This window comes from Paramisgurnus dabryanus, chromosome 10, assembly GCF_030506205.2.
Source record: "Paramisgurnus dabryanus chromosome 10, PD_genome_1.1, whole genome shotgun sequence".
Classification (NCBI taxonomy): domain Eukaryota; kingdom Metazoa; phylum Chordata; class Actinopteri; order Cypriniformes; family Cobitidae; genus Paramisgurnus; species Paramisgurnus dabryanus.
Genome location: NC_133346.1, coordinates 20,392,445 through 20,464,533, shown reverse-complemented (window position 1 = coordinate 20,464,533; position 72,089 = coordinate 20,392,445). Strand labels below are relative to the sequence as shown.

The following is a 72,089-nucleotide window of genomic DNA, read 5'->3' as shown; positions in this document are numbered from 1 at the left end:
GGTAAGGGTGTGGGGGTGATGAATAATCATGCACTCCAAGAGCGAGGATGGCTTCTCATCTTCCTCTGAGGATTCTGAAGTCGACATGGGGGCCTCAGAGATAGATGTAGAGCGGCTGGAGTCTAACTCATTACAGGAATCTTCAGAAGACTTGTCAGAAGGTGAGAGCGGTAAGGAAATGGATGAAGTGGCAGCAGGATGGATGTCAAAAATTGAAAAATATTTCACAACATCAGCCATGTGAAGGTGTCATTTTGGCCTTAGGATCACAAGTGTGAGTTTTGTATAAAATCTGACCCTGTTCAAAAAATAACAATGCATCAAAATCAATGTTGCTACCAATCTTTGACCCATCCTAGGGTCTAATAATAATAATAATCAAATGTTAGTTCAAATATTTAGTTCCCTTTCAGTCGGTCACTACAATGTCACGTTGTGACTGACAAATTGGGAACTCGCTTAGAGAGACCAATCTGCTTCGTATACTACTGAAACGCCAATGGACTTGGCATTGAGATATTTGCATAATGCTGGCGCCGCCCCGCCAGGTGCGTATATAAGCCGCAGGTGCAAATATGGAAATTAGCTTTTTCGCTTCGAAAGCCGATAGCCATTATCTGCTACTGAGAAGCTACTTGCTCTTCTGAGAACAGTTGCTGAAGTTTGTTTGACAAGCAGTACTAACACAGCGGACGCTTGCAGTATTCCACTGCTCTGCATTTTTTTTGTTTTGAGTTTAGTGTGTGCGTTGCCTCTCCCTGTGCGCATCATCAGCTGAGCACCTAAAGAGTGATTTCCCTAAAAGAGTGATACGTGAGAGCTCTGTGTCTTTTTAAAGACAGCCACTCTCTCATATATTCGGAGATCAGCGTCCTTGTCAGGATAGCTTTTTGTCCGTGCGATCTTGGATGCGAGAAGTATAAGGGCTCCAGTGACGGTCATGAGCGCTGTCTTCGTGCTTGGGTATCGAGCACTCAGAGGCTGTGTTCGTGGAGAGTTTTTGTTCTCTCTGTGAGAGCATAACCCACTTGGATTGCGGAGATGACTGTCGTTTCTACGGGAACGATGTCCGCGCCTTTGCAGTGCTGACGCCGCCATGGTGCGGCTGTCAAGCGCTCGCAGGACGCTCTTCGCATCACTACGCTGAGTATCCTAAGCCGGTTGAGGCTCCAGTAGAGACTGCATAGTCGTGTTCTACGATTTCTGCCGAATCCATTGGACTTCCTTCTGGTCCCGTCACTTCTGCAGCATCCGAGGGGTGCCCATTTTTTCCCTCCGAGGCAGAATCGTCCCGGAGATGGCGGCCGTGCCCACTCGAGCGGCGGAAACGGTAGAGTTGGAGGGGTTAACCCCTCTCCGCCCAAACCGTCCCGCCCACATGATTGGTACTTCGGAGCTGCTCGGGCCTCACGGTCCTCACCTCCTGTGCCTTTCTTTCCCGACGGCACGAAGAGCTGACGTGATTTGCGGCCGTCTCGGCCGTTCAGCTTTCACCCCTCACCCCCCTCACCAACTGAGATGCTAAGGGCGGGGACCCTTCAGTGGAGCGGGGGGTTGCGATGCAGCTGCGTTCCTGGAGGGACCACCCAACCCTTCCCTCCCGTGTTTGTAGACAGTCGTCCGGTTACGGGCACTGCCCATCAGGCATGCGGAGAGGCGGCTTCAGCCCTGCGCGCAATAACGTTGCTGCAGGTTTACCAAGCGAAGGCTTCAGAGATTTACAAAGGAAGGCCGCGACCTTCAGTCGTGCGATGTCCACCACAGTGGTTCAAGATCGCCACCTTTGGCTGTGTCCGGCTGACATGACGGACGCAGACGAGAACAACTTCCTGAATGCTCCTGTCTCACAGACCGGCCTCTTCGGCGAGCCCGGGGAGTCGTACAGCTCCGCTGCGCAGACTGAGGCGATCTCCTAGGTCGTGCCCCGGCGGGAGAGAGCTGCCCTTGGTCCACCAACGCCGGCTCCTCAGTCTGCCTCTCGCCATCGGCGTCCTGTGTACCTCTGTTCCCCTCCTCGGACCCCATCTCGGCAGCGCAGGGGAACTGGTCGTCAGCAGCTCACCCCGCCCGCTTAGCCGCTTCCCGTGAAAATCGAGAGTTTAAGTGGCCAGAGACGGGCGACCCGGAGTGGCAGAGGATCACTCTTCAGGAGACGGTGATCCGCTCCTTCCCCCGGTAGAGGGTCGGGTGGAAAATCCTTGGTCTGCATGTGTTCCACCGGCTGTCCAGCCGGTACCCACTTAACCACACATAAGAGTGCATTCCTCTTCCCTCTCCAGGTCTCCGGAGGATGGAGAGAGCCGTGAGCGGGCACACACCAGCTCACCCTACCTCTCCTCTATCGCCATTGGGGGTTTTCCGGAGTCATAAACATCTACAGTGTGTGTGTGACACTGACCTGAGCCCGCTGAGGGTGACGGTCGTCTGGTCTCCTGAGCGGAGAGCGCAGACTCCGGTGAGGATGATGGTCGTCTGGTGCTAGTCACAGCATTAAAACCTCAGAGAGAGAGCATTGTTCGCATTCTGTTTATATTTACGTTGACTTATAATAGCCCGTTCTTGGTAGACGTGCGCGAACACAGAGATTTAATGCTTCGGCATCTCGCTCGTTTAAATCGTCAGGTCAACTGGGAAGGAGTACTTTGTCCCGTGCAGAGGATCCTTTTTCTCAGTATAGAAAAGACTCGATTGATTTATTTCCGTGTTTTACAAGAGCGCGCATCCAGTCATTCTGACTTGCCTCGGTTTAATTTGAGGGAAGGACGCGGTCCCTCTGAAACAATTTCAGAAGCTCCTGGGGCATATGGCAGCAGCTGCAGCTGTAACACCGCTCGGGCTGCTTCATATGAGACCGCTTCAGCTTTGGTTTTACGATCGAGTCTCGAGGAGAGCGTGGCGCACCGGCATACACCGTGTAACCATTACACCTGCGTGTCATTTAAATTTTACCCCGTGGTCAGACCCAGCATTTCTGATAGCAAGATATGCCCCTGAGTCGGGTCTCCTGGCATTCTGTAGCACATACAATGCCCCCAGCACGGAATGAGCAGCCACGTAGGACGGGCTTGCAGTCTCAGGGGGTGCATAGCGAACATTGCGACTGTTGCGTTATCATCCGTTACAGCGGTTTTTGTGCTCTCGTCACCTGTCGCATCTCGCTCGTCATCTCCTCCTTTGGAGTCAGAAGCATCTGAGGTCCCTTCGTGCCATTTACATCCCGGGTTTGCTCAATACAGCGGCAGACGCGCTTTCCCGTGCTGCGCGCCCCCGGCGAATGGCGACTCCACCCCCAGTCGGTTCAGCTAATTTGGAAGAAGTTCGGTCGTGCGCAGATAGATCTGTTTGCCTCGCCGAACGATACCCACTGTCGCCTATTTTATTCACTAACCGAGGGCACCCTCGGCGTGGATGCGTTGGCACACTGCTCCCCTGAGGAAGGACCTTCTTTCTCAAGGAGGGGGCACATTATGGCACCCGCGCCCCGACCTGTGGGATCTCCATGTATGGTCGTTGAGCGCGCGCAAGGTTAAGGTGATTTATCGCAAGCGGTATCTAACACCATCGACGCGGCACGAGCACCGTCCACAAGACGGTAGGGGAAGAGAGTAGGGGATTTACACGCATGGTTACACGCAATGGTTTGAATTGTTCTTCCTCCGCTGCATTGGCAGCCTATGTTGCGGAGCATTGGCTGTCAGCCTTTCACCAGCTGTATCCTCGCGAACCTACGTGTCTGGCTCGGGCTCCACATTGCGTCCCAACGGGTTCCTTTGTGAGTATTTTTCCGTGGGGTTAATCCTACTAGCCCACGTTTCCCTCAGCACGGTTGACTTTCACCCACCAATAGCCCTTAACGGGGCGGTGGCTTCCGCAGCGTACCTATACCGCTCAGATAGGTTGTTCCCAGTCACGGGCACTACTGAGGGGTTAAAGGAACATCTAGTGCCCGGCCTTCTGCCTTAAAACCTAATTCTCCTTCTCCTTAAGTGGAACCAGAGGGCTTTACGCAGACACTGGAAGAGGTCAGCCCTCAGTGGTGTTTTGGTAGGGATTCCCAATTCGTCGGTCACGACGTGACGTCGTAGTGACCGACTGAAAGGGAACGTCTCGGTTACGTATGTAACCTTCGTTCCCTGAAGGAAGGGAACGGAGACGTCACGTCCCGTCGCCACAGGGCTGCTCCCTGTTGTTTATCAGCCGGTCTCACTTTACGGCTTTCTCAGCGAAATGAAGCTAATTTCCATATTGCGGCTTATATACGCACCTGGCGGGCGGCGCCAGCATTATGCAAATATCTCAATGCCAAGTTCATTGGCGTTTTAGTAGTATACAAAGCAGATTGGTCTCTCTAAGCGAGTTCCCAATTCGTCGGTCACGACGTGACGTCTCCGTTCCCTCCTTCAGGGAACGAGGGTTACATACGTAACCGAGACATTTTTTTTCTGTTAAAAACTAATGTAAACAAACTGGCATGTAAAGGGTTAACATTTCCACAAATTTAATTAATATTTGATATGTATGTTTCAGGAAGAAGTACCATAGTTTAAAAAGACTGAATCATTTAAAGTGGAATAAAATATTGACGTAAAATGGTTACTTTTCAGGAAGTGAAAAAAACACTATATTTCAAAGGCAGTTGAATGTAGCGTTGTCATACTTGGTACGGCATCTTAACACAGAATGCAAGTGTAATGATATAATCCACATTTTACCAAAATTGAGTTTTAATGGACATACGTGCATATTTTACAGTAACGGTGGTCCATACGCAATCTTCCGATCATTAATTAGAATGGCCAAGTCGCGTTTCATATTGACAGATGAATACGCTCAGTTTATTAAATTGCCTACGTCTTAGTTTATTAAATACGCTTATTTTATTAAATATTAATTATAAATGTATTAAATGTCTCTTTCAAACTACAAAGGGACAATGAATCAATACACTGACATGATAATGCTAGACAGCAGGGGCGTTAGTTTGTGTTGAAAAGTGGTGGGGACAAAAGATCAGATAAAAAACATTACTGCAGGACGAGAAAAATATTGAATAACAGCGCATCAAAAATGGGCATAGTGTAGGCCAGTCAACAACAAGAAAATACTCAGCATAAAACCCTCAACAATGTCGACTGCACACATGTAACACTGCAACACCAGCTCAACCAAACAGTGCCAAAGCACCATACCGTAGAAAACAGCAGCACGTTTAGTCAATGATTACAATGAATTTCATTACATATGTAAAAGAAAACACATCATAAGCATACAACTCAACATATGTGACCCTGGACCACACAAGTATAGCTTGATTTTTCAGAACATTTTAACCAAATGCTTTCAAAAAGTGGTTGGGACATGTTCCCAGTATAAATAACACATATGCTAGACAGATACTTTGTTTGCACAGTCCTACCATAATTTTGTCACTTCTAGACAGACGTCTGGCGTCAGGGGGAAATGTGGGACAGGGACGTGCCCTATATATATATATATATATATATATATATATATATATATATATATATATATATATATATATATATATATATATATATATAGATAGATAGATATTGATATATTGATATATGCTATTTTTAGAGCAGTTTTTGGGAAGGTGACATTTTTGGCCTTAGGAACACTTACTTAAAGGTATAGCGGAAGATTTTCGTTTTCCGGGTGGATCACCACTGTTATTGGTCATCCTAGATGTCAATCATTCTGATTATATGTTGACGTATAACCGTCGTACGTGCTCGCCTCTACGTTCGCTTTCTGCACATGCACACTTTCACGTGTATGTGTTTTGTGCTACGGTTTCAACCATTCATTGAAGGTCGCGTTCTCACTGTGTTTTTTTTTTTTCAAAATGTTTGAGGGTCGCAAGAGAAAAAGTGTCTACGAATTGTATGACAAGAAGAGAAAGGACTATAAATAAAGAAACAAGACCAGAATGTTTATGGGAGACTATTCCACACGCTGGCGTGAGCTAAAAGGACAGGTTGGGCTTCCCACGCGAAGTTTCTACTGGAAAGGTACATTTTGTCATGCTATTTGGAGAAATCCATTTAAAATCACTGGTAGTAAAAGTTGATGTAAGCTATGATTTGCGATGCTAGCCCTGGCACAAGTCACGAACCGCACAGACACGGTAAACATGCAGACAGAAACTTGTAAACAGAGCGAAGAGAAGAACTGAGCTCCTGCATGCTCTCTCTCTGTCTCGTGCACGCGTTTAACAGGCGTTCCCTCTCGGGAGCATTTTTTTTAAAATATCGAGGGGAGGTTCTTTTAAATAATTCGGGAAAATCTTCCGCTATACCTTTAAGGTTTTTTAAGGATCTTTTGAGGGTTAAATATTTGATTATTAGTTTAATCTATAAAGAACTGGCAGGAAATAACTCCCACCTGGCCACCTCTTACTGTTCTCGGTCACCAGTGGTTGTAATTACATCAGCAGATTCAGCACATTTGCGGTAAAAAAACAACAATTTCCAACAATGTTATTGTATTACAGCTGCCGAATTACATACAAAACATATATTTTGAGACATGAACTGAAATAAACTGCAAATTTTCTTAACATTAAATCGTCCTCCTATTTACACCTCAAATTTTTTGTGCCTCCGTCGACAAGTCGCACTAAGTTACCTTAACTTAACCACCCCCAAAACAAACTTCTTTAGAACAAATAATTAAGATGAAATTTTTTTTATCTATATTTATATCTCATGTTTAACCACATTAGAAGCCAGCAGATTCACAAAGGACTGTCTGTGGTAAAGCTAACGTTAAGCAGGAACAGCCGATGCCTGGAGGAGCAATCTTATAAATGGCATATTTTAAGTTTATAAAATATTCACTGTAATAATAGGTGCTTTATTACATGAAATATTACATACTGTGCAAACAGACTGACTGAGCAAAGCTCTGCGGCTTAAGTAAACTGTCTTCAGGTCCACCTTGAACCTGATTGGAAACTCCTTTCAGCGCCAGGGAAAATATGCATTTGCGCACATGTGCAAAGAACCAACCTATTTTTTTAAAACTGAATTTAATTAATTGACATGACTTGGATTTAAAACACATGTAATTCGCATAAAACCTATTAATGTATATATTAATTGAAATCAAAACTTAAATTAAATAGTTTAAACTAGTTAAATTAAATTATGCTTTATTTAATTGGGGCCATAATAAAAAAAAATTCAGTGTAGTTGTGATCAGCTGTCTGACCTCTACCCTCCTGAGCTGAGGTGTCCCCACAATCATCAATCTGCATATCACGTATCCTTCTCTTTCTTTTGACCACTTGCATTTGCTCTTGCACTTGCAAATAAACTATTTATTTTTCTTTTGTGTGCTCACGTGTGAGATAAGCAAACAAACTTGGCACATAATCAGGGTTTAATGGATTTATGGTTTAAAATTAAACTGTGTTCCCGCCCTAACAGTGAAACAAAATGTGATTGGTTTGAGGGAGATCTTGACACGATTGGTCAGCACAGTGTGCTTGTTGTCTGATTGGCTGGAGTAGACGGTGGGCGGAGTCCACCTTGTAAGGGGGTGAAAATTATATGTCCCCATCCATCCGTTTGGCCCAATGGCGAAGTCCAAACCGCATGGGAAGGATTATAACGCGTTCGGTCTTTTCCGGAGCTTTGCAGATGACGTTTTGACGTTACGTAATTTAGGTATATTTATCTCTAATCTGACTCCAAAGACAAAGATTTAGTTTATATTATATTACAAATTTGATTGATTATTACTTTTAAAGCTTACAGAATTTAGATGGATGTTTGTTTATTTATTCTGATAAAGCTCTGGTATTACACTCGTTCATTCGGTTCTCACAGTCGCACATGATCCTAGTACGGGCCTCATAATTAATATACTGGTCAACGGTCGTAAGCGAATCAGTGTTGGTCGCTGCAAGAGGTTGGACTATACGCTTAAGCGGCCGCTCTCTGCGTGCTCAACTTTAAGCATACTTTATTTAGTCCCCTTAGAGGTGACACTTAATTATTACAATTATTATTTCTAATCAAGATTAATGAATAGAATAACATTGAAATAAACAGAGGTTGAGGCTGACCCTATTACTTTGTAAGGGGGTGAAAATTATATGTCCCCATCCATCCGTTTGGCCCAATGGCGAAGTCCAAACCGCATGGGAAGGATTGATAGCGCGTTCGGTCTTTTCCGGCGCTTTGCAGATGACGTTTTGGCGTTACGTAATTTAGGTATATTTATCTCTAATCTGACTCCAAAGACAAAGATTTAGTTTATATTATATTACAAATTTGATTGATTATTACTTTTAAAGCTTACAGAATTTAGATGGATGTTTGTTTATTTATTCTGATAAAGCTCTGGTATTACACTCGTTCATTCGGTTCTCACAGTCGCACATGATCCTAGTACGGGCCTCATAATTAATATACTGGTCAACGGTCGTAAGCGAATCAGTGTTGGTCGCTGCCAGAGGTTGGACTATACGCTTAAGCGGCCGCTTTCTGCGTGCTCAACTTTAAACATACTTTATTTAGTCCCCTTAGAGGTGACACTTAATTATTACAATTATTATTTCTAATTTCTAAGGTTGAGGCTGACCCTATTTAGAGTAATCAGAAATGTTACTCTAAACGGAAACACAGCCTCCACGCTTCTATGTACACTTAAACTAACGCCAATTGCTAGTCGTATCTCTCAAATCCTCAGCTGATGTATTATTCACTATCTAACTGGGATTGGGCCGATCCTAGCCTGATTTCAGTCCTTACGGTAACTACGGATACAACGATATTACTTGCAGTGTCAACATTTACCGAGCAACACAGAATAAAATCAAATATAACAATTTATTAACCAGGTAGGTAAAACATAATTCAGAAGCCAATTCACATTCCAATTCAAATACGAGAAAACAAATATAATCAAATGAGAATAATGCATACCTGGCAAGTGATGAATATCTGGTTACAGATTTCTCAAAGTAAAATAAAATACATGATGCTGTATCAAAGATACAGCATCATGGGGGTGAACTTCCATGAACAGAAAGACCCCCTGAACCATTTTACATCATTCCCTTAAATATCCAGAGAGACAAAGCATATAGGAGTTTGCTACTGATTGGTTGTTGTAAAATTCAGGGGTGGTGCCTAATATACATTCAGTGGGTGATTGGTCAACATCTCTAAGGTAGGAGTTGTCTCCCAACATTAGGTTAAGTTTACTTATTTATTGTCACAGATTAACATTGAATCCTGTTGTTGTATGGAGATGTGGTGTTTGAAAATCAAGTGTAACTCTCCAGGGAGTCTCCTGTATTCGAGATAAAGTTCTGGTTCCCGAGAGGGGTGTTTTGGGGGTCTTGGTCCCCTGCCGTGAGTCCTGGAGGAAAACTTGTTGTGTTGCAAAAAAGTTCTCTTTGATGTCCTTGCTGCCTCGGGCACCTACAGGGCACACACACTGCACTCTCGGGCATCCATGCTGTGTTCCCAGGAAGGGCTGACCTTTTGGTCAGGATCAATCTAAATTCTTACACTGACCCTATTTAGAGTAATCAGAAATGTTACTCTAAACGGAAACACAGCCTCCACGCTTCTAAGTACACTTAAACTAACGCCAATTACTAGTCGTATCTCTCAAATCCTCAGCTGATGTATTATTCACTATCTAACTGGGATTGGGCCGATCCTAGCCTGATTTCAGTCCTTACGGTAACTACGGATACAACGATATTACTTGCAGTGTCAACATTTACCGAGCAACACAGAATAAAATCAAATATAACAATTTATTAACCAGGTAGGTAAAACATAATTCAGAAGCCAATTCACATTCCAATTCAAATACGAGAAAAAAAATATAATCAAATGAGAATAATGCATACCTGGCAAGTGATGAATATCTGGTTACAGATTTCTCAAAGTAAAATAAAATACATGATGCTGTATCAAAGATACAGCATCATGGGGGTGAATTTCCATGAACAGAAAGACCCACCGAACCATTTTACATCATTCCCTTAAATATCCAGAGAGACAAAGCATATAGGAGTTTGCTACTGATTGGTTGTTGTAAAATTCAGGGGTGTTGCCTAATATACATACAGTGGGTGATTGGTCAACATCTCTAAGGTAGGAGTTGTCTCCCAACATTAGGTTAAGTTTACTTATTTATTGTCACAGATTAACATTGAATCCTGTTGTTGTATGGAGATGTGGTGTTTCAAAATCAAGTGTAACTCTCCAGGGAGTCTCCTGTATTCGAGATAAAGTTCTGGTTCCCGAGAGGGGTGTTTTGGGGGTCTTGGTCCCCTGCCGTGAGTCCTGGAGGAAAACTTGTTGTGTTGCAAAAAAGTTCTCTTTTGATGTCCTTGCTGCCTCGGGCACCTACAGGGCACACACACTGCACTCTCGGGCATCCTGCTGTGTTCCCAGGAAGGGCTGACCTTTTGGTCAGAATCAATCAAAATTCTTACAACCTATTTGTGGATTCTTATCCACGTCTTGATGTTAGAAATGTTTCAAATCCACAAATCCACAGAATGCAATTTACAAATGCGTGCAGCGAGTTACAAATGCACAGAAAGCAGTTCATGGGCCCTATTTTAACGATCTGAAACGCAAGTGCGAAGCGCAACGCGCAAGTGAATTTGTGGGTGGATCTTGGGCGCTGTTGCTATTTTCCCGGCGTGAGAAATAACTCTTGCGCCGGGCGCAAATCAATAAGGGGTTGGTCTGAAGTAGGTTCATTATTCATAGGTGTGGTTTGGGCGTAACGTTAAATAAACCAATCAGAACGCTATCCAACATTCCCTTTAAACGCAAGGGCGCAAGTTCCATGGCCGGTTGCTATTATTATGACGGATTTACCAGGCGCACGCCAGGAGCGGTTCACAGCCGAGGAGACCGACGTTCTTGTAAGAGCAGTCAAAGACAGAGAAGTTGTTTTGTATGGGGATAGGAGAAACCCGCCCAAATCAGCGTAGGTTAAACAGGCGTGAGAGGAAATAGCCACAGTCTCATCAGCTGGCATCCCCATCGTTGCGCCAAGCAATCCCAAGCTTGCCAGCATAAATCGGGCACGCCGTGTAACAGGAGGTGGATCTGCCTCTACACAGACGCCAGCAGAGGACATCGCTGCATCCACCCTCACCGCTGAAAGGGTTTGGGGGCTTTGAAATCGGACCCATGAAACGCAAGCAAGGTCCAACCCCAAAGTACTCTTACAAATCAAGTTCATATACATTAAGGTTTCTTATGAAAACATTTTAATTATTATTTACATAAAATAAGCGTAATACAGCCACACAACAAACTTATGAAAATATTTTAATCGTTATTTGCATGAGAATTTTTTAACGCAGCAACACAATAAATAAAAACTATCACCACAATGCTCACCACCATGATTCCCCTTATCTCTTGTATTAATATTTTTAAGTGTAACAATTTATGATTTGCAAAAATAACTGTTGCATCTGTGTAGATTAGATAAGCAAAGTGTATGCGCGTTGTGCATGATATACATTATGATCAAGCATGCGCCCTTAAAATAGCATAATGAACCACGCGCAACGCGCCACTGACTTTAAGCTTTTTTTTTCTGGTCAGTGGCGCAATTGTTTTTTGAAACTGCAAAATAGCATCAGGGATGGTTTGCGCCGGAACACGCCTCTTTTTTTGCGCTGAACCGCCCAGGGAGCGCAAGTTCATTCCCTAGTTTGTCGACGTGCGTCTGTGGAGGGAAAAAGCCGCTGTGCGCCGGTGCAAAATACGAATGATACATGCGTCACTGACAAAGTCAATTGCGCTGGGTGCAAGATAGGGCCCCATAAATAAATGCCAGGTAGGGTTGTGTTTTTGACATAAAACACATTTGTAAATTGTACATTTTTTATTTGCAAATAGCATTTTATTTATTTGTGAGTTTTATATATTTTTGTGAAACTCTTTACATATTGATATTGATATATTCTTTACATTTATTTGTGAATATTAATCTATTTATTTGTAATTTCGCAACAATAATACCCCCATAATATTGTTCTGTCAGTTTTTAACACACAACTCCTGTAGCAGCTGTGAGTTCAAAGCCAAAACATACAAATAAAAATAATAGATTTTTCTACAAAACACCACAAGAAAATAAAACTCCACAATGGACAAATAATACAATCATGGATGCAGATGAGTTGTTTGGTTCATTATAGCTCAGATAGTTTTAAAGATGTTGTGAACTTTTAAAGTTGAAGATCTTTTTGTGATATTGATTGTAAATTACCTTAATTTCACGAATAAACATTATCATAAATAGGTACAGCTGAGAAAACTACAACTGAGAAAAGTACGACTCCATATACACAAGATAATGACAGCTAAACCCTAGAACAGGGCTATTCAATTGGCGGCCCGCTGGCCAAACCCGCCCCCCAAGGTAATTTGATCCGGCCCTTTATGTAGTCTGTAAAAAGACATCTCTAGAATAAATTTAGTTAGTTAGACAACGGGCCCTACAGTTACGAGTTGATGCGCATGTGTTTCATACAGCATGAGCTGCAGAGCGCGAGTCACGTGACTGGTGCGAATGTTTGCCAGTTATTAAGATGGCTGTTGTAGTTTAAATAGGGCTACTGTAATAATTAGCTTTGACAAAAACAGCATAAAACAATTATGTTCCATATTATAAACTTTTTTGTTATGTGCACTGAAGTGAGTAAATGAGTTAAATTCTCAATAAGTGTGATATGGATCTTATTTACCTATTTAAATGTAGAATAAGGCTGCGTACACATGGTACCATAATACGGTTGTCAAACCCGTATTTGAGTCCTTAAGACGGTTCCGTTTACACGCAGTTCGGTTATTTACGGGTTTGACAACCGCATTCTCTAACCGACCTCACACCCGTAAATTTTTGGGATACATATTACCTTCATAGACGCCACAGAGCATATTACATTAAATCACGTGTATCCCAGTAAGTGAGAGCAAAATAATAAAACCTTAAAAGTGGACGATATAATGTTCAGTGTAAAATAAAAGGGATAGTTCGCCCAAAAAGAATACTTTGCTCTTTATTTACTCACCTTTTTCTTCAGTACAGCAATTAAGAAGATATTTTGCAGAAAACCCATCTGTGATTCATATATGAATGGAAGTCAACCGCCACTTTGAGAGCTCAAAAAGCAGATATATCCAATACAAAAGTAATCCCCATGACTATTGGTGACATGTTGGCTGCTTGTAAACAGATCGGTCGGTTTTGCAGGATATTGAACGTTATTTACATCATTATTAGCATTAATGCACATCCTTGGAAACATATAAAGTGCGCTTAACATTCCCGCTCTAGGTGGCGCTAAGAGGCTGGTTTTGCCTGCGGTTGGTAAACCATACTCTCAGTGCCACCTACAGAGCGGGAGCGTAAGCGCACTTCCTATGTGACTGCGTTAATAATGCTGTAAATAAAGTTCACTTTCTTTCAAAAACGGATCGATTTACTTCAGAAGACGTCAATATATCACCAGTCATTGGGATTACTTTTGTACTGGATATATCTGCTTGGTCAAACGTGCAGTTGCTTCATTCATTTTGCAGATTAAAACTTTAAATATGGAACCACCCTTGTCTATTTTTCTCTGCACAATGGTTAGCGTTACACACACCAGCTGTTTTTGTTCATTACATAATTAAAGTTTTGTCCATTGTATAATACTTTCGTTTTTATATTTACGTCCGTCACTATAGTTACAAGCACCGCGTGCGAATAGCATACTGGTTTGAGGTCGGTTGCTCGTTCGTACAGACAGTGTTCTATTTGTGTCGTAATGTGCTGTCTGAACAGGACACTTCCAGACTCACACCTGTAAGCAAATACGGTTGTCAATGAAATTTGGTCGTGTGAACGCACCCTTACTTGGGTATCTTATAATGCGCTGATGTTGTTATGCAATTTTAAAATACAACATATCAACACGTCTGGATATAGATAAACACTGTGAAAAAAATTCCGTAGAAATTGCAGCTGGGTTGCCTGTAATTTACCGTAGATTTAAATTTATGTTTTTTTTACTGGCAACATTTTGTTCAAAGTTAAATGAACATTAAACATTTACAAGTTTTTGTCTTCACAGAGTAAAACTAAAAAAACAGCATCAAGCAAAACAATCTGGGAAACAAAATCTGAAGCAAAAAACAGAAAAAGGTTGATGATGATTTCTGGTTCCCAGAATGCTTTGCATGAGGCTGTTATTGTATAGTTTTATTCTGTAAAGATAAAGACGTGGTAATATTTAAAATTTATTTAACTTTGAACAAACTCTTGCCAGTACATAAATTTAAATCTACGATAAATTACCGGCAACCCAGCTGCAATAACATTGTAATTTCTATGGATTTTTTTTACAGTGTTAAGCCTACTTTGACATCTAACAATGCATTGTTAAATGCAGTTTTAAAATACATGTTTGTAGAAAAAGCCTGTTGTTATGCAGTTTCAAAATATAACCTTAGTATTTTTAAATGTAGGAAAATTTATTCATCATCACTGATATATCTCCGGCCCCTCATTTGAGATGCTTTTCATGAACTGGCCTCCACGACAAACTAATTGAATAGCCCTGCTCTAGAAAGTGTTGGGAAACTTTAAAAACTAAGTTCAAACAGGAAGTAAGACAGGAAGTAAATACAGAAATAAAGAAACTACAGGAAATGCAAATGCAAAAGAGTCCATTGTGACTAAACTGACATGCACCCTTTACACAAAGTTTGTTGAGACCACTTCAAAGAGACAACTATATCTTGACGTCCAATTTTAGGTTTAGTTTGATTTTCTGCACCTTGGTTTTTTATGCTTAAAACATTTAACAAAATAAACACAAAAAAACAAGCATGCTTAACTTATGAACTGTAAATACAAATGGAATGCCCTAAAATCTTTTTGCATTGTCCTTTTGTATGTCACAGTCACATGAAGGTGAATGTCACACATTTACCACTGAAGTTTCCGGGTTTAAACTTTGGTCCAGATGCTTTACTAAAACAAACCTACAGCACTGACACAGTGTTATAATGTTTGAGAGTAAGAGATCAGAGATGTCTGAGATTATTTATAATGATGTGATCAGAACTGAGACTTTGGAAATGTACAGAGGAGAGAGAGAGGAGATGATGGTGGACATCTATGATAGTTCAGAAGCTGTAAGAAATGATGAAATGATGATAAACACAGAGATGATGAGTAACGAAAGACAGCAAGAGCTTCAACATACAGGTACTCACATTCATTTATCAGTTGATTTATGTAAGTGAGAAAGAAAAGTCAAATGTAATCTGATGTGTGTGATTTTCAGGAAGAGTCTTAGTGAAGAACAGAAGACACAGATCAGTTCAAGTGTGTTTGTGTTTACTGTCTGTTCTTCTGTTCACTGCTGTAATAGTCATCTGTGTCTATTTCAACAATCAGGGAAATTATAACCACTTACAAGGTAATCATGGGCTTCTTTTAAGTTAAAATAGATTGAAAGAAATTGTTACATGTACAGCTTAACAGTATGCTATGCCATGCAGTGAAAAGTGTTTGTCCTCTTATTTCTGTATATTGAATATTTTTACACAGAATATAATTAAATCTTTAACCAAAATCTCTGAATGCATAAGTGAGACCCTTTAAACCAAAAACAATAAGATATTTTGATGAGTACGTTTTTAGGTGTGTCCTTTAAAATGCAAATGAGTTGATGTCAGCACTAAATGGCAGTGTTGTGGTTGTATAGTGCAGATAAATGGGTGGAATTATCAATTTCAATTAACAATATTTTTTCACATGCTAGCAGATAAGGGTTTATCAAAACTACTGGTTTGTTCACATTTTCTAGGTTGATACAAGCACTGGGGACCCAATTATGACACTTAAACATGGAAAATCTGATTTTTATGATATGTCCCCTTTAAAGATTCTTAATGCGGAGGTATTTTTGATTTTGAAGGGTCACGAGTCTTATGTGCAATAGTAGCCTAATAATGATGCTGTCTTAGTAAACATCACTAATGTCCATGTAGTGTAGTTTGATCTTCTGCTGACTGCTGTATTTGTGCTTTCCGTGTATTTGTATACAGAGAAAAAACAGCTAATACTCCAGATCAATAACTTAACCAAGGAAAGAGATGAGTTAATAAATGAAAGAGAAGAACTGAACAGATGGCTTAATGAACAAGGTAATCTCATGTTTACTCTCTAATATTGAAGAATGATTAATATTTAACTTTATTTACTAATAAATAGGTATTACGTTTATTTCCCAGGAAATACTAATAAAAAAGAAATTAATGTACTGTAAGTCACACCACTGCCCTTAACCAAACCTCAAACCCAACATCTCACAAGATTTAGCTGTAGCTCTATAGAGCTTGGGCATCAGACACATGCTTTTTCTGGCAGTGACATCACGGGCAATTAACTCATAATGGCGAGTGTCGTAAAACAACTTTTTAACAGAATGTCGTATACACTTAAATTTTTTATATTTCTTATGTTGATGTCCATGTTTTTGCCTTTAGCATTGACCCCTGTGATGATGGGGTTATGGGTGGGGTTTCAGTATTGTTTTTTATTTTTTTGATAATCGTACATCTTTGGACAATTAACTTTGTATAAATTCATACAAATAAGCCAACTCGTAAAATATGTACAAATTCTTGTGGGATCATGCTGGATGTACTTATGTCACGATATGTGTACGATAGATGAGGAGGACGACAGGTAACAATTAACATAAAATGACAAGCAAATATACACTTAACATTAATGAGATTTGACCAATGAATAAGACAATTATTATATATGGAGTCCAGATAATAGTGAACAGGTGATGACAGTAATCAAAGATGGTGGATGACAGGGTGAAAAGGATCATGGGTTGTATATTCTGGGGAGTGAGGGCAGATGACGGGGGTTTATGTTACAACTTAAAGGAATAGTCTACCCTTTTGCCATATTAAACTATGTTATTACCTCAACCTAAACAAATTAATACATACCAGCTTTTTTCAATGCGTGCACTGTACAGCGTGTTGTGAATGTGTTAGCATTTAGCCTAGCCCCATTCATTCCTATGGTACCAAACAGGGAAGCCACCAAACACTTCTGTGTTTTTCCTATTTAAAGACTGTTACATGAGGAGTTATACCAGTAAGTATGGTGCCACAAAATAAAACTTTTTTTTGGTACCATAGGAATGAGTGGGGCTAGGCTAAATGCTAACACATTCACAACACGCTGTACAGTGCATGCATTGAAAAAAGATAGGTATGTATTAATTCGTCTAGGTTGAGGTAATAACATAGTTTAATATGGCAAAAGGGTAGACTATTCCTTTAATTAAGCAAAATTACAATTAAATTTAAGCAAAATGCATATAATTCTTCTGTCCTGTTTGTATGTACAAATCAATTTCATTATTTTCTGAAACCCCTCTGGTACAACACATTATGTTGCAGTATGTTTTGCTGTCGTTGAAAGCCCTGTCTTAAAAATTTACATTAGGTTAAACTATAATTTTGTATTTCTCTTTTTATTGCTCTTGTATTATCTTTGATAATTATTAGCTTTGCTGTAAATATAAAAACAGTCTTACTTGAAACTAAAATATACAGTTTATTTAATCCTGTGATAAACAAGGAAAAATTATTTTTGTCTAAAATGCATTTCTTTGCTATGGTAAGTAAATGTAATAATTCCAGCTTCCATTGGCCACGTGAACAAACTTCCGGTTCCCTTTCAGTCGGTCACTACAACGTCACGTCGTGACCGACGAATTGGGAACTCGCTTAGAAAGACCAATCTGCTTCGAATACTACTAAAACGCCAATGAACTTGGCATTGAGATATTTGTATAATGCTGGCGCCGCCCCGCCAGGTGCGTATATAAGCAGCAGGTGCAAATATGGAAATTAGCTTTTATCGCTTCGAAAGCCGGCAGTATCTGCTACTGAGAAGCTACTTTCTGCTCTGGTGGGAAACGATTGCTGAAGTTGGTTGGACTAGCAGTACCACAGCGGACGCCGCAGTTTTTCCACTACTCTGCATCTTTTTTGTTTTGAGTTTTAGTGAGTGCGTTGCTGATCCCTGTGCGCATCATCAACTGAGCATCTAGAGTGATTTCCCTTAAAGAGTGATACGAGAGAGCTTTGTGTCTTTTTAAAGACAGCCACTCTCTCGTATATCCGTTGATCAGCGTCCTTTTCAGGATGGCTTTTTGTCCGTGTGTTCTTGGATGCGGCAAGTAAATGGGTCCAAAGGACGGTCACGAGCGCTGTCTGTCATGCTTGGGCATCGAGCATGCGGAGGCTGCGTTCGCTGGGGATGCATGTTCTCACTGCGAGGAGATGTCCCTTCTGGATTTACGCAGGCGGTTGTCGTTTCTACGCAAACGGCGTTCGCGTCGGGTGAGTTCTGACCGCCGCCACGGAGCGGCCGTGAAGCTCTCTAAGGACGATCTGCGTCTAACTGTGCTGAGCCGGTCGGTGGGTTCGTCCTCCGGCTCTCAGCCTTCCTGTCCTCAGCTGGTAGAGATGCCTATGGAGACTGCAGCGTCGTGTTCTACGATGGCTGTAGAATCCATTGTGCCTCCCTCTGGATCCACTTTGACCGCAACACCCGAGGGTCGGGCCCCTCTTTCCAAAGCTGACTCCGACGTTCTTCCTCCCCCTGGTCGGGTCGTGACGCTGGAGTTTGACCCGGAGATGGTGGCCGTGCTCGCTCGAGCGGCGGAGACCGTAGGGTTAGAGTGAGTTAACCCCCCTCAGCCCGAACCGTCCTGCCTGGATGATTGGTTCTTCGGAGTTGCCCGGGCTTCACAGCCCTCTCCACCAGTACCTTTCTTCCCCAAGGTGCACGAGGAGCTGTCACGGACATGGAAGTCTCCGTACTCTACCCGATTACGGGCGATTCAGCCCTTCCCCCCCTTACCAACGGAGCCGCTAAGGGTTACATGGGGATCCCTCCTGTGGAACGGGGGGTCGCGATGCAGCTGTGTCTGGCCACCGCTGCCTCTTGGAAGGACCGCCCAACCCTTCCCTCTCGGGCTTGTAGACAGTCGTCCGGTTTAACGGGCGCTGCCCATCAGGCTTGTGGAGAGACGGCTTCGTCTCTGCATGCAATGGCTTTGCTGCAGGTCCATCAAGCGCAGGCCTTATGGGATCTGCACGAGGGAGGACACTACTCACCCGTCTTCTCGGAGCTCCGGGCTGCCACTGATTTGGCTCTCCGCGCAACGAAGGTGACGGCGCAGGCGATTGGTCGTGTGATGTCTACACTCGTGGTCCAAGAACGCCACCTGTGGTTGTGTCTGGCTGACATGACGGAAGCGGACAAGAACAAGTTCCTGGACGCTCCAGTGTCACAGACTGGCCTATTCTGCGAGTCGGTGGAGTCATTTGCTCAGCAGTTCACCGCCGCTCAGAAGCAGACTGAAGCGATCTCCAAGATCATGCCCCGGTGCAAGAGGCCTGCCTCTCGTCCACCAACACCGGCTGCCCAGTCTGCTCCTCGCCGAGGGTGCCCTGCGGCGGCTCCCCCCAGGACGTCATCCAGGCATCGGAGGGGGAACAGCCGTTGGCAGCCCGCCCCGCCCGCTCGACCCACTTCCCGTGGTAAACGGGGATCTAAGCGGCCCTGAGACGGGCGACCTGGGATCGGATGGGATCACTCTTCGGGAGACGGTGAATGCACGCTCCTTCCCCCGGAGGAGGGCCGGGTGGAAAATCTTTGGTTTCGTTTTATTTCTGTTCCGCCGGCTTCTCAGCCGGCACCCACAAAATCACAAAGAGAGTGCATTCCTATGCCTTCTCCAGGTCTTCAGAGGATCGAGAGAGCCGTGAGCGGGCATTCACTTTCTCATCCTCCCTCTCCCTCATCGCCAGCAGTTGTACTGAGGAGTCTGAGCTCTCCGCTGAGGAGACCGGACCACCAGCACCCTCAGTGGTCTCAGGTCAGTGTCACAACACACACACACTGTAGTTGCGTGCGCTCCTATGGCGCGCGCACCGGCAGTCTCACCTGTTCCGCTCGTCTGCCCCACCGCGAGCTCTCCGGTAGTGCCGTTAATTCCCCTCGCACGGTCTCTGGAAGCTTGGCTTCAGCTTTCCAGTCCCGTTGGTTATTACGCACGATCCGCCTTGGCTGCGAAATTCAATTCAACCGGCACACACCCAAATTCTCGGGCATTCGTTTCACTACAGTGAAAGCGTCCGATGCACATGTACTGCGTGCAGAACTCGATGTCCTCCTGGCGAAGGACGCGATTGAGCCGGTCCCTCCAGCCGAGATGAGCTCAGGCTTTTACAGCCCGTATTTCATAGTTCCAAAGAAGGGCGGTGGGTTACGACCGATCTTGGATTTGCGTGTTCTGAACCGGACTCTCCAAAAACCATCCTTCAGAATGTTGACGCCGAAACTGATATTTCAGTCAATACGCCCCCAAGATTGGTTTGCAGCAATAGATCTGAAAGACGCGTACTTTCATGTGTCCATTCTCCCTCGCCACAGACCGTTTCTCCGCTTTGCGTTCGAGGGGCGGGCATACCAATACAAAGTACTACCATTCAGGCTGTCTCTCTCTCCCCGTGAATTCACAAGAGTAGTGTAGCGGCGTTAAAGCCCCTGAGAGAGAGCGATGTTCGCATATTGGTTTACCTCGATGATTGGCTTATAATAGCGCATTCTCGGCGGACGCTTTGCGAGCACAGAGACTTAACGCTTTAGCATCTCGCCCGTCTGGGTCTTCGGGTCAACTGGGAAAAGAGCAAACTCTGCCCCACACAGAGGATCTCTTTTCTCGGGATGGAACTGGACTCGATCGATTTATCGGCGCGTTTAACAGAAGTGCGCATCCAGTCGATTCTGACTTGCCTCGGTTCATTCCAAGGGAAAAAAAGCAGTCCCTCTGAAGCTCCTGGGACATATGGCAGTAGCCGCGGCTGTGACACCGCTCGGGCTGCTCCATATGAGACCGCTTCAGCGTTGGCTTCACGATTGAGTCCCGAGGAGAGCGTGGCACGCCGGCATTCATCGTGTAACCATTACACCTGCGTGTCGTCTAACATTCACCCCGTGCATTTCTGAGAGCAGGGGTTTCCACGAAACCAATCTCGCGGCATGCTGTTGTACACACAGATGCATCCAACACGGGATGGGGAGCCACGTACGACAGGCTTGCAGCCTCGGGGGTGTGGACAGCACCCCAGCTGCACTGACATATCAATTGACGCGAGTTGTGGGCTGTATATCTGGGACTTGTATGCTGCGCTACGGAGCTGCGAGGGAAGGAGGTACTGGTACGCACCGACAACACTGCGACCGTTGCGTATATCAACCGTCAAGGCGGTTTGCGCTCTCGTCACATGTCGCATCTCGCCCGTCATCTCCTCCTTTGGAGTTAGAAACATCTGAGGTCCCTTCGTGCCATTCACATCCCAGGTTCGCTCAATACAGCGGCAGACGCCCTTTCCCGAGCTGCGCGCCCCGGCGAATGGCGACTCCACCCCCAGAAGGTTCAGCTAATCTGGAAGAAGTTCGGTTGTGCGCAGATAGATCTGTTTGCGTCGCCGGACGATACCCACTGTCGCCTATTTTATTCACTAACCGAGAGCAGCCTCGGCGTGGATGCGTTGGCACACAGCTGACCGCGGGGGATGCGCAAATACGCATTTCCACCAGTGAGCTTAATTGCACAGACACTGTGCAAGGTCAGGCAGGACGAGGAGAGCCTTCTACTGGTCGCGCCTTACTGGACGACCAGGAATTGGTTTCCAGAACTGATGCTCCTCGCGACAGCCCCTCCCTGGCAGATTCCCCTGAGGAAGGACCTTCTTTCTCAAGGAGGGGGCACATTATGGCACCCGCGCCCTGACCTGTGGGATCTCCATGTGTGGTCGTTGAGCGCGCTCAAGGTTTAGGTGATTTATCGCAAGCGGTATCTAACACCATTGCCGTGGCTGGAGCTCCGTCCACAAGACGGGCTTACACGCTTAAATGGAACCTTTTCCTCGATTGGTGCTCTTCGCAATGCGAGGACCCCCGAGAATGCCCCATTAATATCGTGCTTACATACCTTCAACACCGGTTAGATGGTAGGCTGTCACCCTCCACCATTAAAGTTGACGTGGCCTCTATATCTGCACATCACTCTTTAATAAACGACAGATCGGTCGGCCAGCACAATTTAATTATTAGATTTCTAAAAGGCGCACAAAGGCTACATCCTTCGCGCCCTCCCTCTATTCCTCCTTGGGACCTGTCCATGGTGCTGAAAGCCCTGCAGGGACCCCCGTTCGAGCCTTTGCAGTCTGTGAGTCTGAAGTTTTTATCAATGAAAACTCTGACCCTGCTAGCATTGGCCACTGTTAAGAGGGTAGGTGACCTTCATGCATTCTCCATCGACGATTCGTGCCTTCAGTTTGGTCCTGATGTCTCGAGCGTAACACTCAGACCCAGGCCAGGCTACGTGCCCAAAGTTCCCACCACTCCCTTCAGAGATCAGGTGGTGAGCTTGCAAGCGCTGCCCCCGGAGGAGGCAGACCCAACCATGGCTTTATTATGTCCCGTACACGCACTGCGCCTCTATGTGGATCGCACATGAAGCCTCAGGACCTCAGATCAGCTCTTTGTTTGTTACGGTGGTCAGCAGAGTGGGAAAGCTGTCACTAAGCAGAGGATGTCTCATTAGAGAGTTGATACTATCGCCCTTGCTTATAATCTAAAGGGCATTCCTTGTCCATTTAAATTGAAAGCTCACTCTACTAGAAGTGTTGCCTCATCTTGGGCACTCGCTCGTGGTTCCTCGCTAACAGACATCTGCAGAGCTGCTGGTTGGGCGACACCTAATACGTTCATTAGATTTTACAGTGTTCGTGTCGAGCCTGTCTCCTCTCGTGTCCTTTCCTCGCTAGGGAAAGCACAGAAAACAGGCCCGCAGGTCGGCTTGCAGCCTCTGACTGACGCTACACAATAACTGTCAGTATGGAAGGCCATCGAGACAAAAATGCGTAATGGTTTGATTTGTCTTCCTCCGCTGCCTTGGCAGCCTGATGTTGCGGAGCATCCTCTGCCAGCCTCTCACTAGCTGCATCCTCGTGAACCTATGTGTTTGGCTCGGGCATCCACAATGCGTCCCACCGGGTTCCTTTGTGAGTATTTTTCCATGGGGTTTTATCCTACCAGCCCATGTTTCCCTCAGCAGAGCACTGCTTTGCTTACACAGCCACGGCTGTCTTTATCTCTCAACTACAGTTGACTTTCGCCCACCAATAGCCCTTAACGGGGCGGTGGCTTCCGCAGCGTTCCTATCCCGCTCAGATAGGGTGCTTCCCAGTCGCTGGCACTACTGTGGGGTTAAAGGAACATCTAGTGCCCGGCCTTCTGCCTTAAAACCTAATTCTCCTTCACCTTAAGTGGAACCGGAGGGCTTAACGCAGACACTGGAAAAGGTCAGCCCTCAGTGGCGTTTTGGTAGGGATTCCCAATCCGACTGAAAGGGAACGTCTCGGTTACGTATGTTGCCACAGGGCTGCTCCCTGCTGTTTATCGGCCGGTCACACTTTCCGGCTTTCTCAGCGAAAAGAAGCTAATTTCCATATTTGCACCTGCTGCTTATATACGCACCTGGCGGGGCGGCGCCAGCATTATGCAAATATCTCAATGCCAAGTTCATTGGCGTTTAAGTAGTATTCGAAGCAGATTGGTCTCTCTAAGCGAGTTCCCAATTCGTCGGTCATGACGTGACGTCTCCGTTCCCTTCCTTCAGGGAACGAGGGTTACATACGTAACCGAGACGTTCCTGCGAGTGACATCACTGCCAGGAAGTGAATGTGTCTAAGACTGCAAGTATGAGAAAGTACAGTAAGTGCAGCGGCTGAAGCTGGACCCCTCTCAAAACATCTGACGTAGGCCTACACATATTCAACTAACAGCAAAGAGTTTCACCATCAGCTTTATATTTATGCATTCAGCAAACACTTTAATCTAAAGTAATTTATAGTGCATTCAAACTATACATTTATAGGTTACACTTTATTTTGATAGTCCACTTTAGACATTCTACTAACTATAAATAACTTTGCAACTACATGTCAACTAACTTTCAATATTTTGCAACTATACGTCAACTAACTGTCATTAGAGTATTAGTAGATTGTAGGGGTTGGGGTTAGGGAAGAGGTTTGAGTTAGTGGAATAAGTTGACATGCACATGCAAAGATACTTATAGACAGTTGAATGTCTGTTGAGATATCATCACAATAAAGTGTTAGTAGATATTAAGCAGACAGTTTACTAATTCTCTAAAGATTGGTAGTTGATAAGTAGTTGCAAAGTTACTTATAATAAGTAAAATGTCTAAAGTGGACTATCGAAATAAATGTGTTCCCTGAGAATCAAACCCATGATCTTTGTGCTGCAAACACAATGAGCTACCAATTGAACTACAAGAATATAGTAAATGTTGTCTTATCCACAGTCAAAGGTGGATAGTTTCAGCATTGTGTTTATTTCAGCACTGACAAAGTTAATATCTGAGCTGTTGTTTCAACAGATTGGCGCTCTGATAACTTCAAATGGATTTACTACAACTTCAGTTTTTATTACATTTCAACTGAGAGGAGAACCTGGAGTGACAGCAGACGAGACTGTGAACAGAGAGAAGCAAATCTGCTGATTATAAACAACCAAGAGGAACAAGTGAGTGATGACCAATGAGATTTAATCTGTTTGTTTATGTAAACATTCATTTATATGAGTATTTATGTATAATTTATCACTGTTTGATTATGACAGGAATTTGTGCAGAATGCTACATCTGGTCGATTTAATTATTGGATTGGTCTGAGTAAAGAGGGAGGGGAGTGGAAATGGGTTGATGGCACCACATTGAAATTAAGGTGAGAGATCATTACATTTAACTGAAGATCAGAAGGTGTCAGTAAGATTTTTTATCTCGTGTTTCATTGGTGTTTCAGTTTCTGGATTAACAGAGACCCCGGATCTTACAGTCAGAACTTTGCTGTAATATCTTCATCAGGATGGGCTAATCGTTCATGTGATTTTACTACTAGATGGATCTGTGAGAAAATAATCTAACAGTGAAATAAACTCATGAAGTAAAACACCAGAACCAGTTTGTATAGTAATTGTATTTAATAATTTTGTTTGTTGTTATACAAGAAATTATTGTGAGTACTATACTGTAATGTCAAAATTTATATATTAGCCTAAATATTTATATTTCTTTTTTTAATTTTGATCTGTCTGTCTGTCTGGATATGTAAATGATTATATACAGTAGCCTTTTCTGTTTGTTTACGTAGGTTTTCTAAACAGGTACTGATGTGTTTGTGTTGTCAAATATTTTTCTTTATATTTTTCTAAATATTTATATACACCTTTATATAAAAATATAACATTCAGACAGGGAAATAGTTTTTTCAGTTCTTGTAAAGATAATTGAAGCTGACATAAGATTAAACATGAGTAATTCACGAGTTTAATAGGTTAATGAGATAAAGCATACTTGGGGTGGTGTCCAATGGGAGGGCTCCGAGCTCAGAATTTTAGCCCGAACGCAGAGTACTCCCCCCTCTTTAACTGGGATAGATGTACTAGCTGATAGTAAGGTGATGGGGTCTAGGAGGGATGCTGCAAAAACTGTTATGGGACAGAGGTGAGGGACTGATTTTTATAGACACCTTTTCACACTGATTGGTTGGATTGCATGGCCATGCTTCTCCTGAACTTAAACTTAATTTCACGAGTTCGCATTAACATGTAATCAATAGGGAATGAGATGAAGACAAATGTAATCTGATGTGTGTGATTTTCAGGAAGAGTCTCAGTGAAGAACAGAAGACACAGATCAGTTCAAGTGTGTTTGTGTTTATTGTCTGTTCTTCTGTTGACTGCTGTAATAGTCATCTGTGTCTATTTCACAAACCAACTACTAACACACAACTATAACTTGACTAAAGAAAATGAGAGGTTACTTACAAACTATAGCGATTTACTAAACAATAACAGAATCTTGACTGAAGAAAGAGAAAAATTCAGAAAGAAGAGTGATGAACTCCAAGCTGTGGTACAAGGTAATCATGCATTTCATTTAAGTCAAAATAGATTAAAAGAAATAGTTACATGTACAGTACAGCTTTATGCTACAGTATAGTACCATGCCGTGAAAAGTGTTTGTCATCTTATCTTTCTGTATATTGAATATTTTTACACAGAATATAAATACATTTTCAACCAAAATCTCATGCATAAGCAAAACCCTTTAAACCAAAAACAACTATTATAGATATTTTGATGATAAATTCTTTCATCGGTTTATTTTAAAAGTTATGAAACCTATTGCCTCCGTGTTAAAAGGATTACTTTGTTAAAAGCTCAGAAAAATGCTTCCTGTAGTAACTTTATTTACCATTTCAGGTCCTGTCCTTACATAATAAAGGCAGGGTAGCTGATTTTGAAAAATGTTAAAGCCCTTGTTGCAGGTTAACCACCACTGTCTATTAATGGGTCTCTTAAAGACCATTTTTTAAATGTTTTTGGTATTAACTGGGATGAGGAAGAGGTTGCAAGAGCCAACATCTATGATGGCAGGGGCAGAGTGGGACCAAAAATCTACCGGATACCTGTAATTTTGTAGACATTTTTCAACGAATTTGTGCAATTTGCTTGTTGGTAATAAACATTTAAACTGTTATCCATCGTATTTTATGTTGTTGAGTATCACAAAACGGAATATAATACGCAAAAGTAGGTACTATCTTACAGAAGTTTGCAACGATTCTCATTTCCCCCACAATGCATTGCATTATGTCAACTTGTGGAGAGAATTTACCAAAGGACGCCTTGAGAGAATTAAGAGTGAGAGACAAGTAGTAGACTAAAGTTACAATATTCAGGTAGTGCAGATTATAGATAAATAAAAAGATATAGACTAGATATATAGATAGACAGATAGATAGATATCTATGTAGTCTAGTACACCAAGTGAAGGTGCTGAATTATTTGGGATCGATTGCTCAGGGATCGATTTTTCACTTCAGAAAGACTTCCACTTTGCGTTAAGAAAGACAACATGTTCTATGCAAATGCAGCATTCCTCGAATTATTCCAGTAACGTTTATTTTTAAAATAGTTTGAGTTATCCGTAAAATATATAAAATTGATTGGCAAGCAGCTGCAGTTACTTCTGTTTAAAGATAGCCCCAGCTTCGCTACTGATCGGACGCTTTTACTTGCGCTCTGTGCTTTGCGCTTTTGCTTTTTCGCTTTTATCTTTTGATTCAACTACCAGCAGTTCAGCACAGTGCTCAAACTAAACAATTGGGCACTCACACTAAAACTACAAATTCCTGGAACCATATTGATATTTGGAATATTCAACAACTTGGGGATTTTGTCATAGCGGCCTACCAGTCTGCTATTGCCGGCAGCTGACAATCCTAAAACAGGACAACACAGCTGCCCACACTCAATCAGAAGAAAAGAAGATAAAATGCCTTCTTTTGGATCTCAATCCACCTGCTGCTCAAACTGCCACAAACTTTTACAAAAGATTGCAGTTCTCGAAACAAAGTTACTTGTGGCACTGCCAACCCTGCCAGAACATACGGTGGAGCTTCATCGTGGTCCTTCTCAACATAAAGCTGGTGAGTCCTGTGAACCTAATGTTTTTAAACAGGTCATAGTGAGCTCAGAAAAACCTAAAGTAATTGAGGACACAAACCGATGGCATAAACAGGGTGCGAGACCCAAAAGTGCTCAAGACATCAGACTGTCATGAGTGTCACAAATTGCTGCATTAGCATCATCTACCCCAGATATGGGTACAACTCGAGTAGCCAATATTGGTATTCTACCACCCCCTGTACGGCTTGAAAATAGATTTGAAGCGCTAATGAGTTTGGGTGAAGAATCCCCAAATGTTAATGGACACAGATCACATCAGCCAGTAGCTTACAGAGCTAAAAGACACTCAATATCATACAGGCAGCGGCGTTCCGCTCAGACAGCAGCCGAGCCAAGCACGCTGATAGTGGATGACTCTATTATCAGAAACTTTGAAAGCAAGGCTACCCGTACATATTGTTTTCCTCGGGCAATGGTTTCTGATGTTAACAAGGAACTTTGCAACATTCTGATGAACGTCTCGGTTACGGATGTAACCCTCGTTCCCTGAAGGAGGGAACGGAGACGTCACGTCGTGACCGACGAATTGGGAACTCGCTTAGAGAGACCAATCTGCTTCGAATACTACTAAAACGCCAATTAACTTGGCATTGAGATATTTGCATAATGCTGACGCCGCCCCGCCAGGTGCGTATATAAGCAGCAGGTGCAAATAGGGAAATTAGCTTCTTTTTCGCTGAGAAAGCCGGAAAGTGTGACCGGCCGTAACAGCAGGTGGCAGCACCTGTGGCGACGGGACGTGACGTCTCCGTTCCCTCCTTCAGGGAACGAGGGTTACATCCGTAACCGTGACGTTCCCTTTCAGTCGGTCACTACGACGTCACGTCGTGACCGAAGAATTGGGAATCCCTACCAAAACGCCACTAGGGGCTGACCTCTTCCAGTGTCTGCAGAAAATCCTCCAAAATCCCCTCGGGGAAATGGAGAAATAGGATAGGGCAGAAAGGCCGGGCACTAGATGTTCCTTTAACCCACAGAAGTGCCAGCGACTGGGAAGCGCCCTACCTGAGCGGGATAGGAACGCTGCGGAAGCCACCGCCCCTCTTAAGGGCTAATGGTGGACGATAAGAATAAAGACAGCCGTGGCTGTGTAAGCAAAGCAGTGCTCTGCTAAGGGAAACGTGGGCTGGTAGGATTAACCCCACGGAAAAATACTCACAAAGGAACCCGTTGGGACACAATGTGGAGCCCAAGCCAAACACGTAGGTTCGTAAGAATACAGCTAGTGAAAGGCTGACAGCCAATGCTCCGCAACAAAGGCTGCCAAGGCAGCGGAGGAAGAACAATTCAAACCATTACGCATTTTTGTTCTGAAGGCCTTCCATACTGACACAGTTATGAAGCATCAGTTGGAGGCTGCAAGCCGACCTGCGAGTCTGCTCTCCGTGCCCTCCCTGGTGAGGAAAGAACACGAGAGGATACAGGCTCGATACGAACACTGTAAAATCTAATGAACGTATTAGGTGTCGCCCAACCAGCAGCTCTACAGATGTCTGTTAGCGAGGAACCACGAGCTAAAGCCCAAGATGAGGCAACGCTCCGTGTGGAGTGCGCTCTCAAATTAAAGGGGCAAGGAATACCCTGAAGATTATAAGCCAGGGTGATAGTATCAACTATCCAATGAGACATCCTCTGCTTAGTGACAGCTTTCCCTTTCTGCTGGCCACCATAACAAACAAAGAGCTGGTCTGAGGTTCTGAGGCTTTGCGTGCGATCCACGTAGAGTCGCAGTGCGCGTACGGGGCACAACAAAGCCATGGTTGGGTCTGCGTCCTCCGGAGGCAGCGCTTGCAAGCTCACCACTTGATCTCTGAAAGGAGTGGTGGGAACTTTGGGCACGTAGCCTGGTCTGGGCCTCAATGTTACGCTCGAGGCAGCAGGACCAAACTGAAGGCACGAATCGTCAACAGAGAATGCATGTAAATCCCCTACTCTCTTCACTAAAGCCAATGCTAGCAGGGTCAGAGCTTTCATTGTTAAAAGCTTCAGACTTGCAGATTGCAAAGGCTCGAACGGGGGGGCCTGAAGGGCTTTCAGCACCATGGACAGGTCCCAGGGAGGAATAGAAGGAGAGCGCGAGGGGTTTAGCCTACGAGCGCCTCTTAAAAATCTAATAACCAAATCATGCTGGCCAACTGATCTGCCGTTGATAAGTGAGTGATGAGCAGAAATAGCAGCGATATCAACTTTAATGGTGGAGGGTGACAGCCTACCGTCTAACCTATGTTGAAGATATAAAAGCACAATGTTAATAGGGCATTCTCTGGGGTCCTCGCGTTGCGAAGAGCACCAGGTGACGAAAAGGTTCCATTTAAACGCGTAAGCCCGTCTCGTGGACGGAGCTCGAGCCGCGTCGATTGTGTTAGATACCGCTTGTGGTAAATCACCTAAACCTTGCGCGCGCTCAACGACCACACATGGAGATCCCACAGGTCGGGGCGCGGGTGCCATAATGTGCCCCCTCCTTGAGAAAGAAGGTCCTTCCTCAGGGGAATCCGCCAGGGAGGGGCTGTCGCGAGGAGCATTAGCTCTGGAAACCAATTCTTGTTTGTCCAATATGGGGCGATCAGTAAAAGGCTCTCCTCGTCCTGCCTGACTTTGCACAATGTCTGTGCGATTAAGCTCACTGGGGGGAATGCGTATTTGCGCATCCCCCGAGGCCAGCTGTGCGCCAAAGCGTCCACGCCGAGGCTGCCCTCGGTTAGTGAATAAAATAGGCGACAGTGGGTATCGTCCGGCGACGCAAACAGGTCTATCTGCGCACGACAGAACTTCTTCCAAATTAGCTGGACCGTCTGGGGGTGGAGTCGCCATTTGCCGGGGCGCGCAGCTCGAGAAAGCGCGTCCGCCGCTGTATTGAGCGAGCTCGGAATGTGAATGGCACGAAGGGACCTCAGATGCTTCTGACTCCAAAGGAGGAGATGACGAGCGAGATGCGACAGGTGACGGGAGCGCAAACCGCCTTGATGGTTGATATACGCAACGGTCGCAGTGTTGTCGGTGCGTACTAGTACATCCTTCCCTCGCAGCTCCGTAGCGAAGCGTACAAGTCCCAGATATACTGCCCACAACTCTCGGCAATTGATGTGCCAGTGCAACTGGGGTGCTGTCCACACCCCTGAAGCTGTAAGCTCGTCGTACGTGGCACCCCAGCCCGTGTCGGACGCATCTGTGTGTACAACAGCATGCTGAGCGATTTGTCTCATGGACACACCGGACCTGAGAAACGCGGGGTCCGACCACGGGGGGAATGTTAGGCGACACGCAGGTGTAATAGCTACACGATGGATGCCGGCGCGCCACGCTCTCCTCGGGACTCGATCATGAAGCCAACGCTGAAGCGGTCTCATATGGAGCAGTCCGAGCGGTGTCACGGCCGCTGCTGCTGCCATATGCCCCAGGAGCTTCTGAAATTGTTTCAGCGGGACCGCATTCTTCCCTCGAAATGAACCGAAGCAAGTCAGAATTGACTGGACGCGCTCTTCTGTTAAACGCACCGATAAATCGATCGAGTCCAGTTCCATACCGAGAAAAGAGATCCTCTGCGTGGGGCAGAGTTTGCTCTTTTCCCAGTTGACCCGAAGACCCAAACGGGCGAGATGCCGAAGCGTTAAATCTCTGTGCTCGCAAAGCGTCCGTCGAGAATGCGCTATTATAAGCCAATCGTCGAGGTAAGCCAATATGCGAACGCCGCTCTCTCTGAGGGGTTTTAACGCCGCCTCCACTACTTTCGTGAACACACGGGGAAAGAGGGATAGCCCGAACGGTAAAACTTTGTACTGGTATGCCCGTCCCTCGAATGCAAACCGGAGAAACGGTCTGTGACGAGGGAGAATGGACACATGAAAGTACGCGTCTTTCAGGTCTATTGCCGCAAACCAATCTTGGGGGCGAATTGAATTGAATATTTGCTTCGGTGTTATCATCCTGAAAGACCTCCTCTGCAGAGATCTGTTCAGAACGCGCAAATCCAAGATCGGTCGCAACCCACCGCCTTTTTTGGGTACTATAAAATACGGGCTGTAGAAACCCGACCTCATCTCGGTTGGAGGGACCGGCTCGATCGCGTCCTTCGCCAGCAGGACTTCGACCTCTGCACGCAGTACGTGTGCGTCGGACGCTTTCACCGTGGTGAAACGAATGCCCGAGAATTTGGGTGTGTGCCGGATGAATTGAATTTCGTAACCGAGGCGGACAGTGCGTAAAACCCAACGAGACGAGCTGGGAAGCTGAAGCCAAGCCCCCAGGGACCGTACGAGGGGAATTAACGGCACTGCCGGGGTACCCGCGGTGGGGCGGCTGAGCGGGACAGGTGGTACTGCCGGTACGTCTGCTGAGACAGCATAAGTATCTACAGTATGTGTGTGTGTGACACTGACCTAAGCCCGCGGAGGGTGACGGTCGTCTGGTCTCCTCAGCGGAGAGCACAGACTCCGAGGAGGGTGCTGGTGGTCCCGTCTCCTCAGCGGAGAGCTGGAACTCCTCAGGACACCCGCTGGCGATAGAGGAGAGGGAGGAAGAGCATGTGAATGCCCGCTCACATCTCTCTCGATCCTCTGGAGACCTGGAGAAGGAATAGGAATGCACTCTTTTTGTGGTTTTGTGGGTGCCGGCTGAGAAGCCGGCGGAACAGAAACAAAACGAAACCAAAGATTCTCCACCCGGCCCTCTACCGGTGGAGGGAGCGATGCCATCACCGTCTCCCGTAGAGTGATCCCATCCAAATCCAGGTCGCCCGTCTCAGGGCCGCTTCGATTTCCGTTTACCACGGGAAGCGGGTGGGGCGAGCGGGGCGGGCTGTCGACGGCTGTTCCCCCTCCGTGGCCTGGAAGATGTTCTAGTGGGGGGGGTGGAGGCAGCCGCCGCAGGGCGCCCTCGGCGAGGAGCAGACGGGCCCGCCGGCGCTGGAGGGCGAGATGCAGGTCGCTTGCGCCGGGGCATGATCTGAGCGATCGCCTCCGTCTGCTTCTGGGCGGCGGAGAACTGCTGGGCGAAGGACTCCACCGACTCACCGAAAAGACCAGCCTGGGACACGGGAGCGTCTAAGAACTTGTTCTTCTCCGCGTCCGACATGTCCGCCAGACATAGCCATAAGTGGCGTTCCTGGACCACCATCGTGGACATGGCACGACCAATCGCCTGCGCTGTCACCTTCGTCGCGCGAAGAGCCAGATCAGTGGCAGCCCGGAGCTCCGAAAGGACAGGCGAGTCGTGTCCTCCCTCTTGCAGATCCCTCAAGGCCTTCGCTTGGTGAACCTGCAGCAACGCCATAGCGTGCAGGGCTGAAGCCGCCTCTCCACATGCCTGGTGGGCAGCGCCCGTTAAACCGGAGGACTGTCTGCAGGCACGAGAGGGGAGGGTTGGGTGGTCCTTCCAAGAGGGAGCGTTAGCCGGACACAGCTGCATCGCGACCGCACGCTCCACAGGAGGGATCCCCGTATAACCCTTAGCGGCTCCGCTGGTGAGGGAGGTGAGGGGGGAGGGCTGAAACGGCCGTAATCTGGTAGAAAACGGCGACTTCCAGGTTCTAGTCAGCTCCTCGTGCACCTCGGGGAAGAAAGGCACCGGTGGAGAGGGTTGTGAAACCCGGGCAGCTCCAAAGAACCAATCATCCAGGCGGGACAGCTCGGGCTGAGGGGGGGAACCCACTCTAACCCTACGGTCTCCGCCGCTCGAGCGAGCACGGCCACCATCTCTGGATCGAACTCCGGCGTCCCAACCCGACCAGAGGGAGGAAGGGCGTCGGGGTCCACGTCAGGGGGAGGATGCTGCGGCCACCCTCGGATGCTGCGGCGTCGGTGGACCCGGAGGGAGGCACGATGGATTCTAGAGTCATCGTAGAACACGACGCTGAAGTCTCCATCGGCACATCAACCGGCTGTGGATGAGGAGGCTGAGAGCTGGAGGACGAATCCCCCGACCGGCTCAGCACAGTGATGCGGAGGTCGTCCTTAGAGAGCTTCACGGCCGCACCGTGGCGGCGTTCAGCACTCGCAGGACGAGGGTTGCGCTTTTCCCGGAGGAAAGACAACCGTCTCCGCAAATCCACAAGGGACATGTTCTCGCAGTGAGAACACTTACCCCCAGCGAACGCTGCCTTTGCGTGCTCGATGCCCAAACACGAAAGACAACGCTCGTGACCGTCCTTCGGACCCATGTATTTGCCGCACCCAAGATCGCACGGACGAAAAGCCATCCTGAAAAGGACGCTGATGTCCGGATATGCGAGAGAGTGGCTGCCTTTAACAAGGCACAAAGCTCTCTCGTATCACTCTTTTAGGGAAATTCACTCAGATGCTTAGTTGATGAGCGCACAGGAAGGCAACGCACACACTAAACTCAAAACAACAAACAGGTGTAGAGCCGTGGAATTAAGCGAAGCGTCCGCTGTGGTACTGCTAGTTCAACCAACTTCAGCAATCAAATCCCAACAGAGTAAAGTAGCTTCTGAGTAGCAGATACTGCCGGCTTTCGAAGCGATAAAAAGCTAATTTCCATATTTGCACCTGCTGCTTATATACGCACCTGGCGGGGCGGCGCCAGCATTATGCAAATATCTCAATGCCAAGTTCATTGGCGTTTTAGTAGTATTCGAAGCAGATTGGTCGGTCACGACGTGACGTCGTAGTGACCGACTGAAAGGGAAACATAAGTCTGTCAGTCGAATCGTCATACATGTGGGAAAGAGTGATATTCGGAAAGAGCAGTCTGAGCTCCTTAAGGGGGATTTCAATGAACTTTTTGAAACAATTGCAAGACTGAAAGTTCAATCTTTCATCAGTGGACCTCTCCCAGCCCGAGGAACAAATGTGTTTTCTCGGCTACTAAGTTTAAATTCATGGCTGCAAAAAACCTGCACCATGAGAGGACTGAATTACATTGACAATTTCAATATCTTCTGGAGTCAAAGGCAACTTTTTAACACAGATGGTATCCACCCAAACAAACTAGGTGCTAGGTTGCTTAAAGACAATATCTTTTTCTTCATGCATCATCCATCAGCTGAGTGTGTCAGTCCGCTACTGAACAGCGGAAATGACCACAGGATTTTACACCAGCACCTGGATTGACATTCAGATGACAAGTATAACCCCGGATTTCCACCGACTGCGGAGCAGCTGCAGATCAGCTCCGCTGCGTTACGTCTCCGCACTCTGCCGTCCGCCAATACCCACCAGTTCCGTTTTTGTTGCAGAGCGGCTGCGTGCTGAAGTGACGAGGTCTCGCAAATTCACGTGATGATCGCGCGATACCTAGTTCTGTCTCTGCCCATTATGCCGTTGAATTATGACGTTTTTACAAACCAGCCCAGATCACAACACGAGATCTCGCATAGACAGAGCAGTACATCAAATCCATCCAAAATTCAAAAAATAAGAAGGCTGCTAAAACATTTATATATGCTTTATCTTTAATGTATTTATTTGAAACTCCCCTGGCTCTGTTCCTGTCTATTATTTGTTGTTTCTGTATTAATGACTTTATTTGTGTGTGTTTGTAATGTTTGTATTGCAAAGATTTAATAAAAAAACACGAGTTCTCGTGAATTCAGGTATGATCACGCGATAAAGTCATGGCTCCGCCCTGCGGAGCTGTCCGGCATCCGTCAAAAATAGAAGCTCTGCGTATTTGTGCCGGAGGGCTGCGGATGGCCGGAGCTGTGACGGATTCGGAGCGCAGTCAGTGGAAATACACACATTGACTTGAATGGAAACCGATTGACTCCGCCGCAGTTCCCCAACGGATCCGCAGCCGTTCCGCAGTCCGTGGAAATCCGGGGTAAAACTCTGCAGTCACAACAACTACTGTTCACAGACACAGCTCAGGCTGAGCCCTGCCCACAGACCTCGCTACAGCTGGATTGTAAATCAACACCCAAGGACGTTTCTGTCACAGGTCGGGGCGGACCACAGGTTGCAACAAGCCGCGCCCCTTCCTAGTGTCCACCTCGAGGAGGTCCCAAAGCCACCCCAATGACCAGACACACAGAGAATGAATATAATTAAAACGAATCTTTATTAAATTATTTAAAATGATGCGGGGAAGGGAAAGGGGGCAATTAAAACAAAAGCTCCTTCACGCCTCCAGGCAGAGCTTCCACGGGGACAGGCTCCTTTGGGTTGGGTTCCTTGAACCTGTGGCGCGCTCCTCTTCTCCTGGAGGCAAGATCACAAGAGAAAGATAATTAATATGTGGTCGACCAATCTTACTCTGTGCCGGGGGGTACTCCAATGGCTGATGTCAACGTAGTGACTAATCCTCTGCTCTCTCCTTTTCTCACCCTCAGGCTCCAATGGAGGCTTTCCAGCAGGCGGAGGTTGGTATTACCCAGCACTGGGACTTGACTTCCCTCCTCAGGTTCGTGCTGCAAACAGAGGTAGTATTACACAAGACTGGGACTTGACTTCCTTCCTCAGGTTCGTACTGTAAGCAGAGGTAAGTAATACAAGACTGGGACTTTACTTTCTCCCCCAGGTTCGTGCTGTAAGCAGAGGTAAGTATTACACAAGACTGGAACTTTACTTTCTTCCTCAGGGTTCGTGCTATAAGCAGAGGTAAGTATTACACAAGACTGGAACTTTACTTTCTTCTTCAGGTTCGTGCTGTAAGCAGAGGTAAGTATTACACACGTTACTGGGACTTTACTTTCTTTCTTTACTTTAATTCCTCTCAACACAATGGCCTCTCCATACAAACTTTATTCTGGGGCAGTGGACTTAGCAAGGTGAGGTTTTAACACAATGTGCTTTGACTTACAGCCTCCAAGAGGGCTGGAGGGAGACGTCGGATATGGATGTATAGAGCCAGACGCTTCCCTTGTTCTTCCTCTACTCACGGTATCGGAAACACGGAACAGGGGCGAACCTTTGAAGAGGCTCCAGACAAGGACAGTAGGGATGCTCCGATCAATGCCGATCTCCACTAATAATACGTGGCCGATCACTATTCTGAATCGGACAGCCGATCTTATTACAGCTATTATATGTACTACGGCTTTTGATCAGTAAGTCCTTATTGATCTAAAATCACTGTTAGTTTGAGTCGTTTATAACATGCATTTGAAAAAGCAACATTCGTCAAACATAATTATTAAACATATTCTTTATTATCATGAAAATACCTGAAAAGGTTTGAAGAACGGCAATATAAATATTTCCTTCAGCCATTTCATGGAGCTGCGTGTCATCACAGCTGCATGTGTATTGTTCTTCGTCTACAGCGCATTTTGATTTTTTGCAAGAGAGCGCCCCCTGGCTTTTGGATGTAGTGGCATTTCACCGTAATTCATTGAGAAACATAGCAAGCATTATCGGCCGATCGATCGGAGCATCCCTAGAGGACAGTTATTTCGTGCAGACGTCAGCCCAACAACCCTTCGTCCAAAGCACTAATCATGAGGTGGTTTACTCACTTCAATACGCAGATGCTTCACCACTGCCCATTCGTTCGTCAAGAAAAGATCCGTCACTTTACTCTCAAGGAAGTCCTAGTTGCAAATTTCTTCAATCCACACTCCACCACCCTCAACGGCTGTGATCTCCTTACGACTCCTCTGGCCTCGAAGTGGCTTCTGTCAACATAAGCACAGCACGACACTGCAAGCTTTAAGTGTACACACACAATGAAGATACAGACTCACCCACGGCACTACACACACACTTAGTGAACTACGGACTGAGCCAGAACTCGACCCGGCGGTACATCCACATCATAACAGCGACTGTCTTCTACTTACTCAGCCCAGTGACTTGCATTTAGCGATGCTTTCTTCACCCAGTTAGTCCAACCTCCGTTTCCTCTGTTTACAGGTTCCGCCAGGTCTCCGGGGAAACAACAATACAGCACTACTGCAGCACCACAACAACACTCGCTACAGCAACAACAACTCCCCGTTTGCATTCCCAGGGCTCTCTTTATACTCCTTCCTTTCTCCTCTTCAGCCAATCGCCAACCGCTGTGTTAATTTTACGCACCTGTATTCCATCTGGCTTGATTTTCCTTCGGAAAACCTACCAGAAGTTCCGGTGTTTGCTGTAAGTTGTCCGGGCAGAAACTATCTCCTTCTCAAATTTTGGTTCCGCCCACGGAAAAAGGTCAGACTGTGACATTTCTGTTGATAACAACAAAAGAAGGAATGATAACACTCCCTCCCAGCCTTCAGGAACACCAGAACCACAGCTGATGTCGTCACACTCTCTCTCCCTCTCTCCAACATCACCACTTCTCTGCTTTTCAGAAAAAATGGAGAAACTGGTATTTGCTGGAACAAAGCTCTCCCCCTCTATTGCTGCGAGTCCCCAACTATCAACCAAGAAATGGCGGGCTCCTCAACCACCAAAGCCTTCGGGCCCAGCCCGCCCTCCCCCTCCATCTGAGAGAGCACTCCGACCTCTGCCTCAACGTCAGGGATCACACCAGCCTTCATCTGCAAACAGCACTGGTAACTGATATGTGTTGGGTTCCCGCTACGTCAGCAGTAGCAATCATAAATATTTTAAGAACAAGCGGGCGCCCGATGTCCCTTTAGTTTTCCCTATCTCTGTCCTGACATGGGATAGGAAGACGAAAGCCTTCTCCAGCCGCACAGCAATTCTATCTAATCTACTGCCTATTTTACGTCATTCTGAGATTGATACAGTGCCAAAACCAGTTATTGTTAAGTTAGCACTTCTGAACATCAGTTCACTAAAGAACAAATCCTATTTAGTTCATGATCTTATCACCACTAACAACCTGGACTTTATGTTTCTAAATGAAACCTGGTTAGATGACAGCTGCAGTGATACAGTCCTCAATGAATCAGCCCCACCCAATTTTACTTTTATAAGTGTCTGTAGAGCTGTTAGAAGAGCTGGAGGAATAGCTGCTTTATTCAAAGATGCCTTTCAATGCAAGCAAGTGTTACTTGGTGATTACCAGTCTTTTGAATATTTGTGTATTGTTCTAAAAGGTACACCACGCATTCTGTTTACAATTATTTATAGACCTCCCAAATACACCTCAGCATTTGTTGATGAATTCACAGAACTTTAATCAACAATTTCCTCTGAATTTGATTATTTTGTTATTATTTTCCGCCGCACTGCTATAGCATCAGCTATGCTCCTCTGTGCTAATAAGCCCTCGTGAACAGCCAGTTGGAGCGTGTGCGCGACACACGGCAGACTTGGGAGCCCTGCGTCATTCATGGCTTTAATCATGTTTTTGGCGTTGTCACGAAGCACAACATGTACTGATGTTTTAGGTATACCCCATGTCTGGAGCATTTCCTCAAACACATGCGCTATAGCCCCCCTGGTGTGCGAGCTGCGGAATTGTTTCGCATGTAATATGGCTCGTTGCGATGTGAAACTCTCGTCTATCCACTGGGAGGTTAGGCTAATTAGCGCCTCAGGGCTAACACTGCTTGTCCAAATATCCGTGGTGAAACTAAACGCAGACGAAGCTTGCAGTAGGCTGTGGATATGTTTTTTCACGGAGTCGTGTAGTTTAGGCAGCTCCGTGTCAGTCATGTAGCTGCGGCTTGGGACATCATATCTGGGCTCCAGAACATGGAGGAGACGCAGGAATCCCACATTTTCTACCTCCGAGAGTGGCTGGTCACTCAATGCAATGTACTCGATAATTGCCTGTGTTATTTGAACAGCACGTGGATTGTCTCTGGACATTTTCTCACGTCTTGCAAGAGTTTGCTGCAGCGTGGGTTGTGTTGGTTTAGAAGCGTGGGTAAACTCTTTGTACTCGTTGTCGTGTTGGGATTTTAGGTGCTTGATTAAATTACTTGTGTTAAGTGCGCTACCTTTTGAGCCTCCTCTGGACAATTTCGCTGAGCATAATTTGCAGTTCGCCTTTGTTTTGTCGTCTTCATTCACTTTGAAATAGTTCCACACGGCTGACATTGTCTCGTCTCGCCTCACCTTCTCCTCGCTCTGAGCTGCAGGCGGGGCCCGGAGGCGGGCACTCTGCGCCTGTGATTAACCCCTTACACGCCGCACAAACAAAGACATTTCTTGACCGTGGTTTCAGTCCCCGGTATCGGATGACTTTTAACGAGTACGAGTACTTTAAAAATTTTGGTTTCGACGCATCCCTAGAAGCAGTGCAAGAATTGAACCCTGTGGGACTCCACATGTCATGGATGTCCACTCAGATTTATGGTTACCTATGTTCACATAGTAATCTCTCCCTTTTAGGTATGATTTAAACCATTTGAGGACCATCCCAGAGAGCCCTACCCAGTTTTCCAGTCTATGTATGAGTATGGTGTGATCTACTGTGTCAAAGGCAGCACTAAGTTCTAGTAGCACCAGCACTGATATTTTACCTGAATCAGAGTTTAAGCGAATATCATTTATTATCTTTATGAGCACGGTCTCTGTGCTGTGATGCTGACGGAAAACAGATTGAAAATTGTCCAGATAGCCATTTGAGTTTAAGAATTTGTTCAGCTGATTGAAAACAACCTTTTCAATGATCTTGCTTATAAACGGAAGATTTGAGATTGGTCTGTAGTTGCTAAGTATGGTTTTGTCTAGATTACTCTTTAGAGGGTTAACAACTGCTGTTTTAATGACTCTGGAAAAGTGCCTGTGATCAGAGAGGTATTTATTATTTTTAAGAGGTCAGTTTCTAAACAGTTAAGTACCTTTTTGAGAAAAGATGTGGGGAGCGTGTCAAGTCTGCAAGTTGATGCTTTAAGATGTTGTACTGTTTCTTCCAAGGTTTTTATATCAATTATGTCAAATTCTGAGAGAATGACTAATTTCTGAGGTTGTTGGCCATCCTCGCCCCCTTTGAGGAACTAACTAAAAAAGTGAGCAGCTACGACGCACTAGCCTCTGATGTCATTCCAGCTGTTACTGTGCTAGTGAGACTTCTAAACAGAGAAACAGACGAGGACCACGGCGTCAAGACAATAAAAGCAACCTTACTGGCAGCTGTCAAGAAGCGCTTCAGTGACATCGAGACCAACCCACTGTACTTCATCTCCACCATACTTGACCCAAGGTAAAGTCTGTGTGCTATTCAATGATAAACTACAGTACTAAATGTAAGATTAATTTCCATCTGAAATATTATATTATATTTTTGTAACTAAAATACACAAATACAAATATATGCAATATATATAATATGAAATATATTTCCCTTATTACTGCCAGAAAGCCAAATGGCTGGCATTTATGACAGTGGTTTAGGGGAAACTAAAATCTGTCCTATTTTTCCACATATTAATACATTCATGAATTTTGTTCAGGTATAAAGATCGCTTCTTCTCCCACAATGCTCCGGATTGCACTGTCACTGTTTACATTTTTTTTATATAATTATTTATTTTGTAATATGTTGAATACAACATGCTTTTCATTTTAAATAAATGTTCTTAATTCCATCGGCGAGTACTGAAATGCAAGTACTCGTACTCGTACTCGTTTTCCAAAAAAGTGGTATCGGTGCATCCCTAACCGCTTCTGTTTAATTTGTATATGCTCCCACTTGGTCATATAATGAAAAAGAACCAAATTGCTTACCACAGCTATGCAGATGACACCCAGATATACTTAGCCCTGTCACCCAATGACTACAGCCCAATTGACTCTCTATGTAAATGCATTGAGGAAATTAACTGTTGGATGTGTCAAAACTTCCTCCAGTTAAACAAAGACAAAACTGAAGTCATTGTATTTTGAAATAAAGATGAAACTCTCAAGGTTAATACTTACCTTGACTCTAGGAGTCTAAAGACACAAAATAAAGTCAGAAATCTTGGAGTAATTTTAGAGTCTAATCTTAATTTCAGTAGTCACGTGAAAGCGATAAGCAAATCAGCTTACAACCATCTCAGAAATATTGCCAGAATTAGTTGTTTTGTCTCAAGACAGGACTTAGAGAAACTTGTTCATACTTTCATCACAAGCAGGGTGGATTACTGCAATGGACTCCTTACGGGGATCCCCAAAAAGACCATTAGACAGCTGCAGCTCATACAAAACACTGCTGCCAGAATTCTGACCAGAACCAAAAAATCTGAGCACATCACTCCAGTCCTCAGATCCTTGCACTGGCTTCCTGTCACATTTAGAATAGATTTTAAAGTATTGTTACTCGTTTATAAATCACTTCATGGCTTAGGACCCAAATACATGACAGATATGCTAACTGAATAAAAACCTAACAGATTACTTAGATCATTAGGATCCGGTCAGTTAGAAATACCAAGGGTTCACTCAAAACAAGGTGCGTCAGCATTTAGTTATTATGCCACCTCTAGCTGGAATCAGCTGCCAGAAGAGATCAGATGTGCTTCAACAGTAAACACTTTTAAATCTAGATTAAAAACACATCTGTTTTACTCTGCATTTACTGAATAAGCACTGTGCAGCCTCACACTGACTGCACTTTGAAGTAGAGGTCTACACGGAAGACCCGAGACCCGAAGACCCGGGACCCGACCCGGGACCCGTACAGGTTCGGGTCTATATTTTAAATAATCAGCCGGGTCCGGGTCGGGTCTCAATCTATTACTTCGGGTCCCGGGTCTGTTTAACATTGTGGATAATACCCGAGGTCAATCGGACTCGGAGAACACACACTCACATTTAAATAAAATATTTCAAAATCAGCAACAAAAACTTAGATGAACTGTCGCATAGCATAAATTTTTTCTATGACGCTAAAATTGCGTTAAAAAGTTTATATTTGGTTGCTCCAACCAGGCAGCTAACGCGCATGTGCTCTTGTAATGTTTCTCTGGCTACCAGTCAGGAGCTTCTGCAGTGAGACGCAATGACTTTACCTTTGACAATTGGCTCTTTTATTTAGAAGGCGGGACCTATTCCGCCGTACCGCGCATTTTGCACTGACTTCTCTCATTTTTATAATAATATTATAAATTGACCGTCTTGCTGTTATATCTAAAGTTTTCGCGACTCAAAGAGCACAGAGATGATAGCAAAGAAGCAAACGAAAGCAGCCATGGCACTGAACGAGCAATCGTTATTATAATCCAAATGGGCAAACATTATTAAGCAAGTTGACCCGATGTGAAACTGCGTTATTAATCACCATGACTGTAAAGTGGACTTTAAAAGCTGGAATAAGCATTAAACATTTCAATCGTCAAGATAGGAATAACATGGATGGAACTTTCTTGGAAATAAGGATTGTGCATCACACAGACAGGTACAAGGAGGGAGAAGACTAACTTCTATGGGTAAGACAAAAAGTTTAATTTTCGCTACTTGTTTATTGACTTTTTAATAACATTTAGCTAAAGAATATTTGCCGGTCGGGTCTGTGTCTTCCCGGACGGGTTCGGGTCCAGATATTAAATTATAGACGGGTCTTCGTCGGATCCGGGTCCAGCTTTTAAATAATAGATGGGTCCGGGTCGGGTCCGGGTCCAGCTTTCATAACAACAGACGGGTCCGGGTCGGTTCAGTGTAGCACATTTGCGGGTCTGATCGGGTTCGGGTAGGAATTTTTGGACCCGTGTAGACCTCTACTTTGAAGGGATGGTTCACTTTGGAATGGGGGTTCTGTCATCATTTTCTCATCCTCGTGTTGTTCTGGGCCTGTGTGGGTTTCTTTAAAAAAAATTTGTTTTGTTTTTTTTCTGGTGGGCACGGGGGAGGATATTTTGGGAGGTTGTGGTGGGCGCGCGGCGGTGGGTTGCCGTTAGCCTGGCTCCGCCCTCCTACGTGCTTCCGCTTAATTTTCATTTCGCTTCAGCAGTACGTCTGGGATTGCTCTATAGAGTTTCGTTTTCTCCTGCAAAAATCTGCAGGACCAATCAGCGAACAGATGGGGGTGGCTAAGAACGATGACGTTGAGGTCGTGCGTCAGTTTAAGTTGTAGTTCAGTAATGGCAGCGGAGAAAGACGTGAGAAAGGCTATTCGGTCCGTTGTTGCAAAACTGCGAATATACAGAAGTTAAAGCCGGAGCAAGAACCAGGTTTGCTAAGTTTTGTTTGTCTGATTATTCTGACTTGTTGTTTCCGGACGGTTTCGGTGCATGATATACGTCACGACCACACGTTAGCGATTGGCTTTGGCAGATCCTGAGTGACTCTGGGCAGATCCAATAGTTTTAAACTTCAACAATGGACCCTCCTTAACGGAAGTAACACTTTGCAATGGAGCGTGGCCAGACTCTCTGTACAAATGAAATGAATGTACGAGAGTCTGGTTGGACCAGGCTAGGTTGCCGTGGGCTTCCATGGTAGCATTAAAAACCTGCTATGGAGGCCTATGGTCGCTTGCTGCTCTGTGTTTGCCATCATTTCTCGGGGTATCTTCTTTGTGGTCGTCGGAGGAGGGGGATGCGTGCGGGTTTGGAGGGGCGTGGGGATGGGTGGATGGTGGCAGGGTTTTTCATTTTGAAGTGAACTATCTTTAACTCAAGTCACTTTTACTCCTGTTTTATTCTTTTTGACATTTTAAACTGTTTTTATTAAAATCACATTTATTTTCTTTAATTGTTATTTTAAATTCTCATGTATCTTTGTTTTTATTGTGATTTTATCGTGTATCTCTTATTTTTACATTTTCTTTTTTAAATATTGTTTTCTCATTTCTGTGTAAAGCACTTTGAATGACCTCTGTATATGAAATGTGCTATACAAATAAACTTGCCTTGCCTTGCCTTGCCTAATGCCTTATTGATTGCCATTGGTTAATGCTTTCAATAAAAAACAACCTATCTACAATGAACAGAGAGAGAGAGAGTTAGATAGAGAATATGGTCTGAGAAGATCCAGCAGCTCCATAATGAGTTGTCTTGGGAGGCGATTTTTTTCTAATATAGCCACGTCAGGCAAAATGTCAAAAGGGCTTTGCAGAATAAAAGTTTTGCAGAATAAAAAATTGACATGGACTAAACGGCTCCGCGGCCTAATTTCCCTTTAGTGTAGTGTTTTTACAGCTTTTTTTATCATATACGTTTATTCTTTATATACATTGAAAGTTTTAATGGATACCGAGATGTATATGTGTGCATTTATGTAATGTATCTTTATTGTTCTTAATGGTAAGTCAAGTATTTTTACAGTATGAATCATATTATATGTATAATCTACCTAGTCTCCTGAGGATGCGTATAAATAGCACGTGTAAAACTCGTGCAATACATACGCCAAATTCCACTTTGGCGTGCATATGATACGCAAGTCCTTCCCATTCACTTAAACGGTGCATCTTTTTTTGTCGTTTTATTTATTGGTTTCTCAATTTTTTCTGTTTTTTAAACCATTTTCGCTTGGGTTTAGGGTTAGATTTTAGATTTGCTTAATGAGGTTATTTAAAGGACAAGTTCGGTATTTTACACTTAAAGCCCTGTTTTCAGATTGTTTATGGTGAAATAGAACGGTTTTGACTGAATTTTCGACATATGCGGCTGCCCTAAGAATTTTCGCTTGTTTGCATTTCACCTCACAACTCTACAATGTGTTTAATGGTGCACTGGAACAATCCTTTCTAAAATGCATTAAACTTTCGTTTACAAAGACGTGAAACTCACCGAGTGGTCAGGGGTGTTCACTGATATGCTCACACAAAAATCACTGCAAAAGATTCTTTCCAACAGCTGTTTTAGCATTCGTTGTAAACTTGTGGACCTATTTTTCCAAACACCTTACACCCATACATTCTTCCGCTTAGAGCTTGAATAATGGACACTCCAGCCCAGGTGGTTGCGCTAATCCGCCATTGCCAATTGCAAGAATAGAAACAAAGTTCCCGGTGCGAAGTAATACCGTACCTCACAGCACATCTAATACAAGTCAATGGAGTTGGCAAAAACTACGATAAAACCTGTTGGAATGCGTATTTTGCAGCGATTTTTGTGTGAGCATATCAGTGAACACCCCTGACCACTCTGTGAGTTTCACGTCTTTGTAAACAAAAGTTTAATGCATTTTAGGAAGGATTGTTCCAGTGCACCATTAAACCCATTGTAAAGGTGGGAGGTGAAACACAAACACGCGAAAATTCTCGGGGCAGCCGCATATGTCGAAATTTCAGTCAAAACCATTCTATTTCATCATAAACAATCTGAAAACAGTGTAAAATACCGAACTTGTCCTTTAATATACAGGTTTCTCCATGTTTTTGTCCATATTTAAGCCATGGTTGCTTGGAGTTGGGGTTAGAGTTGGGGTTTGGGTTAGGATTAGGGATGCACCGAATATTCGGCCACCGAAAATTTTCTGCCGAAAATAGCCCAAAAGAGCATTTTCGGCTTTCGGCCGAAATACTTTTATCACCGAAACAATACGGCCGAAATGTTGTGATGACGCAAACAGAAACCGCGCCCTGCACGTGCTTGTGTGAAGCAACATGTATGCGGCGTTGATGTATTTAACCGCAAAAAGGCGCTAAAGTACGCACAGAGGCACATGCGGTTGTGTCCGGTCCAGACGTGATCATCACAGTGAGTACACCCTTCAAAGATCAGAAGTCTTGATGTGTAAACTTTAGAGAGAGTCGCGCAAATGTGTCTCATACTGTATAGTCCATTAACATACATGTGCAGAATAAAGCAATGAAAAACAACGTAACGTTTTTATGCTGCGCTGTTTGGGATTCGCCTTCGTTCTCTGTGTGCGCGCGCGCGTTTAACAGTGCCCTCAATAGTGCACACACTAGTGAGACGCAAACAATCGAACGTAAAATCTTTCTGTTATTGACAGGGCACATATAAACAAAATTATCTCCAAAGTATTATTTTTCTAATAAAAACATTTGTTTATGTCTTAAGTGTATGTATAGATTACAGTCATAAACCAGTCTCTGCTTATTTAAAGAGACACCTCAATTACTTAAGTCTAACAAAGAGACAAATAGCTCTAAAAATAATAATATATTTAATTTATACATTAAAGACAGTGTTATGACTCATTTAATTCGATTTCTGTACCTAATGCTAATGTTAGCCCTTAATAATCTGCAGCTTTGTTCTTTTTTAGAAATGTTTGTAATTTCTTTATTTGTTAATAGATTTTCCCCACCCCCTTTTTGCTGATCTGAAAAATAATCCGATCCGTGCCTCAAAAACTGTAATGTGATCTGAACCGTGAGTTCTGTGATCTGTCACACACCCCTAGTAAAGGTAGTACACAGTGATAGCCATAAATGCATTTGTACTAATAATTGGCATAATAATTTATTTCGGTGTTTCGGTTTCGGTTTTTCGGCCTTGGTTTCCTCATTTTCGGTTTCGGCCAAGAATTTTCATTTCGGTGCATCCCTAGTTAGGATGTCATTTTTATATAACAAAAAGTTGTTCTAACCCTAAACCCAAGTGAAAATGGTAAAGAAATAGCAAAAACATTGAGAAACCAATAAATAAAACGACAAAAAAGATGCACCGTTTAAGTGAATGGGAAGGACTTGCGTATCATATGCACGCCAAAGTGAAATTTGGCGTATGTATTGCACGAGTTTTACACTTCGTGCTTTTTATACGCATTTTCAGGAGACTGGGCTGCATTTATTATGTATGCAAACATAACATTTTTAAAACAAACAGTACAGAAAAAAACAGGCTATATGTTAAAAGAAATAACCTAATATAAAACTGTCAAATGTATGAAATATTTAATACATTGTATTATAGAATACATGATATTATTGCTTTTTAGTCCAATTCAAATCTTTAATCTTTCTAAATGAATTATAAACTTAACGTTATCAAAACGCTATAAGAAACATAGAGGGAACAGTCTTCGATGGGGAACAAACTTTGACACTACACAAGCGCAGTCTTTGATTCATTGGTTCTGACACCAAATAATGTAAACTGCATAAATAGTCCTGTATCCATTGCAAACATATTTTATTATAATGTCCATACCATAAAATTATTGTTGAGCCACAACATTGTCAACATACCATAGTTTGACTTGTACTGCGCTGATTTCTAAAGACTGCTGCACAGTGGCGACGATAGCGTCTTGCGCTCAAACAACGCTAAGAGAGAGCTTATGAATGGTCCAGACCAACCTTACGAAAGTGTGACTCACAGAAGATATACTTAGCGTACGAACGTGTTGGGAATCGTGCCATAGAGTTAAGAGAGGGGTTAAGGAATAGGTTAAGAACTACTTAGCGATAATAATGTTTTGGAGAACCAGGCCCTGGTTGTTAATTCAGCAGGAAAGTTTGTTTGATTCTCCCTCTGTTTACGTGAACACGCTGATGACATATGATTTCATTCGGTCCAAGTTCAATGATTTGTTAAACATTTTTTGGTCCTACACCTTTCACAGATGACATATATTTATACAAAAACATTTAAACACTTTAACATATGCTGTTTCTCAATATGCGTTCTTCAGCGATCTTGCGTTCTTGTGTCCTCGCTCTATGTCATCATTAACAGTCGAAGTTCAATTCCAATTCTCAAGAACACAAGTACAGAGGACGCATGAAAATACCCGGATGAGTTCTTGATATCGAGGATGCATCGAGTGCAGACTTGCGCGCTGAAATCTGGGGAGGTCACGTGACCAGCAGGAAGATCGCACACATCTCAATTCTCACAGGTGGGTTCTGTGTTCTCGCGACCTTCTAAGTTCGTTCTTCCGAGGTCGCCTGGCAAGACCAGTCTCCACGAGAACACAAGTCCGTTCTTTGCGTTCTTGGAATTGAGAAACAGCCATAGTGATTGCTATCAGGATGTGAGGAGACTTTCAACCAGCATAACTAAAAATGCTTCTGGATCAAATCAGCTACCCTGCATTTAATGGGTTTTATATCTTATCTTTGACTAGGCCATTTCAAGTACAAGCACATTAAAGAGCCAGTAATATGACAATTTTAAGCATCCTATCACTATTTATAAGTCCCGAACAACAGGTTTAAATGCATGCAAGGTCAAAAAACACTGTAATTTTCTCAAAATATAAATTTAAAATTACCCCATTTCTCAGAGATCCCCAAACGATTCGTGTGAAGCCGTTCAACGACTCAGTCTGCCTAAACCCCACCTTTCAGTAGCCTACTCTGCTCTGATTGGTCAACTGACCAATGAGTGTCTTTGCACAGATCAGTCTCACAGTCAGACCACAGATCAGTCAGTGGCACAGACCAACAACAGTGCAACATGTATTGACCTCGTGCTAACATGATTTACTGAGAAGACATTGTCAACATCAATACACATCATTCATCATTAATCCAAGCAATAAAAACAACGATTAAAACTAACATTTTACACTCATTTAAGCATTTATGTAAAATAACCGGGTCATAGCAAAACCGTAAATGAGCATGCGTTAGCCGTTTGCTAACGTGACTCTCTGACAGTAAATTAACAGTTTAAACACACAACATCATTCATCATTAATCCAAGCAATCAAACGACGATTGAAACTAACAATTTTACACTCATTTAAGCATTTATGTAAGCTAATCGGGTCATAGCAAAACCGCTTGCTATCGTGACTCTGACAGTATATAAGTTAGAGTTTAAACAACGATATCATTCATCATTAATCCAAGCAATAAAAACGACTATAGACATTTTACACTCTTTTAAGCAAGTATGTAGCTATAATCATACTTACAGGTTGTGGTTAGGAGACGCATGTTGTTCCAAATAAAGTGGGTACTGAACCACTTTCATTGCCAAACGTCTAAATCCATCCGTTAAAAATTTATTTTAACCACTGATTCTTCACAGCCAGATGCGTTTAGTATATCCCTCCTTGAAAAAGTCTCCTTTGGTAGTGAAAACAACACAAACTGAAAACAGCGTGAGCTGAAAGCGTGAGCTGAGCGTGAGCTGAAAGCGTGAGCTGAAAGCGTGAGCTGATGTTGTTTACACAGACTAACTAGCTGTGGGCGGGTCATAGTTTTCGTTTGTCCCGGGCAAGGCTGTAGGCGGAGATAGTATCTCATGTGACGTGGATGCGTTCGTGTGACGTGGATAAAGACAGGCAGGAGATTCAATCCATATATAACGCAGTGTTTCCCATACGTTGATTTATTCGTGGCGCACCGCCACAGAATCAGCGCTGGCCGCCACAAATAGATTTTTCATGATCCCCATTTACATTTATATTTTACTGTTTAAAAACGTCTTATTTCATTGTTGCAAGCACCCAGCGCGCCCCCTCCCTTTCTATGTTGCATGCAGCGCGCGCCCCTCTCTCTCTCTCTCTCTCTCTCTCTCTCACACTCTCACATGAGCGTGAAAAGGTGGCGGTGTTTCAATGTCCGTTCCTCCGTATACTTTCTTTTTCGCGTAAACGTCAACAGTCACAGATTTTACTGACAGAGAAGACGGCGATGACTTGACGAAAGGTTAGCATTAGTGTTTCCCACACACACCCGTTCTCTCCCTCTCTATAATGCGATATGCCTGCGCACGTGTTTTGTAGTAACTTTGTGTAACAGTTACTGTGTATTTTCTGATATTTCTAAATTTTCACCCAATTGTCTGCGCTATACGCGACAATAAAACTCGCATTTAAATAAAAAGGGGCTCATAACAAGACATTGATGAGAAGAGCAACAGCAGTAAGACTTCAATGTAAATGTATGGTGATTTATATACCAGCTGTAAACATACACGTACGTTTCGTAATTCCTGTTATTTTGCGGGTTTCTTTCAAATATAAAAGCGCTTAAGCATTTACTTTTAAACAAGTCAGTGGCAAGTCAGTTCCTGAATAACACGACACAAACTTTAAAAAGTCAAATTCACTTCTCAGAGGCACAGAACTGTTCCTGAAACTGACATTCTCCCCAAACTGAAATTAAACACAGTGTTTCGAGTTTTTCTCGTCTGTGTCATGTTGATATCAAGAACCAACGTGCACATGACGACGAGAGAGGTGACCTGCTGCGCAATCGAGTTACCCCTCCCACTTCTGAATGTTTAACTGAGATTTCTAATCCCGTCCGACCATCAATATTACAGACTGCTCATTTTATGTCTGACAACAGAACTGATAATATGTAAATAATAGCAATCAGTTGTTTTAAAATGCAATATAACGTGACAGATCAAAGAGTAGAAGTGAAACATATTTCAGGTGCCAACACTCGATCAAACCGGATCAAACGCAAACACGTGATGACGTCACATATATGCTAATTAGAGTGTGACGTCATCAACGCCACAAGTCTCTCAAAATCCTGTGGGAAACACTGTAACGACTCGAGCGATTCAGAGTCGTTTCCCTGCTTTAGAAGCCAATAACTTTATTAATCGTGCACTTTTTGGTTCAACGACTTTACACGTTGTTTACATTGATGGACAGCTACATGACACACTGCAATAAAGGTTAGTTTCGATTTTGGATCTGTGTGGCTCTTTAAAAAACTAATAAAAGATTCATCATGTGGAGGTATTTTTGGTTTTGAAGGGTCACGAGTCTTATGAGCAAAAGTAGCCTAATAATGATGCTGTCTTAGTAAACATCACTAATGTCCATGTAGTGTAGTTTGATCTTCTGCTGACTGCTGTATTTGTGCTTTGTGTTTATTTGTATACAGAGAAAAAACATCTAATACTCCAGATCAATAAATTAACCAAGGAAAGAGATGAGTTAATGAATGAAAGAGAAGAACTGAACAGATGGCTCACTGAACAAGGTAATCTCATGTTTACTCTCCCTAAAATATTGAAGAATGATTAATATTTAACTTTACTTACTAATAAAAAGGTATTAAGTTTATTTCCCAGGAAATACTAATAAAAAAGAAATTAATATACTGTAAGTCACACCACTGCCCTAAACCTAACATCTCACAAGATTTAGCTGTAGCTCTATAGAGACATAACGTGCAATTGACTCATAATGGCGAGTGTCGGAAAACAACTTTTTAACAGAATGTATACACTTTTTGTTCCCTGAGAATCAAACCCATGATCTTTGTGCTGCAAACACAATGAGCTACCAATCGAACTACAATAATATAGTAAATGTTGTCTTATCCACAGTCAAAGGTGGATAGTTTCAGCATTGTGTTTATTTCAGCACTGACAAAGTTAATATCTGAGCTGTTGTTTCAACAGATTGGCGCTCTGATAACTTTAAATGGATTTACTACAACTTGAGTTTTTATTACATTTCAACTGAGAGGAGAACCTGGAGTGACAGCAGACGAGACTGTGAACAGAGAGAAGCAAATCTGCTGATTATAAACAACAAAGAGGAACAAGTGAGTGATGAAGAATGAGATTTAATCTGTTTGTTTATGTAAACATTCATTTATATGAGTATTTGTGTATAATTTATCACTGTTTGATTATTACAGGAATTTGTGCAGAATGCTACATCTGGTCGATTTAATTATTGGATTGGTCTGAGTAAAGAGGGAGGGGTGTGGAAATGGGTTGATGGCACCACATTGAAATTAAGGTGAGAGATCATTACATTTAACTGAAGATCAGAAGGTGTCAGTAAGGTTTTTTATCTCGTGTTTCATTGGTGTTTCAGTTTCTGGATTAACAGAGACCCCGGATCTTACAGTCAGAACTTTGCTGTAATATCTTCATCAGGATGGGCTAATCGTTCATGTGATTTTACTACTAGATGGATCTGTGAGAAAATAATCTAACAGTGAAATAAACTCATGAAGTAAAACACCAGAACCAGTTTGTATAGTAATTGTATTTAATAATTTTGTTTGTTGTTATACAATAAATTATTGTGAGTACTATACTGTAATGTCAAAATTTATATATTAGCCTAAATATTTATATTTCTTTTTTTTATTTTGATCTGTCTGTCTGTCTGTCTGTCTGTCTGTCTGTCTGGATATGTAAATGATTATATACAGTAGCCTTTTCTGTTTGTTTACGTAGGTTTTCTAAACAGGTACTGATGTGTTTGTGTTGTCAAATATTTTTCTTTATATTTTTCTAAATATTTATATACACCTCTATATAAAAATATAACATTCAGACAGGGAAATAGTTTTTTCAGTTCTTGTAAAGATAATTGAAGCTGACATAAGATTAAACATGAAAGAAGAGTAAGAGAAAGAAGAGTGATGAACTCCAAGCTGTGGTACAAGGTAATCATGCATTTCATTTAAGTCAAAATAGATTAAAAGATATAGTTACATGTACAGTACAGCTTTATGCTACAGTATAGTACCATGCAGTGAAAAGTGTTTGTCATCTTATCTTTCTGTATATTTAATATTTTTACACAGAATATAAATAAATTTTCAACCAAAATCTCATGCATAAGCGAAACCCTTTAAACCAAAAACAACTATTATAGATATTTTTACGATAAATTCTTTCATCGGTTTATTTTAAAAGTTATGAAACCCATTGCCTCTGTGTTAAAAGAATTACTTTGTTAAAAGCTCAGAAAAATGCTTCCTGTAGTAACTTCATTCACCATTTCAGGTCCTGTCCTTACATAATAAAGGCAGGGTAGCTGATTTTGAAAAATGTTAAAGCCCATGTTGCAGGTTAACCACCACCAGGGACGTGCACAGACATTTTGAGGGGCAGGGGCTCAAGTGAAATAAAGGGCACTTCTCGTAATTATGTAAAAAAGTATATATATTAACGCAATTCTGACTTCCTTTTTAAAAAAATATTTAAAAAGTTAATTAATTTTATCTTCCTCAAACTCATGCAATTGTTTAATTTTCAAAAGATGTCTACAAAATAATCAGTTGTTCACACAGACACCATGGTCTCCTTAGTAGTCTAGGTTTATATAGCAGCAAAGGAAGCCATTACACAATGTGCATGTTTTGAAAACATTAAATTACACATTTATTACAAATTTGTTAAAATGCTAAAAACAAAGTTGTGACTGCTGAGTTAGCGCTACATGCCAATAAATGCTATATCATATGCTAGCGTTTAGCTGATTAGTTGTTACTCAAAATGTATTTTTGTCGGATAAGGGCTCAAAATATAAGGTCTGTTTACTAATGTGAGCTTCTGGCATGAGCCTCAGAGTAGAGCAATCAGAGCAGAGCTCAACATTATTATTCATGACCCTTTCAAATAGGGCAAAAATAGACCATTTCATTCAAATGACAAATTCTAGGGTTGTAAATTGACATGTAAAAACGTTTCTGGATAATTTTTGCACTTAATAAGTCTCAAGTCTCAAGTCTTATTTATTTATATAGCCCTTTCCACTACAACGTAGGCCAAAGGACTGTACAATTAAAACCATGAAATAAAGCATACAAAATACAATATACAATAGAGCATCAAGAATTAAAAGATACAGAATACAAATAAGTTTTCACACGAATTTTAAAAATATCAACTGACGGTGCAGATCTAATATCAGGAGGCAAAGCATTCCACAACCTAGGGCCAACGACTGAAAACGCTCGATCCCCTTTCGTCTTAAGACGCGTTCTTGGAACATATAGTAGTAAACAGTTAAAAGACCTTTGGGATCTGCCAGAGTTCTTAACCACCAGATCCTTGATATATTCTGGGGCCAACTCATGAACAGCTTTGTAAACATATAACAAAACCTTATACTGTATCCGATATTTCACAGGGAGCCAATGGAGCCTTTTCAGAACTGGTGTAATATGCTCCCTTTTCTTAGTACCAGTAAGAAGCCTTGCTGCAGCGTTTTGAACCAGCTGCAATTTTGAAATAAGAGATTGACTGGCGCCTGTATATAAAGCATTGCAGTAATCCAAGCGTGAAGAAATGAATGCGTGAATAACTGTTTCCAGATCAGGAACAGACAAAAACGATTTTAATTTCGCAATAGTCCTTAACTGAAAAAAACAATTTTTTACCACGTTTTTAATCTGATGGTCAAACATAAGTGCAGAATCAAAGATTACACCTAAATTTCTTATTTTAGGCTGAACATATGTTTCCCATGTACCTAGGAAGTCCGTTAAACTAATGTCGTCCTTATTCATACCAAACACCATGACCTCAGACTTGCTTGCATTTAACTGCAGGCAATTTTGCTCTAACCAAGTAGTCACCTCCTTTAAACAAGCAACCAGGGATAAAGTAGGGCTTGATCCTCCAGCTCCAATCGGTAAATAAATCTGAATGTCGTCAGCATATAGATGATAAAATATACCATATTTCTTAAAAATTTGGCCTAAAGGCAACAAAAATAAAGAAAAGAGAATAGGACCCAGAACTGAACCCTGAGGTACTCCACAATCAAGAGAAGCTGGCCGGGAGGAAAAATCCCCAACCCTGACACAAATTGAACGACCCCTTAAATATGAGGAGAACCATTTTAAAACCATACCTCTCAGCCCTACAACGTCATGCAAACGATTGATTAAAATATCGTGATCAATTAAATCAAAAGCAGCACTAAGATCCAACATAATTAGAGCCCCAGCATTACCTGAATCTGCAATAAGTAATAAATCATTTGAGACTCGCAGTAAAGCTGATTCAGTACTGTGTCCTGCCCGAAAACCAGACTGAAAGACATCTAACACCTCATTTCTAGCCAAAAAAGTGTTTAACTGAGATAAAACTACCTTTTCCAAAATTTTAGAGATACAAGGCAGCTTTGAAATGGGCCTATAATTTGTAAAATCCAACGGGTCGAGAGAGGGCTTCTTAAGAAGGGGCTGGATAACCGCCTGCTTAAAACTTAAAGGAAAAATGCCTGTATAAAGACTGCAATTAACCATGGCAGTAATACAAGGCCCAATGTAATCAAATGTCGCGGCCAGCAAATCAAAAGGTAAAACGTCCCAACTAGCAGCTGGGCGATTTAATTTACAAATAATAAGACTGATGTCTTTAATTGAAACCAAATCAAACTTATCAAACGTACTAACATTTCTAAAAATACCTCCTGACAATTCATTTCGGTCCTGAAACCCAGATCTAATTGAGTTTACTTTATCTAAAAAGACATTTAAAAACTTCTCACAACACTCAGTGGATGGTGGTATTGAGACAGTGTTTGGGTTTAGAAACCTATTAATCGATTGAAACAAAATTTTTGGTGATTTCGAGTGCTGTGATATAATTTTGGAAAAAAATGCTGATTTAGCATCCTTTACAGCCTTTTGATATCCCACCCGTGAATCACGTAAAAACTGTTGATGGATCACAAGTTTTTCCTTCTTCCAAACCCGTTCTGCTTGCCTACACTGTTGTCTGAGAGTCCGAGTTTGTTCATTTAACCACGGCTGATGATTAACTTTACTATGCTTGATCTTATATGGAGCAACAGTGTCTAAAATTTCAGAACACACAAAATTAAAAACAGTAAGTAACTCATCTGGGTCTGTCGTAGTAACTACAGACTCAGGCCATGAAACATTAGAACAAGTACTAAAAATATCACCAAACGCCTGTGGTGTGGACTGCGTGATTGTACGGGAGTGTCTATAGGAAAACTGTTGCTCCACCTTCTCACTTTGGACCTTTACGTTAAAAGTAACAGGCAGATGATCTGAAATACAGGCATCATTTACAGCAACATCACAGATAGACAAACCTAAAGAAAAAACAAGGTCCAAAGTGTGTCCTTGTTCATGTGTGGGACCAAGTACATGTTGTATAAAGTTAAGTGAGTCCATCAGATTAGAAAACTCCTTCTCCAGGACAACAGATATGAATGTTAAAATCCCCAACAACTAAAATATGATCAGACAGTAATAAAATAGTAGATAAAAACTCAGAAAATTCCTGAATAAAAACTTGGCTATACTTTGGGGGTCGATAAACAACTACTCCCAGGACAGACTTATAAAACTCAAGTCTTAATAACTGAACCTCAAAGCTCGAATAACATGCGGTCGATAAACGGCGGCATTTATACTGCTGCTTGCAAACAGTCGCTAAACCCCCGCCACGACCCATCAGTCTCGGTGTATTTATTAACATATAATCAGATGGACAAATTTCCTCGCAAAGACTACACTCATCCCGATTTATCCATGTCTCTGTAATAAATAGGAAGTCCAAGACATTATGTAATATAAAGTCATTTAAGATAAATGTCTTGTTTGAGATCGAGCGTGCATTTACAAGCGACATCTGTAAAGTCTGTGCAACCGTAGGGGCTGCTGAAATAAGGCTCGACTTTACCATCTTCACACCGATCAAATTGCCCAAGTCTGCTCCTCTGACATGTGGTGAAAACTTTGCATCCTGATAAAACCTCATCGCTGACAAACCTCCGTCCGGATATACTGACAGCAAATGAGAACACCGCCAACCCCGAGGCTCCGCTGCCCGATCCATGATGCCGCCAGCTGTTTCCCACAGCACAACAGCACAAGACCTCCGCAAAAGTCTCTGCTTAACGTGAGCACCTGCACGTCTCCCTCGTCGTCGGCGCCGCTTTAGCCTACAGCACACACATCCCTCCAAAGAGCGCTGAAGATACGATGGCAGCGTGTTGAAGGAAAAGGCACATTTGTTTGCACTGCCTATCGACAAGTCCTCAACATGCGAACGAATCTGAAACAGGGTAGCGTGGTCGTAGACCCACAGTGACTGGCATGGACAAAATAAAACATTTAAAAGGACATATAAAACAAACAAACTAAGAAACATAGAGGAGCGACGGCAAGCCACAACACTGGTCGGCGCCATCTTTTGATAGGATAAATAAAGCAACATACCTTCTATGTAATTGTCAAAGAACAATTTAACATATTATGACAACACATCCTATGGCACCTTTAATCTTAGGTTTCATATTTATTTGGGTTACACATGTCAGAAACAACAAATATAGATTAGGCCTATTTTATTTGTATTTTATATTTAACTTTTTTGTGATGTCAGTGAAAATTCAGACTGGGCAAGTAAAATACTGAACCATCAGATTTCTTCCCAATCTACTCCAGCACTCCAGTATAACACATTATACTTATTTAACATTACAAAAAACGCAAACAAAAAAGCTTACTACTGTAGTTGGCAATTATATTATTGTTTGTGCTTTATTATTTTATGAGCAGTCTATTTAAACTACATACACTACACTGTTACAAGTTTGCAACTCTTCAGGTTAATATGGGATTGCCATGGAAAACAATGTCCCTGAATCGTTATGTGTAACAACGTGTCCAATATTTTGTGCATAAAACTGTTAATATAAGAATGCTTTCATCCTCACACACTTACCGGTAGCTGCCTGCATAATCATGCACATGATCGCGTCTCGTTCAGGGCAGGCTGAGCTTTGGCGCTTGAAGCGCGAATGATGCAGCACGAGTGTAGACAGACCAATCATAAAGCGAAGTAAGTTAGAGAGGCGGGACTAAGGAAAGGTAAAGCCAATCATATTAGCGATTTGAATTTTGGAGGCGGGACTCATCTGTTAACCGTTTGTGTGCTACAAGCGCTATTTTTCTTTATATAAGAGTTTAAATCTCATTTAAATGATTTCTGAATAAATTCATGTTAAATTAAATAAGCAACAAGTAAAAAACACAAGAAACAGACAGACATCAGTTGTTATATGAATAAAGATCATATTATTATTTTTTTTAAAAAGCACCCCAGAAAAAAAGGGCACTTTTTCTCCAGGAATAAAAAGGGCAGGTGCTCAAGCCCCCTTTGATGTCTATGTGTGCACGTGCCTGACCACCACTGTCGATTAATGGGTACATAAATCACTCAAGATATGTATATCATTTTTAAAATGTCTCTTTAAGACCATTTTTTAAATGTTTTTGGTATTAAAGTTTTTTTACGCAATTCGGCAATGACGTCACATTGGGGAGAAGTGGATGAAAGGTAGCCTCAGCATAGTATTAGAACTATGGCAATTGACTGGGATGAGGAAGAGGTTGCAAGAGCCAACATCTATGATGGCAGGGGCAGAGTGGGACCAAAAATCTACCTGGTACCTGTCATTTCGTAGACATTTTTCAACGAATTTGTGCAATTTGCTTGTTGGTAATAAACATTTAAACTGTTATCCACTGTATTTTATGTTGTTGAGTATCACAAAACGGATTATACTGTAATACGCAAAAGTAGGTACTATCTTACAGAAGTTTGCAACGATTCTCTTTTCCCCCACAATGCATTGCATTACGTCACCTTGGGGAGAGAATTTACCAAAGGACGCCTTGAGAGCATTGAGAGTGAGAGACAAGTAGTAGACTAAAGTTACAATATTCAGATTATGTGCAGATTATAGATAAAGAAAAAGATATAGACTAGATATATAGATAGACAGATAGATAGATAGATATCTATATAGTCTAGTACAGTGATTCCCAACCGGGGGTACGCGTACCCCAGGGGGTACGTGAAGAGTTTCCAGGGTGTACGCAAAAAGATTTACATTTTGCTTTGATCTCATTTACTTTTAATAAAAATGTCTTTCGTTTGTCCAGTCATTTACCTAAGATTGATTTTTGTGAGGAAAGCATTGTAAAAAGGAAAACTTTGTAATTTTAATCTCATCATTAATATAATTAGCCGTCAAGAGTAAATGCGCTGCATGATCCAAAACGCAATAGCGATGTCCAACTCAAGAACGATCTGACTATTTTCAATGAACCTGAATAGTTTCTAAAGACACAAAGTTTATAAACTGTAAATAATGTTCAAATAATGTTATAATATTCATTCCCGCTGCCATTACATTTTCAAATTATGCAAAAAAACATTTGCATTGTTTTTGGCTAACATATATTTTCCTGTATGATGTCTTTTGTATTTATAAAGAATGTCTTAACACATTTTGTTTCTCTTTATATTTGAACAGAATAATTTAACTTATTTGCACACTTTAATTATCAGTAACTTAAATTGAGATATTAGTAAATTTAGGGCATTTACTAAAAAGGACGTGAGAGCCCAATTCCAAATAAGCGGATAATTTGCGTGTGATTTACTACAAAGGCGCAAATAAAATACACAGGCACAATAATGACATATGCACATTTCTATAATGACCATTGCAATCTACTAAGAGCAGCGCAAATTAGTACAGGGTCGCAAATAAGAGAACTCGGCAGGACATCGCAATGAAAATGCGGACTGCGGAGTGTGAAATTCCAGCTGAGTGAAAGTAAGACGAAAGATGAACGGTAAAAGAAGTTTTGAAATACCTGATTTGACTTCTCCTCCTATTTTCTCCAGCAAATTAAACATAGCTTGGCATGGCAAACTCTATATATATTTTTTAAGTATGTTCCTGGCAAAATGTAATACTCTCCTCGCATTAATGTTGCTTCAAAAGGAAAACATCCGCAAATGCAATAAGGTCGCAAAAATAACACCTTTTCAGAGCTAAATATCTACTGCATGTCTTTAGTTAGTTCAGTCGTTATTTAACGACAAAATGATGGTTTGCGCAAGCTGTTAGTAAATCTGGCCCTTAAAGGGGACATATGATGAATTTTTTTAATGTGTAAAATAAGTCTTTGGCGTTCCCAGAGTCCATATGTGAAGTTTTATCTCAAAAAACCCTACAGATAATTAATTATAGCATGTCAAAATTGCCATTTTGTAGGGCTGAGTAAAATGTGCCGTTTTTGGGTGTGTCTTTTAAAATGCAAATGAGCTGATAAAATGCAAACACTGATCGCAATGATAGTGGTTTGTTGAAATAAACATGCTTCATCAGTCAGTGCTTTTTGCTTTAATGTTTAAAATTAATAAATATTACTAATTATTTGTCTTTAAAACACAACTTAGGTTTAGTTTCGATGAAGTGGTACTTGAGCCTTACTGATAGGGCTGTGGGGGTACTTAGGGCAAAAAAGGTTGGGAACCACTGGTCTAGTACACCAAGTGAAGGTGCTGAATTATTTTGGATCGATTGCTCAGGGATCGATTTTTCACTTCAGAAAGACTTCCACTCCGCGTTAAGAAAGACAACACGTTCTATGCAAATGCAGCATTCCTCGAATTATTCCAGTAATGTTTATTTTAACATAGTTTAAGTTATCCGTAAAATATAGACTATTAATTAAATTATCAAATTGTCAGTAATACAGGAAGATGAACCGGGTATCCCTCGCTAATCATCCACCCTCCTTATCCCATTGTGACACTTGTGCCGCTTCTTGACATGGATTTAACGACTTTTAAAAATTATTTAATACACTTTTATACTAAGGTACTACAATCAGAATTGATTGGCAAGCAGCTGCAGTTACTTCTGTTTAATGCCTTATTGATTGCCATTGGTTAATGCTTTCAATAAAAGGCAACCTATCTACAATGAACAGAGAGAGAGAGAGAGAGAGTTAGATAGAGAATATGGTCTGAGAAGATCCAGCAGCTCCATAATGAGTTGTCTTGGGACCCATGATCTTTGTGCTGCAAACACAATGAGCTACCAATTGAGCTAAAAGAATATAAATGTTGTCTTATCCACAGTCAAAGGTGGATATAGCATTGTGTATTTTTCAGCACTTGACAAAGTTAATATCTGAGCCGTTGTTTCAACAGATCCGTGGCCTAAAAACTTTAAGGGGATTTACCACAACTTCAGTTTTTATTACATTTCATCTGTGTGGAGAAGCTGGAGTGACAGCAGACGAGACTGTGAACAGAGAGGAGCAAATCTGCTGATTATAAACAACAAAGAATGCGTGATGAAGAATGAGATTTAATCTGTTTGTGTAATGTAAACATTCATTTATATGAGTATTAATGTGTAATTTATCACTGTTTGATTATGACAGGAGTTTGTGCAGAAGGCCATACCTGGTTATTATTGGATTGGTTTGAGTAAAGAGAGAGGGGTGTGGAAATGGGTTGATGGCACCACATTGACATTAAAGTGAGAGATCATTACATTTAACTGAAGATCAGAAGGTTTTAAAGTTTTTTTAAACTCTTGTGCTTCATTGGTGTTTCAGTTTCTGGAGGAATGGATACCCCAGATCTGACAATCAGTACTGTGCTGAAACATCTTCATCAGGGTGGACTGATTATTCATGTGTTCTTACTAATAGATGGATCTGTGAGAAAAGAATCTTACAGTGAAATAAGCTCATGAAGTAATACACCAGCACCAGTTTGTTTAATAATTGTATTTAATTATTGAGTTTTTTGTTATACAATACATTTTTGTGAAATACTAAACTGTAATTTCAAATTTATATGGTAGCATATATTTATATAATATTTATTTTTCAATTTCTATTTATCTTTTTATTATGTCTAACATTGTGGCTTTAACATATAAAATTATAACCTGGACATGTTGTAAGGAACCACACCATCTGATTCCAATTTAAAAAAAATAATAATGCTGCCGATCATAGTTTAACAATATTTAAATATTGAAATGCTAATATATTACTATAAACTTAAACTGAGGCTATCCATTCTAATTTATGTTTATACACCCTCCTAAAAAAATAGACACCATCACAGAAATTCTATTGGTTTTATTGAGAATTTTATTGGTTCTAATGAAATATGGCCCAAAACACACTACAGTTTATTGGTCTTTGTTGGTCTCTAATGGTATGCACTGGTTCTATGTATTGGTTCTAATGGAATATGGCCCAAAACACACTACAGTGTAGTGGTTTTAATGGTAAAAGGTAATGGTTCCTATTGGTATTTTAATGGAAACCATTAGAATTTTCTGTGATGGTTTTATAGATTTTTTCAGCAGGGCAATTCACCCTTAAAGAGCATCTATTATAATATTCACATTTTTAAACATCCTTTTGTGTGTAGGTGTGTATTAGTACATGTTAACATTATTAAAAAAGTACATACCCCAAAGAAAACGATGATGCGAGTTATCGTCTCCAAAATTCTAGAACTACAAAACACTGTTGTAGGCAACAGTTTACTTTCTGGGATTGGTGACATAGACAAGACTGAAGTGCTGAAGGGAACGGAAGTTGCGAAGCTAGGAAGTCCCTGTTTCGAGTGTGTTTGTAAACTCTTGTTTTTTAAGTGATTAAAATATGTCAAGTAGATGCTGTTTCTTTAGATGCGAGGGCAAAATAGCACTTTATGGCCTTCCACAAAGGACATCAGGAAACAGTGGTTAGAATTTATTTATTACGGTTCCGGTACAATCCAGTCAGAAGTTGTTTATATTTTCACGCCATTTTCACAATGACTGCTTCCTGAACCATAACGAATTTGAAGCTGGATTTACGCAACGTCTCCTCCTGGAAGTTGGATTACCGTACACTTCTAGATCACTGGCTGTAAGTATTCATCTTTACTCTTTACCTTTTACGTTACCGGAGCTTAACATTATGTGCGTGTAGAGCGAACTTGCAAGCAATTTTTTGTGTTGTAATACTGTATTTCATAAACCACGTACCATATTTACCCACATGTATGTTGAATTATGCAGACTATCGGTTGTTTTTGTTGTTTTAATTAGTTTTTAGATGTTGATTTAGACGCATTTACAAACTTGCTAGGTTACCAGCTAAACTGTTACCGGTAAAGTTTGTTCTCATGATCAAACTCAAGAAACTCTCAGTACAGATGATTTGTTTATATGTATTTTACAGTTGAATTTACTTTAAGCTTTCTTAGATTTTGAAACAAAGTAAACACGTCATGTGTGTTGCTAATGTTGGGGCATGTAAAATATGAACATTTTAATGAAAAGTCTAACGATTTATAGTCGTTTTACTCTATTGTTACAATGTCTTTTTGCCTAATTTTACATGTTTGTTTTATTTGTCTGTCTCCTAGAATCACAGCCGGACACCCCCTTCTACATTGTAGGCAGCAGTAGACGTGATGTAAAATGCCAAACATGCAACATCAGTGGGCACACAGTACAAGCAGTCAGACTGGCATATGAGGAACAAAGGTATATTTGAGGTATTTGGCTAGTGATACCACTACCAGTATTAAATGTATAACTTATGATGACAAAGTTTTTTTCTCTGCATAATCATAGGAACCCAGGCAGTAGCATCGTTTCAATATTTTTCCATCACCATCATCAGTGGACACCTTTCATAGCCTGATTCTCAGATTTGCAGAAAAAAGTGTGGTTTTCCCATTTATTGGAATGCTGTGCAGGTATTTAAGTAATTGTATTAAATAAAGTAGTGTTTACATTTAAATATATTGCTTGTTTCTCTTTTTACATGTTGTATCTTGCAGCCATCCACTACAATATAAATGCAAACTGTCAGTAAGCAGTAACAAAAGCAGCAGAGGGAAAGTACAAGATTATGTTCCCAAAGTCTAAAAGGGAAAAACATTGCAACAAGGCAAGTAAAAACACAAGCGACATACTGTAAGCAGTAATATTTTTATTTAAAATATATTAAAAAATACTAAAAACTTAATGTATGAATCAGGGAAACAAATGATCAAAGCATAAGATTTATTGACTGCAATATTTAGTTTGATGAGGTATTGGAGGACCCAGTTCCAATGGACCTGGCATCACAGTTTGAGAGACCTTCAAAGGAGGACGTGATTGCATGCCATCTCACAGGCTTCAGTGTAGGGGTCATCGGAAGCCAACATACTGACCTGTCTGATCAGGAAACTCCAAGCGTTTCTGGAGAACAACACACGACAGGATGATAACCCTATAGTTTAGTTTTAGATAGCACCAGCTGACAAAGCTTCGATACGCCATTTATCTGTATAGATAGCTGTAATCTGTAAGAAGTGAATTGAACAATTATTGAGAAAAGAGTACAATATGGTTACTAAAGTATGTTTATTTGTATATTGTTAAACATTTAAATCTATATTTGTAATAAAGAAAATATAGTACTCAGTCAAAAGTTTTTTAAGTTGCATCTTTTGTTCTTTTGGGTACTTTGTTACTATAATGCTACTTTAATGTTATTAGTTTAAAAATGTAATAAAACATATAACAACTTACTCCTCTAGTGTCCTGTGCCGCCTCAAAGGCCCATAGTCTGTACAATTATATATATGTTTTGTGTGTAGGCATTCAGACAATGTGTACAAAACCTGGATGATGAATCACCACGCAGGTAAAAGGCCCTGGAACCTGTTGCATTTTCCTTAAAACCTAATAAGTAATAACATAGCACTTATAAGTAAGCAGTCTTTCATAATAAAGTTTACTATAGTAAAATAATGTAGAACAAATGAAATAGTTTTATCATCATTTCAATGAACATTTTCTATGTGCTACATAGTGTTTCCATATAGTTTGCGCAGTAATGTAGTACATTATTATTACCTTTTGAATGTCTTTGCAACACATTTTCGTCTTCGTTCGAGTTGAAGTTAAAGACACCTAAATGCAATTGCGTTCATTGACGGACATTGTTTATACCGTAACGGCCGTCTGAACTCTCTGAAACGAGCTCAAACTTGTAAGGCAGTACGACACCATCGTTTGTAGAGAAAAAGAACTGTTTCTTTACGTTTATGTCTGTGATTCTCAGGACCGGAAAACCTACGCCTAGTCAGGGGTGTAACCTTTCAAACACACGTGGAACCCAGTTGACCAATAACAGTTGAGTAGGTCATCTGACCAGTCAGAGTACACTAGACATTTTCATGTGTTTTTTTCTTCTGTGGCCTTTGTGTTCTCTTTTACAGTATGTGGCTGTTGATTGAGCCCAAGTGCCTGAAGCTGAAGCTCCCTGTCAGAGGGGAAACTGCACACCTGTGTTAGAGGAGCTATCCTTGGTCCTGAACACCTCTGGGTGGCACTGATGGTACTCTCCGTGGTGCTGAAGGTGACATATTCCTCATGGCCACCACAATGTATGTGTATTGTTTTGTTCCCTGTTGTTTGGGAATTACTTTCCCTTTAATTCTGCCTCTTTAATTTATGCATTACAGTGATGCAATACAAACGTACATTGTTGTTCTGCTACAAGCATTCCAAATACAATCATAGTGATCCAGAATTGTAAAAAAATCAATCTGTGTGTATTCATCTGTCACACATTTATTAATTTTTTTGTGTTATTTAAGGTTTGATGATTCAAATGCCGTTAGGATCTGAAACCTTTGTACAGACACACTGACTGTCACATAATGATGAGCTTCTCACATTGAGATGTGTAGTGTAAGTTCCGGTTTGATGTGCAGTGAATATTTTAAACCAAAAGAGCAAAACAATTAAATAAAGCTAGAATAACATACAGCAGTAATACAGTTATAATGTTTGAATCCAAGAGATAACTGAGGTTATTTACAAATATAATAAGCTTATAGTGTTACAGTATAATGGTGTTGTTGTCAATGCTTCGAATGGGTTCGGGTAAATATAGCTGTTTAAAAAAATGTGTGCAGTCTGTAGTGTGTACAGCATAACTTTCAACTTTCTGCTTATTTTGGCATGTTTTTTTTCACCAATATATATTTTAAGATTGATTTTGACTATATTAAGTGTTATTGTTTTTTGCTTGTGAGTTGGTTCAGTTCACTGCCAAAGCAATCGGTTCAATGTGTTTTGTCTTAAAGTCGCCATGAAACGGAAGTAGCGATTGCCTTATTTTCCCCGTGGTGACGTATATCCGAATGAAACGGCTTTTGAGATGAAATAAGGCAGGGCTGGATTTGAATTTGTCCATCGAGATCTGATTGGATCGTTTGAAGTTGGGTCGTGTTGCTAATTGCTAATCGCTGCGATCTTCTCCCGGACCCCGCCCACCTGCCATACTTTTGACCGGAAGTGAAGAGAGATCGTTTTGAGGAGGGGAGGAGATTTGCATTTTTGATTAAAGATTATGACCACACACGAATTTTTAAAAAATAATGAAGCTCACAGATAAGTCATTTGTTAATAATACCACAATATTAAAAAAATATATATAGTTTTTCATTTCAATTTCATTGCGACTTTAAAGTCATCATTTCAGTCGAAAAGCTATCATTTTATCTTCAGACAGCAGCTGAAACTCTCAAAACTCTTGTATATTTAAATTATTATGAGGAACTGTACAAACAGTTTTGTAAAAATACCACTGAAATCTTTCTGTAATATCACGTGATTTAGCTTCACACATTTACCCCCAACGATTCAGAGCTCAACTTTTTTTTAGAGCAGATGCTTACTTAAATAAACCTTTACTGGAATAAACTACAGCACAGTCTTATCATTGACTGTAAGAGATCAGAGATGTCTGAGATGATTTATGATGATGTGATCAGAACTGAGACTCAAATGGACAGAGGAGAGAGAGAGGAGATGATGGTGGCCATCTATGAAAGTTTAGCTGCTGTAAGAAATGATGATGTGATGATAAACACAGAGATGATGAGTACAGAGAGACAGCAACATACAGGTACTCACATTCATTTATCAGTTGATTTATTGAAGTGAGAAAGAAAAGACAAATGTAATCTGATGTGTGTGATTTTCAGGAAGAGTCTCAGGCTATATCCACACGAAGCCGGTGCATTCCCTATCCGATCATTTTTTTTCCTTGCTCTAAAAAAATAATCCGTAAACACGAAACCACTGAAACCGACTGAAAGCGGTGTAGTATATATGCCGGACCAGTATGTAGTGATGGCGAAGTGAAGCTTTCTTGAAGCAGTGAAGCTTTCAACCCAATTGTATCGGAAAAAGGTTCATTACTCGAAGCTTTTCAAATCAGAGGTCAATGAGGACCTCTGCTGGTGAAAGTGCTGTTTCACAACATGTTCCACAACCAAACAACGTATTAATTATAAATGCAAAAGATAATGGATTGACAAATTAAGGATAGATTCATAAATAAATGTAACAATATATTAAATACATGACCAAAGCATGTTCCATTTCATGCGAATGGTACTCCAAACAAAAAACAAATTAAGGATAGACCTTGACTCAAAAGTATAAAGTGTGAACCAATTAAAAAATATATCATGATATTAAGTAAAGCAGAAAAGGCTTTTTACTACTATATATATATATATATATATATATCTCATAAACTCACTATACAGTAATCGATTCCGTGTAATGTAATACTCCAATACAACCCATGAGGGCGCGCCGCGCATCGCACAATTCTAAACCTTTGAATCAGATAACGAAGCAGTCACGTGGGTGTGTGTGAAACGAAGCTTCGGACGTCATTGGTCACGTGATTTTGCCAGAACGAATCAAGCTTCGATACAAAGCTTCAATGAAAATCGGTTCGTTTTTTTGACACACGCTTCGGAGCTTCGGTGTCACTGGTAACATCACTACCAGTATGGGGCGCTGTAATTCTGCCACAGATATACACTATACACGGAGAAGAAGACTTTGAGCATGCGCATAGCCAACGTATGGTGTTGTCCATTATCGCTTGTTGGTCACCACAATTGCATAGACGCAATAGATTTTGCTGTAATAAAGCTAGTAGGCTTTAGTAGCTTCTGTAGCACGAACACAATCACGTAATCCGCCGTTATTGTTGTTGCTGTTACGTGGGACGCTTCCGACACGTGATGTGATGACGTTTTCGCTTCACAAAATATACGGATTGGCTGTACAGACGAAACCGCAAGGGTGTCGGTTTCAGATTTATCCACTTTAGGACCAGGTTTCAAAAAATAGCGGTTTCACTCTCTGAAATCGCCGGATCCGTGTGGATGAAACGCCAATACGATAACAAATTTATGCGTATACAGTGATTCGCGTCTCCGTGTGGACAGCCCCTCAGTGAAGAACAGAAGACACAGATCAGTTCAAGTGTGTTTGTGTTTACTGTCTGTTCTTCTCTTCACTGCTGTAATAGTCATCTGTGTCTATTTCACCATGGAAAGAAAACAACTACTAACACACAACTATAACTTGACTAAAGAAAATGAGAGATTACTTTCAAATCTGACTGAAGAAAGAGAGAAATTCAGAAAAAAGAGTGATGAACTTCAAGCGGTCAGACAAGGTAATCACAAGTTTCTTTAAGAAATTCTGAAATGTAAAGTTGTAACACCGTGCTTTTAATAGGTGTTTGTTCTCGTATCTTATATAATAGCCTACTTTTACACAGAATATCATTAAATCTTCAAATAAAATCTTTGAATTCATAAATGTTTTCCAAACCTTTTAATAAAAGTTGCAACCAGAAACATTTTATATCGAATATTTTAATCGCTGCTTATACTGTATGCCCTAAAATAACAAATACCAACAGAGTTTAGTATTTTCATTTTTATTTTATTACACGACACAATAAAACATATTTATGCATATTAATATGTTTTTTCCTGTTATAAAACATGAATTTATAATGTTTATTAGTGGAACTGAAGGTTGGATTCATGGGTTGGATTAAACTGTCATCAGTGAGGCGACCAATCACGAAGAGCTGTGTCGTCATCAGAACTCTGTGCAGCCGCTCTGGAGAGGCTGCACCGGCTGAGTTAGCCGGCTACTCTCAAAACGCTCTTGCGGTACTTTAAAACCATATGACACAGTCACGTGCCTTCATCGCCAGCTCAAGTCAGACAAAATTACTAACCGGCATCCACTAGTTCAAGTCAGCCGCCGATCAGTCTGCGCAGCCCCCTATAAAGTCGAACACACCTCATACATTCACACACATTCATAGTTGTTCATAGTCATGTGGCCGGATCGTGATGGTACCCATGTTTTGTATCACGTGGCCTTTTATTTTGGTAGTGTGCTGCAGTGTCTTGTCTCTGCCCCGCCCCCTTGTTTCCTCGTTAATTATTCATTATTGGTTAACTCCCCTCACCTGACCTTTCCTCGTAATCTTGTTTAGTTTTTCCTATTTAAGGCCCCAGTGTGTTCTGTCTTGTGTTGAATAGTTTTGTATGTTTGGTTTGTTTGAGATGTTTTATTGTTGAAGAAAATAGTCACAGTCAAGTCTAGTTAGTCCAGTCTTGTAATTGTGTGTGCTTGCCCTAGTCTTGTCAATTGTTGTTATCTGTCATGCCTTTTTCTCCCATGTGGGCCTTTTGTTTTCTGTGGTAAATAAACCCCTTTTGAGTTCATCAAAACCCTTGCACTTGGGTCCCGTTCCTTGGAAATCATGATACCACCCTTCTCTTGTCATTTAGAAACTCACCATTACAGGACTATTTGAGTTTCTTAAAGACTTGTTGTTGATTGCTGCTGTGTGTTTTATCTTTATTTTTTTGTGAATGTATATGATATTTTCTAATAATGTAGCACTTTAAGTAAAAGTACATTATAAATAAAAATCATTCTTTATTTTATTGATATTTTTTATAATATATATTATTATTTTTAAATGTAAATGTAATAAACATCCAGCCCCATTAACTAAATAATTGTATAATATTGCATCAAGCAGTAAAAATTAAATTAGTAAAAATATAGTCAAAATTATAAATAATAAGTCCCCAATGAAACACCAGTTACTGTACAACAGTTGTTGTTTTAACAGCTTGGCAGTCTAACAACTTTACATGGATTCACTACAACTTCAGTTTTTATTACATTTCATCTGATCAAAAGATCTGGAGTGACAGCAGACGAGACTGTGAAGAGAGAGGAGCAAATCTGCTGATTATAAACAACAAAGAGGAACAAGTGAGTGCAGAAGAATGAGATTTAATATGTTTATGTTAACATTAATTTATATGAGTATTAGTCTGTAATTTATCATTATTGAATCATAACAGGAGTTTGTGCTGAAGGCTACAGCTGGTTATAATTATTGGATTGGTCTGAGTAAAGAGGGAGGGGAGTGGAAATGGGTTGATGGCACCACATTGACATTAAGGTGAGAGATCATTACATTTACCTAAACGTCAGAAGGTTTTAAAGTTCTTAAACTGTTTTGTTTCATTGGTGTTTCAGTTTCTGGGTGAATGGATCATCTTACAATCATAATTGTGCTGCAGCAGATGCATCAGGATGGACTGATTATCAGTGTAATTCAATATACAGATGGATCTGTGAGAAGAGAATCTTTGAACACCAGAACAAAAATCTGTTTAGTAATTTTGTTACACAATGAAAAACACAAATTTATTAAAGAGATTAAATTTTTGTTTTGTGTGTTAAAATGTCTGTAAATCTATTTGTAATTGTAGATATCTGATATGATCTTTTTCCATCAGAAAACTGGATCTGCTTCATCTGCTACTCTATGTGTTAATTTTGTGTTTATTTTATGTAATGAAACTTTAAGGGGCAGTTTCCCAGACAGGGTTTAGATTAATTCAGGACCTGGCATTTTTACAAGCAAACCTTACATAAAAACAATAACTGTGTGCATCTTGAGACAAAACAACAGCACTGATATATGTAAAGATGTGTCAATGCAATGTGTTTTCAAATTAGGCAGCTCAAACAACATACATTTTAATCTGGGACTATGATGAGCCCTGTCTGGAAAACCGCCCCTAAGTGTTACCAATTGATTTAATATTTTAAATTGATCCAACTTTTTACGTGTATGTGTACCTAAATTGTACATATTATGATCTTTTTAAAGGGAACCATTCCAGTGATAGCTTTTGTACCTTTTTTCTGACAGTAAACGCATATGTGTGTGTTATCCAATCAGCTGTCTGTCTAGATTTGCTTCAGATGATTTTCTGCATGTCTCATGGTAGCATGTCTGTTTATTTCCAATGTGTGAGAATGTGCGAGAAAAAATCCTTTATAGGAAACTTTTCTCAAATCTTTCTGAAATGTCAGAAAATGTCAAAAGATTTTCTGAACATTTTACAGATCAACACAAACCTTTACCTGCTTTATGAACCTATACATACTGTAAACATACAGGGCACAAAGTTTACATATGTGTATAACAATTTAATATTTTAATATTAGCCACAATGTCCAATAAAAGTATACAGATAAAGCATTGATGAAGCAATATTGCTTAATTATATTATGTTATACAAATCTTGCTTGTTGGTTTATTCTTCACACCATTCCAGCATCTATGGCTATATTCATGGCAAGAATTGATTATTCCATACACGCGTTAGGGGAATGGCAATTTGGCATCTCCAATTCACCTAACCTGCATGTTTTTGGCCTAGAAAACAAATTTATGCAGACACAGGGAGAACATGCAAACTCCACACAGAAAGGCAACTTGACCTAGCCAGGGCTTGAATCAGGGACCTGCTTGTTTTTTTAAACTGTATTTAAGGAAAGGGAATTTACACAGCATCCAGTGCTACACGAGTCAACTGAGAGAAAGCTTTTACCCTTAGACTGTTGAACACTCAGAAGTGATACAGTACAACTTTATACAGCAAATCCAAACTACATCTTATGTCATGAGCTGTACTTTATCTCCATCACCACCACTATTTTAACCAAACACTAAATGCACTAAATGCAAATAAACAACCCTACCGTTAAATACAAATTAAACCACTGCACTTCTGCAGCTGTATTCTGGGTATAATCAGTAAACTGTGAATATCTATTGTATATATCTTCTTTGCATACTGTATACTGTGTGTGTGTAGGGTTATTCAAACACTGCATAATTTTATTCTGCACAAGCTAAAGACTTTTAGTCACCACTGCACA

General features: G+C 41.7%; 2 protein-coding genes across 2 annotated transcripts; both read left to right on the top strand.

Annotated features, from left to right (window-relative positions):
• Positions 1 to 15,083: 15,083 nt before the first annotated feature.
• LOC135779459 (C-type lectin domain family 4 member A-like) lies at positions 15,084 to 52,365 on the top strand. The gene is made up of 6 exons (XM_065290172.1): positions 15,084 to 15,285; positions 15,365 to 15,499; positions 16,131 to 16,229; positions 51,782 to 51,927; positions 52,024 to 52,127; positions 52,206 to 52,365. The coding sequence occupies exons 1-6, from the start codon at positions 15,084 to 15,086 to the stop codon at positions 52,324 to 52,326; spliced, it is 807 nt and encodes a 268-aa protein (XP_065146244.1). The 3' UTR covers positions 52,327 to 52,365.
• Positions 52,366 to 68,329: 15,964 nt separating this feature from the next.
• On the top strand, positions 68,330 to 70,591 carry LOC135779616 (C-type lectin domain family 4 member M-like). The gene is made up of 5 exons (XM_065290396.1): positions 68,330 to 68,487; positions 68,844 to 68,995; positions 70,047 to 70,121; positions 70,214 to 70,314; positions 70,392 to 70,591. The coding sequence occupies exons 1-5, from the start codon at positions 68,358 to 68,360 to the stop codon at positions 70,549 to 70,551; spliced, it is 618 nt and encodes a 205-aa protein (XP_065146468.1). The 5' UTR covers positions 68,330 to 68,357; the 3' UTR covers positions 70,552 to 70,591.
• The last annotated feature ends 1,498 nt before the right edge of the window (positions 70,592 to 72,089 follow it).

What these genes read in the sequence shown, in the direction of transcription:
- LOC135779459 (XM_065290172.1), top strand. Translation starts at nt 15,084, where the DNA reads ATGTTTGAGAGTAAGAGATCAGAGATGTCTGAGATTATTTATAATGAT. An exon ending in GCAAGAGCTTCAACATACAG is followed by an intron (nt 15,286 to 15,364) that starts GTACTCACATTC and finishes TGTGATTTTCAG; the next exon opens with GAAGAGTCTTAGTGAAGAAC. An exon ending in AAATTATAACCACTTACAAG is followed by an intron (nt 15,500 to 16,130) that starts GTAATCATGGGC and finishes ATTTGTATACAG; the next exon opens with AGAAAAAACAGCTAATACTC.
- LOC135779616 (XM_065290396.1), top strand. Translation starts at nt 68,358, where the DNA reads ATGGAAAGAAAACAACTACTAACACACAACTATAACTTGACTAAAGAA. An exon ending in ACTCTCAAAACGCTCTTGCG is followed by an intron (nt 68,996 to 70,046) that starts GTACTTTAAAAC and finishes TCTGATCAAAAG; the next exon opens with ATCTGGAGTGACAGCAGACG. An exon ending in TAAACAACAAAGAGGAACAA is followed by an intron (nt 70,122 to 70,213) that starts GTGAGTGCAGAA and finishes GAATCATAACAG; the next exon opens with GAGTTTGTGCTGAAGGCTAC.